This window comes from Pseudophryne corroboree, chromosome 6, assembly GCF_028390025.1.
Source record: "Pseudophryne corroboree isolate aPseCor3 chromosome 6, aPseCor3.hap2, whole genome shotgun sequence".
NCBI classification, from domain to species: domain Eukaryota; kingdom Metazoa; phylum Chordata; class Amphibia; order Anura; family Myobatrachidae; genus Pseudophryne; species Pseudophryne corroboree.
Window position 1 is genome coordinate 6766290 of NC_086449.1, and position 71630 is coordinate 6837919.

At 51.5% G+C, this 71630-nt stretch overlaps 1 protein-coding gene across 5 annotated transcripts; it reads right to left on the reverse strand.

The window, feature by feature from the left end:
• Positions 1-13017: 13017 nt before the first annotated feature.
• On the reverse strand, positions 13018-33779 carry LOC134935877 (E3 ubiquitin/ISG15 ligase TRIM25-like). 5 transcript variants are annotated; one of them, XM_063930723.1, is made up of 3 exons: positions 33486-33779; positions 17029-17194; positions 13018-15693 (listed from the first exon to the last, which is right to left on the reverse strand). In XM_063930723.1, the coding sequence occupies exon 3, from the start codon at positions 15689-15691 to the stop codon at positions 14135-14137; it is 1557 nt and encodes a 518-aa protein (XP_063786793.1). In that variant the 5' UTR covers positions 15692-15693; positions 17029-17194; positions 33486-33779; the 3' UTR covers positions 13018-14134. The 5 variants fall into 5 exon arrangements, with proteins under 5 accessions (XP_063786793.1, XP_063786791.1, XP_063786794.1 ...); XM_063930721.1 differs by lacking the exon at positions 17029-17194 and adding an exon at positions 31713-31832; XM_063930724.1 differs by lacking the exon at positions 17029-17194 and having other exon boundaries at positions 33628-33779.
• Positions 33780-71630: the final 37851 nt, after the last annotated feature.

Consider the following 71630-nt stretch of genomic DNA (forward strand, 5'->3'; position numbering starts at 1 on the left):
AGACCAGGGGCAGTGAGCAATGTGGCTTTGCAAAAAGGTCTGCATTACTGGGCGCCGCCATGTTGGAGACCAAGTTTTAAGCATAGTTCCTGTTTCCTGTTTCTTCCAGCCAATCCAGGGAAAGCTCTCCCTATAAAAGGGGGCTGGTTTAGGACAGGGATGCCAGTGCTTCAAGTTACAACCCTGTTGTAGGTGCTTTAGCCTGTGCTCCCAGGATTCCTGCTGTATCTTGGTTCCTCCTGATCCTGCTTGGTCGGTTCTCTGTTGCTGCTGCAGCCCTGCCGTTTCTTGCCTGCTACTGCCTGTGGAAGCGCTCCTGGAAAACCCGGTCTAGTAAGACTCTTTGGGCACAGTCGGCCCCGGGTCTTCTGCCTCGTCTTTCAAGCCACACTCCACAGATCTCCTTCACCAGCCACGCCTTTGTACCACTGACCACAGCCTGCAGATTATTATCTTCAAGCCTCGTTTTCCAAACCACAGTCCACAGTCCTTGTCTCCAGCCACGTTTTCAACTACCATCCACAGTTCCACAGTTCATCATCTACAGTCTCGTCTTTCAAATAACAGTCCGCAGTTCTTCACCTCCAGCCACGTCTTTAACCATTGTGCTTCAGCCTCAGTTCCCTACCTCAGCCCTGTACATAATAAATACTTTCCATTGACTCTCAAACCTCGCCTACATTCTTCATTGCTCTGTGTCCCATGCGAAGGAGCTATATCCAGCCCCCTCATCTGGTTCATTCACAGCCTGCTACCTCCTCGGGCAAATCTCAGCTGCCGGATCCTCAAACCCTGCCAGACGTGACACCTCCCCAGCTCTCTGCGTCCTTTCTGATTAGGCGAAATCAAGGGGTGGTCCGGGTATGTACTGGACCACCTATTACTCATATCTCCATACATTAAATAATCAATGTCCACCATAGCCGCCCACCTACTGAAATCCAGGAAGACTGCAGTGCACCAGCAGTCAGAGTCCCGTCCGGAGCTCCGTCTCCGCTGTGGCCTGTTTACATCAAAGGGATAGATAGCTGCGGCGCGCAATCACGAAACAGCTGCCATTCCCTGAAGAAGAGAGGAGGCACTGCTTAAGCATATATTAGGTAAGTGACAGGGGGCTCTCTGCATAGTCTGTATATGAAGTTTGTGAGGAACCCCACACTCAGATTTACTGAGCATTTGTTTATTTTAATGATTTCTTTTTAAATATTACATATTATATTTATATACACATAATTTGAAATAAAATTCAGAAGGTGTATGTCAAAAGTATGTCTTGCATACACATGCCCTCACGCTCAATCTAACTCCCCGCCAGCGTCCCCGCCCTTACACGTCACCTTACTCCACGTCAGCTTCCCTGCCCTCACCCTCTCTCTAACTCCCACTCAGCATCAATGCCCTCACGCTCCCCCTAATTCCCCATCACAATTCCTGCCCTCCCTCTAACTCCCCGTCAATGTCCCTGCCCTCATTGTAACTCTCACTCTAACTCCATGTCAGCGTCACTGCTCTCACACTCCCTCTAACTCCATGTCAGCGTCCCTGCCCTGACGCTCCCTCTAACTCCATGTCAGCGTCCCTGCCCTCACACTCCCTCTAACTCCATGTCAGCGTCCCTGCCCTCACGCTCCCTCTAACTCCATGTCAGCGTCCCTGCCCTGACGCTCCCTCTAACTCCATGTCAGCGTCCCTGCCCTCACCCTCTCTCTAACTCCATGTCAGCGTCCCTGCCCTCACGCTTCCTCTAACTCCATGTCAGCGTCCCTGCCCTCACACTCCCTCTAACTCCATGTCAGCGTCCCTGTCCTGACGCTCCCTCTAACTCCATGTCAGCGTCCCTGCCCTCACCCTCTCTCTAACTCCATGTCAGCGTCCCTGCCCTCACGCTCCCTCTAACTCCATGTCAGCGTCCCTGCCCTCACGCTCCCTCTAACTCCATGTCAGCGTCACTGCTCTCACACTCCCTCTAACTCCATGTCAGCGTCCCTGCCCTGACGCTCTCTCTAACTCCCACTCAGCATCAATGCCCTCACGCTCCCCCTAATTCCCCATCACAATTCCTGCCCTCCATCTAACTCCCCGTCAATGTCCCTGCCCTCACTGTAACTCTCACTCTAACTCCATGTCAGCGTCACTGCTCTCACACTCCCTCTAACTCCATGTCAGCGTCCCTGCCCTGACGCTCCCTCTAACTCCATGTCAGCGTCACTGCTCTCACTGCTCTCACGCTCCCTCTAACTCCATGTCACGCTCCCTCTAACTCCATGTCAGCGTCCCTGTCCTGACGCTCCCTCTAACTCCATGTCAGCGTCCCTGCCCTCACCCTCTCTCTAACTCCATGTCAGCGTCCCTGCCCTCACGCTCCCTCTAACTCCATGTCACGCTCCCTCTAACTCCATGTCAGCGTCCCTGCCCTGACGCTCCCTCTAACTCCATGTCAGCGTCACTGCTCTCACGCTCCCTCTAACTCCATGTCAGCGTCCCTGCCCTCACCCTCTCTCTAACTCCCACTCAGCATCAATGCCCTCACGCTCCCCCTAATTCCCCATCACAATTCCTGCCCTCCCTCTAACTCCCCGTCAATGTCCCTGCCCTCATTGTAACTCTCACTCTAACTCCATGTCAGCGTCACTGCTCTCACACTCCCTCTAACTCCATGTCAGCGTCCCTGCCCTGACGCTCCCTCTAACTCCATGTCAGCGTCCCTCACACTCCCTCTAACTCCATGTCAGCGTCCCTGCCCTCACGCTCCCTCTAACTCCATGTCAGCGTCCCTGCCCTGACGCTCCCTCTAACTCCATGTCAGCGTCCCTGCCCTCACCCTCTCTCTAACTCCATGTCAGCGTCCCTGCCCTCACGCTTCCTCTAACTCCATGTCAGCGTCCCTGCCCTCACACTCCCTCTAACTCCATGTCAGCGTCCCTGTCCTGACGCTCCCTCTAACTCCATGTCAGCGTCCCTGCCCTCACCCTCTCTCTAACTCCATGTCAGCGTCCCTGCCCTCACGCTCCCTCTAACTCCATGTCAGCGTCCCTGCCCTCACGCTCCCTCTAACTCCATGTCAGCGTCCCTGCCCTGACGCTCTCTCTAACTCCCACTCAGCATCAATGCCCTCACGCTCCCCCTAATTCCCCATCACAATTCCTGCCCTCCATCTAACTCCCCGTCAATGTCCCTGCCCTCACTGTAACTCTCACTCTAACTCCATGTCAGCGTCACTGCTCTCACACTCCCTCTAACTCCATGTCAGCGTCCCTGCCCTGACGCTCCCTCTAACTCCATGTCAGCGTCCCTGCCCTCACACTCCCTCTAACTCCATGTCAGCGTCCCTGCCCTCACGCTCCCTCTAACTCCATGTCAGCGTCCCTGCCCTGACGCTCTCTCTAACTCCCACTCAGCATCAATGCCCTCACGCTCCCCCTAATTCCCCATCACAATTCCTGCCCTCCCTCTAACTCCCCGTCAATGTCCCTGCCCTCACTGTAACTCTCACTCTAACTCCATGTCAGCGTCACTGCTCTCACGCTCCCTCTAACTCCATGTCAGCGTCCCTGCCCTGACGCTCCCTCTAACTCCATGTCAGCGTCACTGCTCTCACGCTCCCTCTAACTCCATGTCAGCGTCCCTGCCCTCACGCTCCCTCTAACTCCATGTCAGCGTCCCTGCCCTCACGCTCCCTCTTACTCCATGTCAGCGTCCCTGCCCTGACGCTCCCTCTAACTCCATGTCAGCGTCCCTGCCCTGACGCTCCCTCTTACTCCATGTCAGCGTCCCTGCCCTCACGCTCCCTCTAACTCCATGTCAGCGTCCCTGCCCTGACGCTCCCTCTAACTCCATGTCAGCGTCCCTGCCCTGACGCTCCCTCTAACTCCATGTCAGCGTCCCTGCCCTCACGCTCCCTCTAACTCCATGTCAGCGTCCCTGCCCTGACGCTCCCTCTAACTCCATGTCAGCGTCCCTGCCCTGACGCTCCCTCTAATTCCATGTCAGCGTCCCTGCCCTGACGCTCCCTCTAACTCCATGTCAGCGTCCCTGCCCTCACGCTCCCTCTAACTCCATGTCAGCGTCCCTGCCCTGACGCTCCCTCTAACTCCATGTCAGCGTCCCTGCCCTGACGCTCCCTCTAACTCCATGTCAGCGTCCCTGCCCTGACGCTCCCTCTAACTCCATGTCAGCGTCCCTGCCCTCACGCTCCCTCTAACTCCATGTCAGCGTCCCTGCCCTCACGCTCCCTCTAACTCCATGTCAGCGTCCCTGCCCTGACGCTCCCTCTAATTCCATGTCAGCATCCCGGCCCTGACGCTCCCTCTAACTCCATGTCAGCGTCCCTGCCCTGACGCTCCCTCTAACTCCATGTCAGCGTCCCTGCCCTGACGCTCCCTCTAACTCCATGTCAGCGTCCCTGCCCTGACGCTCCCTCTAACTCCATGTCAGCGTCCCTGCCCTGACGCTCCCTCTAACTCCATGTCAGCGTCCCTGCCCTCACGCTCCCTCTAACTCCCTGTTAGTGACCCTGCCCTCACCTTCCACTCCCCCTCAGCATCACTCTCCCCACCCTCTCCCTCCATCTAACTCCCGCTCAGCCTAACTGCCGTTACCCTCCCTCTAACTCCCCGTCAGCATTCCTGCCCTCACGCTCCCTCTAGCGCTGTCTCTTTATGAGTTAAGGGAAAGAGGGCGCAAAATTATAGTTTGCAGGAGGGCGCCGAACACCCTAGCACTGGCCCTGTGTCACGGAGTCGCCACTAAAGCGGTCCAGACATGCCTGCGTTGTCCAGACCACCCCACCCCTTAACGCTGCGTCACTTTCCCCTGCTGTCAATCATAGTGTGATCGTATCCTTCAGGGATGCGATCTCACTGTGAAATTTTGTGGGTGTGGTATAGAAGTTAGACAGTTCAAAGATAGACAGTCAGTAGGTCAACCCCATATGGTCGACAAGGTCAAAAGGTCGACGGTCAGAATGGCAACAGGGTCAAAGCGTCGTCACAAAAAAAGTTTACCAAGGTAGGAGTTTGTGACATGGATAGTAAATGACGCAAAAGTTGTAAATGCATGGGAAAAAAAACCTAAAAACCGTCGGACGCTGCACATGCGCAAATGTCTGAAAATCCCCTGTTCGCGATTTTTGGACATTTGCAACTCAACCTGAACGAGGGACATTGTGTTCTGCTATTTCACTCAGATCCTGTCTTGTTTAAAGACGTTCCTGAACTCAGCCTGTATCTAAATGTTCTGCTTCTACACTAGAAGCCGTAAGTAATGAAGTCCGATGTGGCCGGAGGTGCGGGTTCCCGGTAGAACTCGGATGTTATTTAAGGTGGCAATAACTTACAAAGCATGGCATTTAGCGAAGCACTTAGGAGGAATGTGTAAGCTGTTTTGGATTTAAAATGCATTGACATTTGGGGACAAAGAGCCTTGGGACATTCTGCAGTAGACCGCCATCCTGCTCGTTCTCCTGCGCTGCAGTTTATCTTCTCCTGAGTAACTCGGCTTCTCCAATCAGGTGACCGAAAAGCACCTGGGATTATCCCACCGCTATGCCACCAATATCTGTGACCGGATGCACCCACCTGCACATCAAACCCAGCCCAATCACCGGCGACCTTATTTATGCCAATGCAGGACGGAACATGATCGATCCGTCTTTTATAAAACTCGTTCCAGTGTGGACACTCAATCTGGGCTCACCGTCATTCGTTCCGATGTCAGGACAAATGTCTATCGCTCCAGTGTGCACTCAGCATCGCTACGGCTGCAAATATCCCTGAGCTACCGCTGTGCGCTGACAGCAGATGAGCATTATCACTGGGATTTATTTTGAGAGCGCAAATGATAGAACAACAAATGTTTTCTGGGTTGCATCGGAATGTGACGCACGCACTGAGTATACGCTGGCGATAGTGGTTGTGGCTGCGTCCGTTTGCCCCTGAATGACGCCCGATATATTTAGTTTTGGGAATGTTATAAACCAATTAATTTCACGATTTTTTTTTCATACTTGCGTTTTGCGCAGTTGCGCCCAAACTCCGGTTCTCAGTTATCTTCCATCTCATTTCCTCTTCACAGAGATATTCAATTAGTATTCCTTTAATCTCTATCTACACATCACAATACATCTTGTGCATATATAACATTTGTACAAGCAAATTCGTCTGATCAATCCCTGCCCTGGCTCCCTCAGTTCGGGTGAAGCGCCGACCCTATCGGTGTGCATGAATCGGGACAGTTGGGAGTTGCGTCTTGTGTGATAACAATGCAGGACCAGCGGGAACCAGGGATGTGGGGATATACTGTAGGTTCTCCAGGTCATGTAACATTTTAGGAGATGAAAATATCTAACTTCGGAGGTTAAGAAATCACCTCGAGGAGCGGTGACAGATGACGCACCTGCTACAGGCAGGTCTAGTGTTTGGGGTGGGAGTGGGTGTGGTGGGGTGGGGGGTGTTGGTCCAATGTTCTAAAGACGGCTTTTTGGTCATTTTGCCACTGGTTTTGACTTTAGTAAATGGCCAGTTTGCAAAACCTACAACAGACTGAACAAAAACTCAAAACTGACCTCAGGTAAAGCGGTGGCGGCAGCACACAGTTTGGAATGAGGCCCTTTGCGCGTCAAATCCTTTACAGTACATTTCCACTCTTTCTTCTTACTGCGCCATTGAAGCCAAACACTGGGCAAATGTATCTAGGCATACTAATGAACATTTAATAGTTGGGTGGTGAGGCCTACTGCATGTACTGTACCCCTGGGTGATGGCGACACTCCAGGCCTGTAGGACACCCTGTACAGCCCTGTTTCATGTACACGTTGAGTCTTCCATATCCAAATTACAAAATATTCCAAAATACAGAATTTATTTAACATTAATTGGGTCCCATCCCCAAGATCTCTCATTATGGAACGCAAATAGTCCAAACTACGGAAAACAAAAATAAGAATTTACTCACCGGTAATTCTATTTCTCGTAGTCCGTAGTGGATGCTGGGAACTCCGTAAGGACCATGGGGAATAGACGGGCTCCGCAGGAGACTGGGCACTCTAAAAGAAAGATTAGGTACTATCTGGTGTGCACTGGCTCCTCCCTCTATGCCCCTCCTCCAGACCTCAGTTAAGGAAACTGTGCCCGGAAGAGCTGACACTACAAGGAAAGGATTTGGAATCCAGGGTAAGACTCATACCAGCCACACCAATCACACCGTACAACTTGTGATAACCATACCCAGTTAACAGTATGAACAACAACTGAGCCTCAGTAACAGATGGCTCATAACAATAACCCTTTAGTTAAGCAATAACTATATACATGTATTGCAGAGAGTCCGCACTTGGGACGGGCGCCCAGCATCCACTACGGACTACGAGAAATAGAATTACCGGTGAGTAAATTCTTATTTTCTCTGACGTCCTAGTGGATGCTGGGAACTCCGTAAGGACCATGGGGATTATACCAAAGCTCCCAAACGGGCGGGAGAGTGCGGATGACTCTGCAGCACCGCATGAGCAAACTCAAGGTCCTCCTCAGCCAGGGTATCAAACTTGTAGAACTTAGCAAACTTGTTTGACCCCGACCAAGTAGCAGCTCGGCAAAGCTGTAAAGCCGAGACCCCTCGGGCAGCCGCCCAAGAAGAGCCCACCTTCCTTGTGGAATGGGCTTTCACCATTTTGGATGCGGCAATCCAGCCGCAGAGTGAACCAGCTGAATCGTGCTATAGATCCAGCGAACAATAGTCTGCTTCGAAGCAGGAGCGCCAACCTTGTTGGCTGCATACAGAATAAACAGCGAGTCAGACTTTCTGACTCCCGCCTTTCTGGAAACATAAATTTTCAAAGCCCGGACTACGTCCAGCAACTTGGAATCCTCCAAGTCCCTAGTAGCCGCAGGCACCACAATAGGCTGGTTCAAATGAAACGATACCACCCTAGGAAGAAATTGGGGACGAGTCCTCAATTCTGCCCTGTCCATATGGAAGATCAGATAAGGGTTTTTACATGACAAAACCGCCAATACTGACACACGCCTAGCCGAAGCTAAGGCCAATAGCATGACCACTTTCCACGTGAGATATTTTAGCTCCATGGTCTTAAGTGGCTCAAACCAGTGGGATTTCAGGAAATCCAACACAACGTTAAGATCCCAAGGTGCCACCGGTGGCACAAAAGGAGGCTGAATATGCAGCACCCCCAGAACAACGTCTGAACTTCAGGCAGTGAAGCCAGTTCATTTTTAGAGAAAATGTATAGGGACGAAATCTTGACCTTTATGGATCCTAATTTTAGGTCCATAGTCACTCCTGACTGTAGGAAGTGCAGGAATCGACCCCGCTGGAATTCCTCTGTAGGGCCTTCCCGGCCTCACACCAAGCAACCTATTTTACATATACAGTGAAAAAGTCTTGCTGTCACGTCTTTCCTAGCCTTTATCAGCCTAGGAATAACTGCATCCGGAATGCCCTTTTCCGCTAGGATCCGGCGTTCAACCGCCATGCCGTCAAATGCAGCCGCTGTAAAATTTGGAACAGACAGGGCCCCTGTTGCAACATGTCCTGTCTGAGAGGCAGAAGCCCTGAGTCCTCTGAGAGCATTTCCTGCAGCTCCGGGTACCGAGTCCTTCTTGGCCAATTCGGAGCAAAGAATATTGGCCCTCATTCCGAGTTGATCGGTCGCAAGGCGAATTTAGCAGAGTTACACACGCTAAGCCGCCGCCTACTGGGAGTGTATCTTAGCATCTTAAAATTGCGACCGAAGTATTCGCAATATTGCGATCACAAACTACTTAGCAGTTTTAGAGTAGCTCCAGACTTACTCTGCCTGTGCGATCAGTTCAGTGCTTGTCTTTCCTGGTTTGACGTCACAAACACACCCAGCGTTCGCCCAACCACTCCCCCGTTTCTCCGGCCACTCCTGCGTTTTTTCCGGAAACGGTAGCGTTTTCAGCCACACGCCCATAAAACGCTGTGTTTCCGCCCAGTAACACCCATTTCCTGTCAATCACATTACGATCGCCGGAGCGATGAAAAAGCCGTGAGTAAAAATACTTTCTTCATAGCAAAGATACTTGGCGCAGTCGCAGTGCGAATATTGCGCATGCGCACTAAGCGGAATTTCACTGCGATGCGATGAAAAATACCGAGCGAACGACTCGGAATGAGGGCCATTGTTTTCACTCCTCCTTTTATTACAATTCTCAGCCCTTGGGTATGAGAGGAAGAGGAGGGAATACAGTGACCGACTGGAACACTCACGGTGTTACTAGTGCGACCACAGCTATCACCTGAGGGTCCCTTGACCTGGCGTAAAACCTTTTTTAGCTTTTTATTGAGGTGGGACGCCATCTAGTCCACCTTAGGCAGTTCCCATCAATTTGCAAACTGCGTGAAGACTTCCTGATGAAGTCCCCACTTTCCCGGGTGGAGGTCGTGCCTGCTGAGGAAGTCTGCTTCCCAGATGTCCACTCCCGGAACGAACACTGCTGACAGTGCGCTTACTTGATTCTCCGCCCAGCGAAGAATTCTGGTGGCTTCTACCCTCGCCACCCTGCTCCTTGTGCCGCCTTGGCGGTTTACATGAACCCCTGCGGTCTGACTGGATCAGAACCGGTTGGTCGCGAAGCAGGATCTCCGCTTGACTTAGGGCGTTGTATATGGCCCTTAGTTCCAGGATATTGATGTGAAGGCAAGTCAGTTGACTTGACCACAGATCTTGGAAATTTCTTCCCTGTGTAACTGCCCCCCACCCTCGGAGGCTTGCATCCGTGGTCACCAGGATCCAGTCCTGAATGCCGAATCTGCGGCCCTCGAGAAGGTGAGCACTCTGCAGCCACCACAGGAGAGACACCCTGGCCCTGGGGGATAGGGTGATTAACCGATGCCTCTGAAGAGGTGATCCGGTCCACTTGTCCAGTAAGTCCCATTGGAAGGTCCTCGCATGGAACCTGCCTAAGGGGATGGCCTCGTATGATGCCACCTGACACCTGTTTTGGTTTTAACAGATTCCTGACCAGTGTCATGAGCTCCTGAGCTCTCTATCGGGAGATAAACCCTTTTCTGGTCTGTGTCTAGGATCGTGCCTAGGAGAGGCAGATGAGCTGTAGGAACCAACTGCGACTTTGGAATATATAAAATCCAGCCGTGTTGCCGTTACACTTCCAGAGAAAGTGATACGCTGTTCAGCAACTGCCCTCTTGATCTCGCTTTTATGAGATCGTCCAAGTACGTGATAATAGTGACACCTTGCTTCCGCAGGAGCACAATCATATCCGCCATTACCATGGTGAATATTCTCGGGGCCGTGGAGAGACCGAACGGCAACATCTGAAATTGGTAATGACAATCTCGTACCGCAATTCTGAGGTACGCCTAATGAGGTGGATAAAAGGGGACCTGAAGGTATGCATCCCTTATGTCCCGATTCACAATAAAGTCTCCCCCTTTTTAGGCTTGCACTGACCGCTCTTAGCGATTCCATCTTGAACTTGAACTTTCTCAGGTATATGTTCAGGGATTTTTAATTCAATATGGGTCTGACCGAACCGTCTGGTTTCGGGATTACAACATGGTCTAATAATAACACCCTCTTGTTGAAGGAGGGGACCCTTGACCACCACCTGTTAAAGATACAATTTGTGAATTGCAGATAACACTGGCTCCCTCTCTTGGGGGGAAGCCGGCAGGGCCGTCGGTGAGGGGGCATCTTCTCACAGTCCAGCTTGTATCCCTGAGACACAATATCTATTGCCCAGGGATCGAACAGGGAGTGAACCCACTTGTGGCTGAACTTACGAAGGCGTGTCCCCACCGGGCCTAGCTCCGCCTGTGGAGCCCCAGCGACATTGGTGCAGCGACATTGGTGGATTTTTGTAGGGGCCGGGGAGGACTTCTGTTCCTGGGAACTAGCTGCCCGGCTCTGACAAGAAAGGACGCCCCTCAGACTTTTTTGTTTCTTTATACGTCGTGCTTTCTTTGGCTGTGCAGGAATATAAGGCAAACTAGCAGAATTACCAGCTATAGCTGTGGAGACAAGGCCCGAGAACCCTTCTCCACACAATCCTCAGCCTTCCATATGCCTCTTAAGTCGGCATCATCTGTCCAATGCATATTCTACAGGACACGTCAAGCAGAGATCGACATAGCTTTGACTCTAGGACCCAGTATACTCATGTCTCTTTGGGCATGCTTTATAACTATATATCTATCACTTAAGACAGCATCTTTAATATATTTATATTGCATACTAGGGTCTCATCTCTGCTGATAAGGTACCTGTCCACGCTGCCACAGCGCTATAAACCCATGCCGACACAATCGCCGGTCTGGGTAGTATACTAGAATGTGCACGCTATCTGCAGGATCCCTGAGAATATCAAGTGCTACCGTCTGTGCAAACAGGACACCCTAGGGGAAGATTCTCAACATATCCTGGCCCTAGTGGGGAAAGGATACAGCCTGAGAATTCTCTTGTGGGAAGCTGCCGTCTCTTGTCTGGAGATTCCCGCTCTTTTTCCTCATGAGAGGAGGGAAATTCACCTCAGCATTCTTCCCCTTAAACATGTGTACTCTCGTGTCAGGGACAGATGAGTCATCAGTGATATGCAAATCATCTTTTATTCCAATAATCATATATTGAATACTTTTATGTCATTTTGGCTGTAACTTTGCATTATCGTAGTCGACAGTGGAGTTAAACTCCATGTCGATACCAGTGTTTGTTATTATGGATAGTGAGCATTGTGAGACTCTGAAGGTCTCTGTGACACAGGGACAGACATGGGTAGATTTCCTGTCTGTTCCCTAACCTTTTGTGCAATAATTTTACCTCAGCACTTACACATATCCAAACAGGTGTCGGCGTTGACGACGGAGACACCCTCTCACACACATATCCGCTCTATCACCTCCTAAGAGGAGCCTTTTACCTCAGACATGTCGACACACGCGTACCGACACACCACACACACAGGGGATGCTCTATTTGAGGACAGTTCCCCCACAAGGCCCTTTGGAGAGACAGAGAGAGAGTATGCCAGCACACACCCCAGCGCTATATAACCCAGGGATTACACTACAACTCAGTGTTTACCCAGTAGCTGCTGTATATACAAATTTTTGCGCCTAAATTTATGTCCCCCCCCCCTCTCTTTTCACCCTTTGTGTACCAGGATACTGCCGGGGAGAGCCTGGGGAGCTTCCTTCCAGCGGAGCTGTGAAGAGAAAATGGCGCTGGTGTGCTGAGGAAGAAGGCCCGGCCCCCTCAGCGGCGGGCTTCTGTCCTGTTTCTGACTAAAAATGGCACCCTACAGTGACCGGAGTGTGTGGTGTGCAGTGGGAGCAATGGCGCACAGCTGCAGTGCTGTGCGCTACCTTAATGAAGACCGGAGTCTTCTGCCGCCGATTTTATCTCCTTCTGTCTTCTGGCTCTGCAAGGGGGACGGCGGCGCGGCTCCGGGAACGGACGATCGAGGTCAGGCCCTGTGTTCGAACCCTCTGGAGCTAATGGTGTCCAGTAGCCTAAGAAGCACAAGCTAGCTGCATGCAGGTAGGTTTGCTTCTCTCCCCTCAGTCCCACGTAGCAGTGAGTCTGTTGCCAGCAGATCTCACTGAAAATAAAAAACCTAACAAATACTTTCTTTCTAGCAAGCTCAGGAGAGCCCACTAGGAGCACCCAGCTCTGGCCGGGCACAGATTCTAACTGAGGTCTGGAGGAGGGGCATAGAGGGAGGAGCCAGTGCACACCAGATAGTACCTAATCTTTCTTTTAGAGTGCCCAGTCTCCTGCGGAGCCCGTCTATTCCCATGGTCCTTACGGAGTTCCCAGCATCCACTAGGACGTCAGAGAAAAACAGTATCCAAAATACTTCTGGTTCCAAGCGTTCCGGATATGGGAGACTCAACCTGTACTGGCTCTTACTCCTACACTACTCCCCCCGGGTCTCCTGGATCTTTGTGTAGTGATGGACGCGGGTCTCGCCCTCCGCGCCAGATGCCGCGTAGTTGAGAATAAACACACTGACCACTCTGAAACGTGAGGAGCAGCAAATGCTGAACCATTTACTTTAAAACACATGAACATAAGGTTAACAAAAAAACAAATTTGCCCATTAACTAATTTGTAGTTCTACAAATGCAACAAAACTAATCAGAAGATGCTTATGAACACATAAGGCGTTAGCTTGATACAATAGTAATCAGGCTCAGCATGAATGACCTAAAATAAAGACTCAAGGCACGGTCTGACCGGACATCTACTCTGGGGTGAGACATTCAAGGTGCCGTCACCATAAGGAGAAGAAAAGGAAGTAAAAGGCCGTGACCAGAGTGCCGGCGTGCTTTGCTACCTAATGCGCAGAGACTGGCGCCATATTTCAGTGCCAAAGTCCGGAACTATCTGCAGCAGTTTCAAAACAGGGGGTTGAAACGGTGGCACTGAAGGGGTCGTGACGAAGTGTTCATTTATTTGGCTGGCTGGCCGGCCAGTGACGTGGCCCCAAGGGCTCAATAGCGATAGTGTTAGATTTGGGAGACATCTAAAAAAAATCAAGCCAGCTACTGTTCTCTGTTATCAGCCGTGTCACTGCATAGAGTATTACAGTTAGAAGTTATATACATTGCAGGAGGAGACTTCGGGGCAGCGGAATTAGGTTCTGTGCACAGATCTCAGAACATTTGCTATAGAGGAACCAGGAATGGGGGACATAAGATTCCTCGGCCCTGAAACATCTTATAAGATGAAAATATGTCATATTAGAGCCTGAGAAATCGCCTTGAGGAGCGCTAACGTCCGGCTTGTTACCCTCATCTGTGTATGACCTGAGGGGCAAAATTCCTTTTTCTATATAATTATCAGGTACAGGAACATTGTTATTAGGTATAGCAGAGTCCACCTATTACTGGCTGCATTAGACATATAGGAGTCTATTTACCAAGCCTTGGACACAGATAAAGCACCAGCCAATCAGCTCCTAACTGCCATGTTACAGGCTTTGTTTGAAAAAACGACAGCTAGGAGCTGATTGGTTGATACTTTATCTCCGTCCACTTTATCTCTGTCCAAGGCTTAGTAAAAAGACCACACGGTTACAAGACTGAGCCGTGACGAGGTGTCATTGGGTGTTTTATAACATGAGCATGTCTCCGATTACCAAGTTAACTTTAAACAACCCCCCCATACACCTAAAACAGCATGGAGGGGCTCAGTGAAGGTGATGTAGAAGGTGTGCAAGTGTCTGATAGGGTGACACAGAGAGTAAAAGGACAGCTGCCCAGCCTCGTAATCCAGAAATACCCTCACTCTGTCACAGGGGATGTTGTAAGGTAACTCGATGGATTCATTGTCATGTATCACTGTATACTGAGTATCATACCTCCTCAGACCCCAGGACCTGCTATTATATCCAACGTGTGACTGATATCCTCTCCTGCCCATACTGGCATAACACATCCCCACCCTCCAGTACTCTGATTTCTTGACATCCACTTCCCAGTAATGTCGCCCCGAGGAGAATTTCCTGATGCTCAATACTTGATAATATTGAAATCTCTCTCGTGTTTCTGGACGATTCTGGGTTACGTCTGATCTGGATGCAACTTTATTGTCATCTGATATCTGTACAAGATCACCGGCGGTGTTCACATCCAGTAAGATGTGGGCCGGTTCCTGCACATAGACCCCAGTACTTATACCAGCTATTATATCAGACAATGTGTGCAATGTCCCTGAGATGAGACCCACATCCAGATCTCCTCCATCATGGACCTGTGTATGATGTCTCTTTCTATTCTGAGTCTCACACAAGTCCCCTGTGTCTGGTTCCTGTAAGACATTCACTGGATCAGACACGTTACATAGCACCTCAATGTGACGTATCTTCCTGGACAGCTCCTCCTTCTTTGTTTCCAGCTTCTGGATCAGATCCGCCACTGAGAGTGAAACGCGCTCTTCCTGCTTGGAGATCTCAGTCAGGACTCTCTTTTCCAGGTCATCCAGCTGTCTCCTGATATCTCTAAACAGGGCAGTGACTCTCTCAGTTACAGCAGCTGCTTTTTCCAGATCTTTTCTTCTGTGCACCTGCAAACTTTGGGCTCTATTTTCTATCTCCTCTCTCTTTGTGGTCAGTTTCTGCAGATAATCTCTCAGCTTCTCCTTCTTCTTCTCAGAGGCCTCATACAACATCTCCACCTGGTGGCCTCTGTGATCTCCAGCCACAGTGCAGGACACACAGATACAGGAAGAGTCCTCGGTGCAGTAATACTTGAAGACCTCTTTATGAACGGAGCATTTTCTCTTCCCAAGGGAAGTGGTGGGATTAGACAAGACGTGGTCGGCCGACTTGCTGTGCACTCTCAGGTGTTTTTCACACAGGTGAGCCTCACAATGCAGACAAGACTTAGTAGCAGGTACAGGAGAGTCCACACAGTAAGTGCAGAAGATCCCAGGCTCCTCCTGATCTGAACGAGTGGACAGAAAACTCTTCACTATGTTACACAGGGTTATGTTTTTCTTTAGTGCAGGACGTTTCTTGAACTTTGCTCTGCATTCTGGACAGGTATAAACCTCCAATTCCTCCTGTGTATCCAGCACACGATTAATACAGCCCCGGCAGAAGTTGTGGCCACATCTCAGGGTGACAGGATCTGTATAAATGTTCAGGCAGATGGAACAGACCAGCTCCTCTTTCAGGTCAGCAGACTCCATTGCTGTCAACAGAACAAAAAAAAATTAGTCTCTGACACTCAGAAACCCAGTACGCATAGGGCGAGGCTGAGGGGTGGGGTGGGGTGGGGGGTGGGGGGGTGTCACTCAGATTATATCTATAGGTTCAATTATACCAAGGGACACAGCTAGAACATAAACGAACATCATGCAGAAAAATGAACCGCAATGGTCATTTAATGAGTTGAGAATGAGTAACTTTACAGACATTACACAAAGATCCCACAAACACTACACTGATTCCCACACATGAAATAAAATAGTTTCTAAATCATTTCTGATAAACCATTATTCCTAAATATTCAGCACAACCTAGAAGACATACTACTGGGTTGGGGTCGGTCGGATCTCACGGTAGAATGTGCTGGACCGAACTGTGACCCAGGGAGAAGAGAAATTGAATGAACTGTAATAACTGACTGAAATAACCATAAATCAATTAACTAAAATCATACTTGCCGATCGGCGAACAGGGGGGCGTGTCCGGTAGTGAGGGGGCATGTCTGGGGCGTGACGGCATAAAACACGTCATTGTGCTCTATCCAATGCCGAGGAAACAGGTCCCCCTCGGACCGCCCGCTGGTGCTCCGTTGTGGGCGACCAAGGGGGATGCGGGAGCTGGTGGCGGATGCGGGACACTTGCCTACCTTTCCGGGGGTCCGGGAATGCCACCCGATTTTCGGGAGCCTCCCAGCCATTAGCAACATTGATAACAGAAGGGAAACTTTAAACCCAGCTTGCAATGGAAAAGTGAATATAGAATTAGATCTACTGGCAACACCCCAAAAACAAAAAATGACACTGGCCAGCCAACCCCATGGGTGTGTTGGAAGAGCTATTAAGCTGCTAATTATTTTTAATATGATGAGCGTTACATCCAACTCATTGATAACTTAATAACTGGAAAATGTAAACCTGGGCAAGGCCGGGAACTTCAGCTAGTTGGTGTATAGAAAATTAGAAATACAGGAACCCTCTCTTGAAGTAAAGTAGACTGAACACCTTTTTGAATCTCTTATACACGGAGTTGCCAAATTATTGTGTCCACGGAAAGGCGAAGGTGTTCACAGACTAATGAAGTGCATCACTTATAGAAAAATGGGCCACCTGATAGACTTAAGGATAAGGAGTTAAGGATAATATGAATGTGGGACCAATTCTGGTGGCCTCTCACCAAACAGTACGCTGCACATTACATTGTATGGACTACAGAAGACCTGTCCATACGCCATTGCTATCTGCTGCAAACAGGGTAAGACATCTCCAGATACAGCTACTCACTCCTGGTGTCAACCAGGATACCCAGAAAAAAAACATACCCTAGTTTAGATTTTGGAACCGTGATCACCGATACATGAGCCTCCATACCGGAACCAACACACATTGGTGGGGTGGCCCCCATAGCTGCCATGAGAGGAAGGTCATCCAGGTAGGCAATGACTAATTCCCTGCTAACGTTGTAAGGGCACCATAGAAGGAACACACCTGCGGAGAGACCAGAATGGCTCAGTACTGGAAATGGAACCCCCCTACTGCAAATCTGAGAAGAGCACAAGGCACCTCCCTAAAAAGGAACTGAAATCTTCAGCAACCGATGATGTAACAATGTCCACCAGTCCACAGTGCCTGTGACTGACTAAATAAACCTGACTTGAACCTCCCCACAGTTCAGCAACTAGAAGGTCAGAAGCAGCTGGAAAGCAAAAAACTCAGCTAGAGTACCCGAAGAAGTGTAAGCAGAAACCTTCTCCTCCTTGAGATCCTGGATCGGGAACAATGAACCAGAAGGAAATGAATAGCATAGACAAACAAAACCCTTGGGAGTACAGTAGCAAACAGCAACTGTCTAGGACCTGGCTGCCTCCCAGCAGAGAGGTTACTTTAAGACATCCGGAGTAGCACCAAGAGCAGTGGTCCCCAAACTTGGTCCTCAAGGAACCAACACAGGTCACGTTTCCAGGTCACCCGACAGGTGCGCTGTTTATCACCAGCTGTCACATTTTAAAAATCTACAGGTGACCTGGAAAACATGAACTGTGTAGGGTCCTGAGGACCGAGTTTGGGAACCTGTGCTCTAGAGGGTAAAGCTCTCATACACCCTACAAACCAAAGGTCCGAAAACCAGCAACACAGAACTGGGAGATGAGAGTCTGAACGACTCAATCTCCAATACAAGTGAAAAGAGGGACTTTAAAATGCCCATCACCATGACATGAGCTTCAGAACTCCCCTGACTGAAAATGTGACCACAAATTAAGAAACAAGATGGCTATTCTCCAAAACTGCATCCCAAGAGATGGAGGAGGTACATTAGACTTGGGATCATCAATTGGTCAGGGTTAAATAAACTTGTCCACCCAATCCACAGCTAAGAAAAACCAGTTACCATATTAGACAGCCACAACCCTAGAACACTCATGATGTGTTGAGGGCAGCAAAGATGGTGTAATGGTTAGCATAACTGCCTCATAGCACTGAGGTCATGGGTTTGATTCCCACCACGGCCCTAACTGTGTGGAGTTTGTATATTCTCCCCGTACATGCGTGGGTTTCCTCTGGGTGCTCCGGTTTACTCCCACAATTCAAAAATATACTGGTAGGTTAATTGGCTCCCAACAAAATTAACCCTAGTGTGTATTAACCTTATGTGATTATTGCAAGTGTTTCTATGAGTTCTGGCTCTAAAAGAGTTGAGCCACACACCTAAGTTAGAAAAGATCTTGGGACTCCAAAATTACCATGAGCATTGCTACACACTACCCATCTGTGCCTTCAAGGCCATAGCAGTGGTAGCAATGACCGAGGTATATTATTAAACCGCTATGGGAAAAGCCCCCCTGTAGCTGCAGTTCCAGAACCTCCATGATAATAGGCCCACATGGTCCAGGCCACTCCTATTGCAGGCATTTTGTGCCAGTGATGGACCATAAGTCAACTGATCCCAGTTTGTGATCCAAAGAGTAGATGAGGAAGCTGACGTTTGGACATGGGAGCAGGACTCAGCATAGTGCTGCTGTCAGGGGAAGAGAAGGAGCTGCTGCAGATCCCGTACCAGCCAGAGAGACAAGACTACTCTACTGCTTGTACGCTAAGAGTGAGCAGAGGGGAATGTGTGTGTTAGAGTTGTGCGCGACTTGCCTGTGTGTCTGTGTCTGAATGCTGGGGTAGAATCAGGTCATAGATGGGTGGGTGGATGTGGGGGTGGTGGGGTCATCTGAGAAATGCCATGGACATGAGCAGCCCTGAGGCATAAGGGGAGCAGTGTGAGGTGTAAGAGAGGCAGTGTGAGCAGTAGGGAGGCTAGAGGAGCTAGAAGTGAGCTGTGATGGGAGCAGTAGGAAGGTAGTGAGCTATGATGTAAACAGTGAGGTGTGAGGGGGCAGTGTGAGTTGTGGGGGGCAGTGAGCTATCATGTGGCAGTGTGAGCAGTAGGGGTGGACTGAGCTGTGGGGGTAGCAGTGAGGGGGGGGGACAGTGAGCTGGGGGAAGTAGTGAGATGTAATGGGGGCAGTGTGAGCAGTGAGATGTAATGGGGCAGTGTGAGTTGTGGGGGGTAGTGAGCTATCATGTGGCAGTGTGAGCAGTAGGGGTGGACTGAGCTGTGGGGGTAGCAGTGAGGGGGGGGGGACAGTGAGCTGGGGGAAGTAGTGAGATGTAATGGGGGCAGTGTGAGCAGTGAGATGTAATGGGGCAGTGTGAGTTGTGGGGGGCAGTGAGCTATCATGTGGCAGTGTGAGCAGTAGGAGTGAACTGAGCTGTGGGGGTAGCAGTGAGGGGGGGGCAGTGTGAGCTGTGTGGTGAGACAGTAAACTGTGAGGGGTAGCAGTGGGTGTGAGGGGAGCAGTGATATGTGAGAGGGGCTGTAGTGAGGTGTGATGGAAGAGTATGAGCTGTGGGGAGCAGTAAAGCGAGATGGAGCAGTGTGAACAGCAGGGGTGAAGTGAGTTGCATGGGGGGGGGATCAGTGCGCTCTGATGGGGCAGTGTGAACTGTGCGGAAGCGCAGTGAGACATAATGCAGCAGTGTGAGCTTTGGGAGGGGCAGTGAACGGTGATGTAAGAGCGGCACTGTGAGCAGTAGAGAGCCAGTGAGCTGGGGGTGAGCAATGAGATGTGATGGCTGTGAGTCATGATGTATGCTCTAGGGGGGGTGAGCTGCGGGAGGAGCAGTGAACTGTGGGGGAAGGACCAGCAAGGTGTGAGAGGGCAGTGACCTTTGGGTAGGGCAGTGAGCTGAGGGAGAGAGTAGTGAGGTGGACAGTGAACTGTGATGTGAACAGCAGGGGGGGGGGGCATTGAGATGCGGGATGTGAAGGGTCAATAGTGAGATGTGAGGTGCAGTGAGCTGATGGCCAGTGAGGTGTGATAGGGCAGTGTGAGCTGGGGAGGGCAGGGACTGTTATGGGAGCAGTGAGGTGTGATGGGGCAGTGTGAGCTGGGGACGGGGGAGCAGTGAGGCGTGATGGGGCAGTGTGAGCTGGGGAGGGGGGAGCAGTGAGGCGTGATGGGGCAGTGTGAGCTGGGGAGGGGGAGCAGTGAGGTGTGATGGGGCAGTGTGAGCTGGGGAGGGGGGAGCAGTGAGGTGTGATGGGGCAGTGTGAGCTGGGGAGGGGGGAGCAGTGAGGTGTGATGGGGCAGTGTGAGCTGGGGACGAGGGAGCAGTGAGGTGTGATGGGGCAGTGTGAGCTGGGGAGGGGGGAGCAGTGAGGCGTGATGGGGCAGTGTGAGCTGGGGAGGGGGGAGCAGTGAGGCGTGATGGGGCAGTGTGAGCTGGGGAGGGGGGAGCAGTGAGGTGTGATGGGGCAGTGTGAGCTGGGGAGGGGGGAGCAGTGAGGTGTGATGGGGCAGTGTGAGCTGGGGAGGGGGGAGCAGTGAGGTGTGATGGGGCAGTGTGAGCTGGGGAGGGGGAGCAGTGAGGTGTGATGGGGCAGTGTGAGCTGGGGAGGGGGGAGCAGTGAGGTGTGATGGGGCAGTGTGAGCTGGGGAGGGGGAGCAGTGAGGTGTGATGGGGCAGTGTGAGCTGGGGAGGGGGGAGCAGTGAGGTGTGATGGGGCAGTGTGAGCTGGGGAGGGGGGAGCAGTGAGGTGTGATGGGGCAGTGTGAGCTGGGGAGGGGGGAGCAGTGAGGTGTGATGGGGCAGTGTGAGCTGGGGAGGGGGGAGCAGTGAGGTGTGATGGGGCAGTGTGAGCTGGGGAGGGGGGAGCAGTGAGGTGTGATGGGGCAGTGTGAGCTGGGGAGGGGGGAGCAGTGAGGTGTGATGGGGCAGTGTGAGCTGGGGAGGGGGGAGCAGTGAGGTGTGATGGGGCAGTGTGAGCTGGGGAGGGGGGAGCAGTGAGGTGTGATGGGGCAGTGTGAGCTGGGGAGGGGGGAGCAGTGAGGTGTGATGGGGCAGTGTGAGCTGGGGAGGGGGGAGCAGTGAGGTGTGATGGGGCAGTGTGAGCTGGGGAGGGGGGAGCAGTGAGGTGTGATGGGGCAGTGTGAGCTGGGGAGGGGGGAGCAGTGAGGTGTGATGGGGCAGTGTGAGCTGGGGAGGGGGGAGCAGTGAGGTGTGATGGGGCAGTGAGAGCTGGGGACGGGGGAGCAGTGAGGTGTGATGGGGCAGTGTGAGCTGGGGAGGGGGGAGCAGTGAGGCGTGATGGGGCAGTGTGAGCTGGGGAGGGGGGAGCAGTGAGGCGTGATGGGGCAGTGTGAGCTGGGGAGGGGGGAGCAGTGAGGTGTGATGGGGCAGTGTGAGCTGGGGAGGGGGGAGCAGTGAGGTGTGATGGGGCAGTGTGAGCTGGGGAGGGGGGAGCAGTGAGGTGTGATGGGGCAGTGTAAGCTGGGGAGGGGGGAGCAGTGAGGTGTGATGGGGCAGTGTGAGCTGGGGAGGGGGGAGCAGTGAGGTGTGATGGGGCAGTGTGAGCTGGGGAGGGGGGAGCAGTGAGGTGTGATGGGGCAGTGTGAGCTGGGGAGGGGGGAGCAGTGAGGTGTAATGGGGCAGTGTGAGCTGGGGAGGGGGGAGCAGTGAGGTGTGATGGGGCAGTGTGAGCTGGGGAGGGGGGAGCAGTGAGGCGTGATGGGGCAGTGTGAGCTGGGGAGGGGGGAGCAGTGAGGCGTGATGGGGCAGTGTGAGCTGGGGAGGGGGGAGCAGTGAGGTATGGTGGGGCAGTGTGAGCTGGGGAGGACAGTGACTGTTATGGGAGCAGTGAGGTGTGATGGGGCAGTGTGAGCTGGGGAGGGAGGAGCAGTGAGGTGTGATGGGGCAGTGTGAGCTGGGGAGGGGGGAGCAGTGAGGTGTGATGGGACAGTGAGCTGAGGGAGGGAGCAGTAAGCTGTGGTGGAGGGGGGGAAGGGGGCACAAGGGGGTGTGAGGAGGCAGTGAGCTCTGATGTGGGCAGTGGGGGTCAGTGACATGCGGAGGGAAGCCGATAGATGTGAGGGGGCAGTGAGCTGGCACGGCGGAGCAATGAGATGTGATGGAGCGGAGCAGTAGGGGGACATTGAGCTGCGGGAGGGAGCAGTAAGGTGGCAGTGAGCTGCAGGAGGGAGCAGTAAGGGGAGAAAGTGAGAGGCAGTGAGCTGCGGGAGGGAGCAGAAAGGTGGCAGTGAGCTGCGGAAGGAGCAGTAAGGGGGCAGTGAGCTGCGGAGGGAGCAGTTAGGGGGCAGTGAGCTGCGGAGGGAGCAGCAAGGGGGCAGTGAGCTGCGGAGGGAGCAGTAAGGGGGCAGTGAGCTGCAGGAGTGAGTTGCGGGAGGGAGCAGTATGGTGGCAGTGAGCTGCGGGAGGGAGTAGTAAGGGGGCAGTGAGCTGCGGGAGGGAGCAGTAAGGGGGCAGTGAGCGGCAGTGAGCTGTGGGTGGGAGCAGTAAGGGGGCAGTGAGCTGCGGGAGGGAGCAGTAAGCTGCGGGATGGAGCAGTAAGGGGGCAGTGAGCTGCGGGAGAGAGCAGTAAGGGGGCAGTGAGCTGCGGGAGGGAGCAGTAAGGGGGCAGTGAGCTGCGGGAGGGAGCAGTAAGTGGCAGTGAGATGTGGGAGGGAGCAGTAAGGGGGCAGTGAGCTGCAGGAGGGAGCAGTAAGGGGGCAGTGAGCTGCGGGAGGGAGCAGTAAGGGGGCAGTGAGCTGCGGGAGGGAGCAGTAAGTGGCAGTGAGCTGTGGGAGGGAGCAGTAAGAGGGCAGTGAGCTGTGGGAGGGAGCAGTAAGGGGGCAGTGAGCTGCAGGAGGGAGCAGTGAGCTGCAGGAGGGAGCAGTAAGGGGGCAGTGAGCTGCAGGAGGGAGCAGTAAGGGGGCAGTGAGCTGCAGGAGGGAGCAGTAAGGGGGCAGTGAGCTGCAGGAGGGAGCAGTAAGGGGGCAGTGAGTGGCAGTGAGCTGCGGGAGGGAGCAGTAAGGGGGCAGTGAGTGGCAGTGAACTGTGGGAGGGAGCAGTAAGGGGGCAGTGAGCTGCGGGAGGGAGCAGTAAGGGGGCAGTTAGCTGCGGGAGGGAGCAGTAAGGGGGCAGTGAGCTGCGGGAGGGAGCCGTAAGGGGGCAGTGAGCTGTGGGAGGGAGCAGTAAGGGGGCAGTGAGCTGCGGGAGGGAGCAGTAAGGGGGCAGTGAGCTGCGGGAGGGAGCAGTAAGGGGGCAATGAGCTGCGGGAGGGAGCAGTAAGGGGGCAGTGAGCTGCGGGAGGGAGCAGTAAGGGGGCAGTGAGTGGCAGTGAGCTGTGGGAGGGAGCAGTAAGGGGGCAGTGAGCTGCGGGAGGGAGCAGTAAGGGGGCAGTGAGCTGCGGGAGGAAGCAATAAGGGGGCAGTGAGCTGCGGGAGCAGTAAGGGGGCAGTGAGCTGCGGGAGGGAGCAGTGAGGGGGCAGTGAGCGGCAGTGAGCTGTGGGAGGGAGCAGTAAGGGGGCAGTGAGCTGCTGGAGGGAGCAGTAAGCTGCGGGATGGAGCAGTAAGGGGACAGTGAGCTGTGGGAGGGAGCAGTAAGGGGGCAGTGAGCTGCGGGAGGGAGCAGTAAGGGGGCAGTGAGCTGCGGGAGGGAGCAGTAAGGGGGCAGTGAGCGGCAGTGAGCTGTGGGTGGGAGCAGTAAGGGGGCAGTGAGCTGCGGGAGGGAGCAGTAAGCTGCGGGATGGAGCAGTAAGGGGGCAGTGAGCTGCGGGAGGGAGCAGTAAGGGGGCAGTGAGCTGCGGGAGGGAGCAGTAAGTGGCAGTGAGATGTGGGAGGGAGCAGTAAGGGGGCAGTGAGCTGCAGGAGGGAGCAGTAAGGGGGCAGTGAGCTGCAGGAGGGAGCAGTAAGGGGGCAGTGAGCTGCGGGAGGGAGCAGTAAGGGGGCAGTGAGCTGCGGGAGGGAGCAGTAAGTGGCAGTGAGCTGTGGGAGGGAGCAGTAAGAGGGCAGTGAGCTGTGGGAGGGAGCAGTAAGGGGGCAGTGAGCTGCAGGAGGGAGCAGTGAGGGGGCAGTGAGCTGCAGGAAGGAGCAGTAAGGGGGCAGTGAGCTGCAGGAGGGAGCAGTAAGGGGGCAGTGAGTGGCAGTGAGCTGCGGGAGGGAGCAGTAAGGGGGCAGTGAGTGGCAGTGAACTGTGGGAGGGAGCAGTAAGGGGGCAGTGAGCTGCGGGAGGGAGCAGTAAGGGGGCAGTGAGCTGCAGGAGGGAGCAGTAAGGGGGCAGTGAGCTGCGGGAGGGAGCAGTAAGGGGGCAGTGAGTGGCAGTGAGCTGTGGGAGGGAGCAGTAAGGGGGCAGTGAGCTGCGGGAGGGAGCAGTAAGGGGGCAGTGAGCTGCGGGAGGAAGCAATAAGGGGGCAGTGAGCTGCGGGAGGGAGCAATAAGGGGGCAGTGAGCTGCGGGTGGGAGCAGTAAGGGGGCAGTGAGCTGCGGGAGGGAGCAGTAAGGGGGCAGTGAGCGGCAGTGAGCTGTGGGAGGGAGCAGTAAGGGGGCAGTGAGCTGCTGGAGGGAGCAGTAAGCTGCGGGATGGAGCAGTAAGGGGACAGTGAGCTGTGGGAGGGAGCAGTAAGGGGGCAGTGAGCTGCGGGAGGGAGCAGTAAGGGGGCAGTGAGCTGTGGGAGGGAGCAATAAGGGGGCAGTGAGCTGCAGGAGGGAGCAGTAAGGGGGCAGTGAGTGGCAGTGAGCTGTGGGAGGGAGCAGTAAGGGGGCAGTGAGCTGCTGGAGGGAGCAGTAAGCTGGGGGAGGGAGCAGTAAGGGGGCAGTGAGCTGCGGGAGGGAGCAGTAAGGGGGCAGTGAGCTGCGGGAGGGGGCAGTGAGTGGCAGTGAGCTGTGGGAGGGAGCAGTAAGGGGGCAGTGAGCTGCGGGAGGGAGCAGTAACGGGGCAGTGAGTGGCAGTGAGCTGTGGGAGGGAGCAGTAAGGGGGCAGTGAGCTGCGGGAGGGAGCAGTAAGGGGGCAGTGAGCTGCGGGAGGAAGCAATAAGGGGGCAGTGAGCTGCGGGAGGGAGCATTATGGTGGCAGTGAGCTGCGGGTGGGAGCAGTAAGGGGGCAGTGAGCTGCGGGAGGGAGCAGTAAGGGGGCAGTGAGCGGCAGTGAGCTGTGGGAGGGAGCAGTAAGGGGGCAGTGAGCTGCTGGAGGGAGCAGTAAGCTGCGGGATGGAGCAGTAAGGGGGCAGTGAGCTGTGGGAGGGAGCAGTAAGGGGGCAGTGAGCTGCGGGAGGGAGCAGTAAGGGGGCAGTGAGCTGCGGGAGGGAGCAGTAAGGGGGCAGTGAGCTGCGGGAGGGAGCAGTAAGGGGGCAGTGAGCTGCGAGAGGGAGCAGTAAGGGGGCAGTGAGTGGCAGTGAGCTGTGGGAGGGAGCAGTAAGGGGGCAGTGAGCTGCGGGAGGGAGCAGTAAGGGGGCAGTGAGCTGCGGGAGGGAGCAGTAAGGGGGCAGTGAGCTGCGAGAGGGAGCAGTAAGGGGGCAGTGAGCTGTGGGAGGGAGCAGTAAGGGGGCAGAGTGGCAGTGAGCTGTGGGAGGGAGCAGTAAGGGGGCAGTGAGCTGCGGGAGGGAGCAGTAAGGGGGCAGTGAGTGGCAGTGAGCTGTGGGAGGGAGCAGTAAGGGGGCAGTGAGCTGCGGGAGGGAGCAGTAAGGGGGCAGTGAGCTGCGGGAGGAAGCAATAAGGGGGCAGTGAGCTGCGGGAGGGAGCAATAAGGGGGCAGGGAGCTGCGGGTGGGAGCAGTAAGGGGGCAGTGAGCTGCGGGAGGGAGCAGTAAGGGGGCAGTGAGCGGCAGTGAGCTGTGGGAGGGAGCAGTAAGGGGGCAGTGAGCTGCTGGAGGGAGCAGTAAGCTGCGGGATGGAGCAGTAAGGGGACAGTGAGCTGTGGGAGGGAGCAGTAAGGGGGCAGTGAGCTGCGGGAGGGAGCAGTAAGGGGGCAGTGAGCTGTGGGAGGGAGCAATAAGGGGGCAGTGAGCTGCAGGAGGGAGCAGTAAGGGGCAGTGAGTGGCAGTGAACTGTGGGAGGGAGCAGTAAGGGGGCAGTGAGCTGGGGGAGGGAGCAGTAAGGGGGCAGTGAGCTGCGGGAGGGAGCAGTAAGGGGGCAGTGAGCTGCGGGAGGGGGCAGTGAGTGGCAGTGAGCTGTGGGAGGGAGCAGTAAGGGGGCAGTGAGCTGCGGGAGGGAGCAGTAAGGGGGCAGTGAGCTGCGGGAGGAAGCAATAAGGGGGCAGTGAGCTGCGGGAGGGAGCATTATGGTGGCAGTGAGCTGCGGGTGGAAGCAGTAAGGGGGCAGTGAGCTGTGGGAGGGAGCAGTAAGGGGGCAGTGAGCGGCAGTGAGCTGTGGGAGGTAGCAGTAAGGGGGCAGTGAGCTGCTGGAGGCAGCAGTAAGGGGGCAGTGAGCTGCGGGAGGGAGCAGTAAAGGGGCAGTGAGCTGCGGGAGGGAGCAGTAAGGGGGCAGTGAGCTGCGGGAGGGAGCAGTAAGTGGCAGTGAGCTGTGGGAGGGAGCAGTAAGAGGGCAGTGAGCTGTGGGAGGGAGCAGTAAGGGGGCAGTGAGCTGCAGGAGGGAGCAGTGAGGGGGCAGTGAGCTGCAGGAAGGAGCAGTAAGGGGGCAGTGAGCTGCAGGAGGGAGCAGTAAGGGGGCAGTGAGTGGCAGTGAGCTGTGGGAGGGAGCAGTAAGGGGGCAGTGAGCTGCGGGAGGGAGCAGTAAGGGGGCAGTGAGCTGCGGGAGGAAGCAATAAGGGGGCAGTGAGCTGCGGGAGGGAGCAATAAGGGGGCAGTGAGCTGCGGGTGGGAGCAGTAAGGGGGCAGTGAGCTGCGGGAGGGAGCAGTAAGGGGGCAGTGAGCGGCAGTGAGCTGTGGGAGGGAGCAGTAAGGGGGCAGTGAGCTGCTGGAGGGAGCAGTAAGCTGCGGGATGGAGCAGTAAGGGGACAGTGAGCTGTGGGAGGGAGCAGTAAGGGGGCAGTGAGCTGCGGGAGGGAGCAGTAAGGGGGCAGTGAGCTGTGGGAGGGAGCAATAAGGGGGCAGTGAGCTGCAGGAGGGAGCAGTAAGGGGGCAGTGAGTGGCAGTGAACTGTGGAAGGGAGCAGTAAGGGGGCAGTGAGCTGGGGGAGGGAGCAGTAAGGGGGCAGTGAGCTGCGGGAGGGAGCAGTAAGGGGGCAGTGAGCTGCGGGAGGGGGCAGTGAGTGGCAGTGAGCTGTGGGAGGGAGCAGTAAGGGGGCAGTGAGCTGCGGGAGGGAGCAGTAACGGGGCAGTGAGTGGCAGTGAGCTGTGGGAGGGAGCAGTAAGGGGGCAGTGAGCTGCGGGAGGGAGCAGTAAGGGGGCAGTGAGCTGCGGGAGGAAGCAATAAGGGGGCAGTGAGCTGCGGGAGGGAGCATTATGGTGGCAGTGAGCTGCGGGTGGGAGCAGTAAGGGGGCAGTGAGCTGCGGGAGGGAGCAGTAAGGGGGCAGTGAGCGGCAGTGAGCTGTGGGAGGGAGCAGTAAGGGGGCAGTGAGCTGCTGGAGGGAGCAGTAAGCTGCGGGATGGAGCAGTAAGGGGGCAGTGAGCTGTGGGAGGGAGCAGTAAGGGGGCAGTGAGCTGCGGGAGGGAGCAGTAAGGGGGCAGTGAGCTGCGGGAGGGAGCAGTAAGGGGGCAGTGAGCTGCGGGAGGGAGCAGTAAGGGGGCAGTGAGCTGCGAGAGGGAGCAGTAAGGGGGCAGTGAGTGGCAGTGAGCTGTGGGAGGGAGCAGTAAGGGGGCAGTGAGCTGCGGGAGGGAGCAGTAAGGGGGCAGTGAGCTGCGGGAGGGAGCAGTAAGGGGGCAGTGAGCTGCGAGAGGGAGCAGTAAGGGGGCAGTGAGCTGCGGGAGGGAGCAGTAAGGGGGCAGTGAGCTGTGGGAGGGAGCAATAAGGGGGCAGTGAGCTGCAGGAGGGAGCAGTAAGGGGCAGTGAGTGGCAGTGAACTGTGGGAGGGAGCAGTAAGGGGGCAGTGAGCTGGGGGAGGGAGCAGTAAGGGGGCAGTGAGCTGCGGGAGGGAGCAGTAAGGGGGCAGTGAGCTGCGGGAGGGGGCAGTGAGTGGCAGTGAGCTGTGGGAGGGAGCAGTAAGGGGGCAGTGAGCTGCGGGAGGGAGCAGTAAGGGGGCAGTGAGCTGCGGGAGGAAGCAATAAGGGGGCAGTGAGCTGCGGGAGGGAGCATTATGGTGGCAGTGAGCTGCGGGTGGAAGCAGTAAGGGGGCTGTGAGCTGTGGGAGGGAGCAGTAAGGGGGCAGTGAGCGGCAGTGAGCTGTGGGAGGTAGCAGTAAGGGGGCAGTGAGCTGCTGGAGGCAGCAGTAAGGGGGCAGTGAGCTGCGGGAGGGAGCAGTAAGGGGGCAGTGAGCTGCGGGAGGGAGCAGTAAGGGGGCAGTGAGCTGCGGGAGGGAGCAGTAAGGGGGCAGTGAGCTGCGGGAGGGAGCAGTAAGGGGGCAGTGAGTGGCAGTGAGCTGTGGGAGGGAGCAGTAAGGGGGCAGTGAGCTGCGGGAGGGAGCAGTAAGGGGACAGTGAGCTGCAGGAGGGAGCAGTAAGGGGGCAATGAGCTGCGGGAGGGAGCAGTAAGGGGGCAGTGAGCTGTGGGAGGGAGCAGTAAGGGGGCAGTGAATGGCAGTGAGCTGTGGGAGGGAGCAGTAAGGGGGCAGTGAGCTGCGGGAGAGGGCAGTGAGTGGCAGTGAGCTGTGGGAGGGAGCAGTAAGGGGGCAGTGAGCTGCGGGAGGGAGCAGTAAGGGGGCAGTGAGCTGTGGGAGGGAGCAGTAAGGGGGCAGTGAGTGGCAGTGAGCTGTGGGAGGGAGCAGTAAGGGGCAGTGAGCTGTGGGAGGGAGTAGTAAGGGGCAGTGAGCTGTGGGAGGGAGCAGTGAGTGGCAGTGAGCTGTGGGAGGGAGCAGTAAGGGAGCAGTGAGTGGCAGTGAGATGCGTGAGGGAGCAGTGTGATATGGAGAGAATTGGCAATAAGAGAGATAACTGTACAAAACATTTTTTTCCAAAATTGTCCCAAAAATTCTTAACAGTGAAATTATATAAACAGCGTCTTGATAAACGCGACTCCGCGTAATTGTATTAACAAATCTGCATATTTACTGCACACATAAAATGATACTGAATCGGGATTAAATGGTTGTTATTTACATACTGTGATAAACATATCTGGAAAGAATATGAGCCAGTTCATTGGCTAGATGCAGGTGTTTATTACCTCTCTCTTCCAGAATGTACATCACTAGTCACACCCCTACGGAGGGCCACAATTTGCCTGATTCAGAGGCGGACGCGTCTTTTGCCGCAATCGCAGCTGCACCTTCTGCTATTGATGGGTTTGACATTGATGGTCTAGATTCGATGGTGATGTTCACCAGTGGTTGCAAACCATCAATGGTTCCCTGATGCTGGGCTCCTGCCATCGATGTTAAGCACTAACAATAGTTAGACCCGCCATTACAGGAAAGGGACCCCCTTCCTTTATAAGTCAGAGTAATGACACTTACTATACGAGACCGCTGCCCACACCACCAACACCCCTAGTGACAGGCCTTCTGTGGTAGTAGTGGCTACTGTGCTCTGACTGCCGGCCACCGGAGCCTGATTTGAGGAGTGCGGCGACCACCATTAGCCCGGACCAACCTGGAGGTAAACTGTGGCTGCTGGAGCCGGTTATGGTCAATGGAGAGATAGCCGTTAGGGTCCCCAGACACGCTCCCCTCAGTGACCTGGTGACCCTCCAGGAGCCTGACAGAAAGCGGAACCGCGGCTGTGACACACACCGGCTAAATGGCGCTGTCATTCCTCTCTATGGGTGCACTGAGGGCCTGATTCAGAGTTATACGCAACCTCGATGGTGGGTGGACTGCACGAGCGCAGGGTGGGTCCTGCGAGATCACTTGCAGTGCCCCCTAAGCTGCAGAATGACTGCCATGTTGTGCCTATTTGGGGGCAAGGGCGGCAACGGAGCCCCGTTTTGTAGGTGCGCTGTGGCCAGGGTCTGTGTCTTCAGATGCAGATTTTACCGGCCCCCGGAGGAGGATTTCCGGCGGCCATTCTGAGTAAGCTTAGCATTATAACCATATAACACAGAATGTTGGCGCATATAACATACAATGGTGGTCATTCCGAGTTGATCGCTAGCTGTATTCGTTCGCTGTGCAGCGATGAGGCAAAAAAAAACGGCACTTCTGTGCATGCGGCGCAATGCGCACGCGCGTCGTACTATTACAACAAACAATGGGGTCGATTCTATTCGGCAACTAATGAATAGCGCCGGGAATTAGCTCCCGACGCTATTCAATTCAGCAACTAATTACCTGCAATTGTCGGGAATTCTTCTCTCATCCCCGGGGAGGTAAGTCGGAGAATGCCCGTTCTCCCGACAATTCAACCTGTTTTGTCGGCGAGAACGGGCCATCGCCGACGTAACTAGTTGCTGAATTGAATAGCGTCGGGAGCTAATTCCCGGCGCTATTCATTAGTTGCCGAATAGAATCGACCCCAATGTAGTTTCACACTGGGTCAAGCGAAGTTTTTCAGTCGCATTGCTGGCCGTAGAGTGATTGACAGGAAGTGGGCGTTTCTGGGTGTCAACTGGGCGTTTTCAGGGAGTGTTCGAGAAAACGCAGGTGTGGCTGGGCGAACTCAGGCGTGGCTGGCCGAAACGCAGGGCGTTTGTGACGTCAAAACAGGAACTGAATAGTCTGAAGTGATCGCAAGTGCTGAGTAGGTTTTGAGCTACTCTTAAACTGCACAAAAAAATTATGCCGCCGCTCTGCGATCCTTTTGTTCGCACTTCTGCTAAGCTAAAATACACTCCCAGTGGGAGGCGGCATAGCGTTTGCACGGCTGCTAAAAACTGTTAGCGAGCGAACAACTCGGAATGACCCCCCATGTTGGCCTATATAACACACAGAATGTTGGCTCAGAATGTTGGGGAATTTGCATGCATTGTAGAAGCCAATTTTGATCTCATTCCATCCACTGTCCGAATCTGGAAATTTAATAAACTGGGTCGTTAATTTGCGGAACGCCTTAATGACCTGGGTTATACAGCGCGACAGTGTCGGTTGTGAAAAACCGCACGTTTGAGACCAAGTAGGCTGGAATGTGCCTGATGCCAAGAAAATGCAACGTAGCCAGCAGTTTCTGGAAACCACTGACTGCGTGATTTGTCCGTGCCCGAGGTTCCAGGTCAGGCTCCAACAGATCGTACAATGAATATATTTCACGAGCCGATAAGCGATCATTTTTTATCACCTCGATCTCGGAGAGATCCTCCAGTACACGCCTAGTGCGATACTGGCGTGCAGGGGCGCCGGAATGGTTTGCGGTTGGGCGCAGAGTGCTGCCCCATCCTGTGTCCTGGCCGGCTCTTCACTCTTCAGGGATGCATTACAGGGAGGGGGCGTGGCCATGCTGAGCCTGCTGGAACAACCCCGCCTCCTCCCAGTAGTGCATCAATGACGAACCGGCTAGGACAGGACAGGGGTCAGCACGCTGCGGCGCCGGCGGCAGACTTTTTAAAGTAGGAGACTCAGCGGGGATCCGGAGGCAAGCGCTTCCCCTCCCCAGCACTTCTCACATGTTTGGGGGAGCATGCTGCCCCTTTGCCCCCCCCCCAATCCTCCCGATTCCGATGCCTCTGCTGGCGTGGAACTGACGCACGCACTGTCTCACCTGAGGCAGATATTTGACGACCACGATCCTGATCCTCCTCCATACTGGCCACGATCATGAACATTACAAACTGGTCAGAAAAAGGCTCCATTATTGTAGTCCGGAGAAAAAATATGAAACCTGGGTAAAAATGTTGGATCATGGGTAAATTCCTTCCCTCCGCAGAGTAAAGAAAAAAAATATAGGAAAATACATGTAATAATGTGGCTCATAAATAAATGAATAAAACACAAATGATAAAATGACTTAATATATAAATATATATGCTAGGAGAAATCAACAGAAGACAAAAAAAAAAAGAACGTTTTTAGAATTTGTTGTCAGATCACGACGGGAAAACTTGTCGGAATGAACTTGTGGAAAGTCGCCTCTAAAACCACCGACACCGATGCCACAATCTTCCATTGAATAGAGTTTTGTCGAAAAGTCATTTTTTTAACAGTAGACACACTCGACTGTCGAAAAGTCAAATGTCGGAGCGGCTCCGACCGTTTTATGCGGAAAAAAGCGACTGATTGAATTGTCGAACAACAGGATTTTTTTTGTCAGAAAAGCCCCAGCAAATCGTCAGCAATTGAATATACCCCATAGTCAGCCCTAAACACATGTACACGCACACTCTAGGGTTAATGTTCGTTTTTTTGGGGGGGGGAAGCCAATTAAGCTAACAGTATATATTTGGAGTGTGGGAGGAAACCCACACAAGCATGGGGAAAACATACAAACTCCACACAGATAGGGCCATGGTGGGAATAGAACCCATGACCTCAGTGCTGTGTGGCAGCAATGCTGACCATCACACCGTCCGTCCGTACATACATAATAACCGCCACCTGTAATCATACATGGACGCTCCACGGCTTAGGGGGGCTACGTTTGGTTTCAGGTGACCATGTAGTGCCTGCTCCAGGTGCCCAGCCCTGTATCCGGGAACAGCAGGGTCCCCCAGACCGGGTGCATGTGGGAGGATAATCCAACCCCAATATCTCTTATCAGGATTACCATACTGTCCCTTTATACCGGGACACCGATGGATTACACAGGCTCTGGGGCTGATTACAACCAGGGGATATGCAGCTTGTTGTCAGCCAGCCCTGGAACCTGTGTTACGCATGAGTGTCCCGGTATGGTAAGTCTAGGGCAAGCATGTCCAAACTGCGGCCCTCCAGCTGTTGAGAAACTACACATCCCAGCATGCCCTGACACAGCTTTAGCATTCTCTGACAGCAAAACTGTTTCAGGGCATGCTGGGATATGTAGTTTCACAACAGCTGTAGGGCCGCAGTTTGGACATGCCTGGTCCAGGGGGTAAATTTACTAAGATGGGAGTTCTATTTAAGATGTGATGTTGCCCATAGCAACCAATCAGATTCCAGGTATTATGTTCTAGAAGGTGCTAGATAAATGAGAAGTAGAATCTGATTGGTTGCTATGGGCAACATCCCATCTTAAATAGAACTCCCGTCTTAGTAAATTTACCCCCAGGTCTTATTATCTCGCACTCTCAGCAGCTGGGCGTCGTGTTCCACATACACAGCATCTAAAGGCTTGATAAATCTGGGCCTTAGGAACAAAGCAGAGAGAAGCTGCTGCCAAGAGCCCCAAACTCTTTCTCTGAGTCCTATTGGGAGAAAAGTGCTATATAAATAACACCCCGGGCAGACAGCGTCCCACTGTAACAGGCCTGTGCCACCCAGACCCCTCAGGCCCGAGGCCAGCCGTGTGTATGGGCCACAGGCAGGCCCGAGCCAGCCGCCCCCTGCCAGCACTCACCCTCTCTCTCTCTCCCCGCGCGGGTCTCTGAGCTGGGCCTCGGGACCGACGCCTCGTGATGACGTAGAGGAGACACTCGGCACACGATTGGTCTGTTCCGCTGCTGCCGGAGCCTCCCAACGAAGAGGTTTCCCGGGCTCACCTGGCTGGGGGTCCCCTGGTGCAGGCCTCACGTGTTCCCCGGTCACAGACACATGTACAGCACCGTGGTGCACGCATGCAGGGATCTAGCCACCCTGTGTCCTCACCTCTGAGAGTGGAAGGAGAGACTGCTGCATGCACTGCCCCCCTCTGCCCCCCTCCTCCTCCTCCTCCTCCCTGTCCTCTCTCCCTCCCCCTCCCCCTTACTCTGCATAACAATAGTCTGCAAGGGGGAGGCTGCAGAGCCTTGCACAGTACATAAACAGAGACAGTATGAACAATGCAGGACAGGCGTGACGTACAGCGCAGAGCATTGCAGGACGTGGTGTACTGTATACACGGCGCTGCACCGGCCGTCTCTCTGGGCCGGATTCTCATTAGGAAGTAAAGCAAGTAACTTTGTGTGTGGAACATGCCATGCTGCAATGCCAGGGGAGCAAATACCTTTATATTGTTTCTGTGCAGGGTAAATACCGGCTGCTTCTGCATGTAGCCCGCACATGTTACACAGCTTTATTATTACACTGCAATCTACATTTCAGTATGGACACCCCCCACCCAAATCTAACTCTCTGCACATGTTACATCTCCCCCCTGCAGTGCAGCATGGTGTTACCCAGGTGCTCAAGTACTTGCTTTTTTTTTTGCTTTACTTCCAAATCAGAACCAGGCTCATACTGTAATACCCAAATAAGCAGCGTCGGCTGGACCCGAGGGGTCGGTGCTGGTGGTGGCTAGGGGGAGGAGAAGATGGTATAAGTGAGAGAAGGAAAAGCACATGAGGAAAGAGGGCCCTGCTCGTCAGACGTTACAGTCTTATTATTACATGATAAGAGTCGCCCAGCTACAATGAACAGGCAGTGGATGCGGACCCGGCTACGTGAATTGCGCTGACGCAGTTGAAGTGATATCCTCTTTATTCTTTTATTTTATCCTTTTTTTTTCTTTTTGCAATGAAGCAAGTTGACGCCACCCGAGCCGCTCACCTGGACCTACCTCTCCGGGAGACCGGATTGCCACTGTCGGCAAATACGCCTTCATACGAGTGTTTCCCTGAGTATTCTACGCCTTTTATACATTGAGATTACAAAGATTCCGTATTTACTAAGATAAACATCCTCTTCTTTGACAATACTGGATGTAATGTGTATGTATGGGTCACTGAGGTGCAGAGAGTCAGAGAGTAGGTCACAGAACTTATGTTCCAAAAACAACGTTTTCCGGACATTGGGGAACATTTACTAAGATGGGAGTTCTATTTCAAATGGGATGTTGCCCATAGCAACCAATCAGTATCTACTTCTCATTTATCTAGCACCTTCTAGAACAGGCTTGGCCAACCTGTGGCTCTCCAGCTGTTGTAAAACTACAAGTCCCATCATGCTTTGCCACAGATTTGTTATTAGAGAATGCTAAAACTGTGGCAAGACATGCTGGGATGTGTAGTTTCACAACATCTGGAGAGCCACAGGTTGGCCAGGCCTGTTCTAGAAGATAATACCTGGAATGTGATTGGCTGATATCGGCAACATCCCATCTTAAACAGAACTCCCATCTTAGTAAATTTACCCCAATGAGATTTTCTAAAAAGAAATTCTGTACTTACTGAAGGAATTGTTACCTCTGGATCCTTTTTTATTATTTACCAGCCGATGTGCCAGGTATCACCCGGGTAAGGGTTTGCTGGGTGGAACTTTTTACCCCCCCCCCCCTAAGGAGTCACATTTTTAAAAATAACTGCTTAGCAGGTGGCTGCAAATAACTGTCACAGTTCCCAGACCACCAGGTCACATGTTCCAGGTCACCCATCAGGTCACATGTTCCTGGTCACCCAGCAGGTCACATGTTTCAGGTCACCCGGCAGGTACACAGGGAGAACAGCATCGGGAGTGTCACTTCATCTCCGCTACCCCGAACACTATGGATTTTTACATGTCACCCCCGTCCCAACCCCACCCCTAGGGGTGCAAGGGGTGTCTTACACCCACTGTATTTTTTCCAGATTATAAGTCATATGTAGGGCCCTGCTCGCACACTTACAGAAACAGACAGAGAGGTAAGAGGGCCCTGCTCGCACACTTACAGTAACAGACAGTGAGGTAAGAGGGCCCTGCTCGCACGCTTACAGTAACAGACAGTGAGGTAAGAGGGCCCTGCTCGCACGCTTACAGTAACAGACAGTGAGGTAAGAGGGCCCTGCTCGCACACTTACAGTAACAGACTGAGGTAAGAGGGTCCTGCTCGCACACTTACAGTAACAGATAGCAAGGTAAGAGGGCCCTGCTCGCACGCTTACAGTAACAGACAGTGAGGTAAGAGGGCCCTGCTCGCACACTTACAGTAACAGACAGTGAGGTAAGAGGGCCCTGCTCGCACACTTGCAGTAACAGACAGTGAGGTAAGAGGGCCCTGCTCGCACACTTACAGTAACAGACTGAGGTAAGAGGGTCCTGCTCGCACACTTGCAGTAACAGACAGCAAGGTAAGAGGGCCCTGCTCGCACGCTTACAGTAACAGACAGTGAGGTAAGAGGGCCCTGCTCGCATGCTTACAGTAACAGACAGTGAGGTAAGAGGGCCCTGCTCACACACTTACAGTAACAGACAGTGAGGTAAGAGGGCCCTGCTCGCACACTTACAGTAACAGACTGAGGTAAGAGGGTCCTGCTCGCACACTTGCAGTAACAGACAGCAAGGTAAGAGGGCCCTGCTCGCACGCTTACAGTAACAGACAGTGAGGTAAGAGGGCCCTGCTCGCACACTTACACTAAGAGACAGTGAGGTAAGAGGGCCCTGCTCGCACACTTACAGTAACAGACAGCGAGGTAAGAGGGCCCTGCTCGCACACTTACAGTGACAGACCGTGAGGTAAGAGGGTCCTGCTCGCACGCTTACAGTAACAGACAGTGAGGTAAGAGGGCCCTGCTCGCACGCTTACAGTAACAGACAGTGAGGTAAGAGGGCCCTGCTCGCACACTTACAGTAACAGACTGAGGTAAGAGGGTCCTGCTCGCACACTTACAGTAACAGATAGCAAGGTAAGAGGGCCCTGCTCGCACGCTTACAGTAACAGACAGTGAGGTAAGAGGGCCCTGCTCGCACACTTACAGTAACAGACTGAGAGTTAAGAGGGCCCTGCTCACACACTTACAGTAACAGACAGTGAGGTAAGAGGGCCCTGCTCGCACACTTACAGTAACAGACTGAGGTAAGAGGGTCCTGCTCGCACACTTGCAGTAACAGACAGCAAGGTAAGAGGGCCCTGCTCGCACGCTTACAGTAACAGACAGTGAGGTAAGAGGGCCCTGCTCGCACACTTACACTAAGAGACAGTGAGGTAAGAGGGCCCTGCTCGCACACTTACAGTAACAGACAGCGAGGTAAGAGGGCCCTGCTCGCACACTTACAGTGACAGACCGTGAGGTAAGAGGGCCCTGCTCGCACACTTACAGTAACAGACAGTGAGGTAAGAGGGCCCTGCTCACGCACTTACATTAACAGACAGTGAGGTAAGAGGGCCCTGCTCGCACTCTTACAGTAACAGACAGCGAGGTAAGAGGGTCCTGCTCGCACACTTACAGTAACATACAGTAAGGTAAGAGGGCCCTGCTCGCACGGTTTCAGTAACAGACAGCAAGGTAAGAGGGCCCTGCTCGCACGCTACAGTAACAGACAGCAAGGTAAGAGGGCCCTGCTCACACACTTACAGTAAGAGACAGTGAGGTAAGAGGGCCCTGCTCGCACACTTACAGTAACAAACAGCGAGGTAAGAGGGCCCTGCTCGCACGCTTACAGTGACAGACCGTGAGGTAAGAGGGCCCTGCTCGCACACTTACAGTAACAGACAGCGAGGTAAGAGGGCCCTGCTCGCACGCTTACAGTGACAGACAGTGAGGTAAGAGGGCCCTGCTCACACACTTACATTAACAGACAGTGAGGTAAGAGGGCCCTGCTCGCACGCTTATAGTAACAGATAGTGAGGTAAGAGGGCCCTGCTCGCACGCTTACAGTAACAGACAGCGAGGTAAGAGGGTCCTGCTCGCACGCTTACAGTGACAGACAGCAAGATAAGAGGGTCCTGCTCGCACGCTTACAGTGACAGACCATGAGGTAAGAGGGCCCTGCTCCCACGCTTACAGTAACAGACCATGAGGTAAGAGGGCCCTGCTCGCACGCTTACAGTAACAGACAGTGAGGTAAGAGGGCCCTGCTCGCACGCTTACAGTAACAGACAGTGAGATCAGAGGGTCCTGCTCGCACGCTTACAGTAACAGACAGCGAGGTAAGAGGGCCCTGCTCGCACGCTTACAGTAACAGACAGCGAGGTAAGAGGGTCCTGCTCGCACGCTTACAGTGACAGACAGCAAGATAAGAGGGTCCTGCTCGCACGCTTACAGTGACAGACCGTGAGGTAAGATGGCCCTGCTCCCACGCTTACAGTAACAGACCATGAGGTAAGAGGGTCCTGCTCGCACGCTTACGGTAACAGACAGTGAGGTAAGAGGGTCCTGCTCGCACGCTTACGGTAACAGACAGCGAGGTAAGAGGGCCCTGCTCGCACGCTTACAGTAACAGACAGCGAGGTAAGAGGGTCCTGCTTGCACGCTTACAGTGACAGACACCAAGGTAAGAGGGTCCTGCTCGCATGCTTACAGCAACAGACAGCGAGTTAAGAAGGCCCTGCTCACACACTTTCAGTAACAGACAGTGAGGTAAGAAGGCCCTGTTTGCACGCTTACAGTAACAGACAGTGAGGTAAGAGGGCCCTGCTCGCACGCTTACAGTAACAGACAGTGAGATCAGAGGGTCCTGCTCGCACGCTTACGGTAACAGACAGCGAGGTAAGAGGGCCCTGCTCGCACGCTTACAGTAACAGACAGTGAGGTAAGAGGGTCCTGCTCGCAAGCTTACAGTAACAGACAGCGAGGTAAGAGGGCCCTGCTCGCACACTTACAGTAACAGACAGTGAGGTAAGAGGGCCAAGCTCGCACACTTACAGTAACAGACAGTGAGGTAAGAGGGCCCTGCTCGCACACTTACAGTAACAGACAGCGAGGTAAGAGGGTCCTGCTCGCACACTTACTGTAACAGACAGTGAGGTAAGAGGGCCCTGCTCGCACGGTTTCAGTAACAGACAGCAAGGTAAGAGGGCCCTGCTCGCACGCTACAGTAACAGACAGCGAGGTAAGAGGGCCCTGCTCACACACTTACAGTAAGAGACAGTGAGGTAAGAGGGCCCTGCTCGCACACTTACAGTAACAGACAGCAAGGTAAGAGGGCCCTGCTCGCACGCTTACAGTGACAGACCGTGAGGTAAGAGGGCCCTGCTCGCACACTTACAGTAACAGACCATGAGGCAAGAGGGCCCTGCTCGCACACTTACAGTAACAGACAGCGCGGTAAGAGGGCCCTGCTCGCATGCTTACAGTAACAGACAGCGAGGTAAGAGGGTCCTGCTCGCACGCTTATAGTGACAGACAGCAAGGTAAGAGGGTCCTGCTCACACGCTTACAGTGACTGACCATGAGGTAAGAGGGCCCTGCTCGCACGCTAGACCATGAGGTAAGAGGGCCCTGCTCGCATGCTTACTGCAATAGACAGCGAGGTAAGAAGGCCATGCTCGCACGCTTACAGTAACAGACAGTGAGGTAAGAGGGCCCTGCTCGCACGCTTACAGTAACAGGCAGTGAGATCAGAGGGTCCTGCTCGCACGCGTACGGTAACAGACAGCGAGGTAAGAGGGCCCTGCTCGCACACTTACAGTAACAGACAGTGAGGTAAGAGGGCCCTGCTCGCACGCTTACAGTAACAGACAGTGAGGTAAGAGGGCCCTGCTCGCACGCTTACAGTAACAGACAGTGAGGTAAGAGGGTCCTGCTTGCATGCTTACAGTAACAGACAGTGAGATTAGAGGGTCTTGCTCGCACGCTTACAGTAACAGACAGCGAGGTAAGAGGGCCCTGCTCGCACGCTTACAGTAACAGACAGCGAGGTAAGAGGGTCCTGCTTGCACGCTTACAGTGACAGACACCAAGGTAAGAGGGTCCTGCTCGCACGCTTACAGTGACAGACCGTGAGGTAAGAGGGCCCTGCTCGCACACTTACAGTAACAGACAGTGAGGTAAGAGGGCCCTGCTCGCACACTTACAGTAACAGACAGTGAGGTAAGAGGGCCCTGCTCGCACACTTACAGTAACAGACAGCGAGGTAAGAGGGTCCTGCTCGCACACTTACAGTAACAGACAGTGAGGTAAGAGGGCCCTGCTCGCATGGTTTCAGTAACAGACAGCAAGGTAAGAGGGCCCTGCTCGCAAGCTTCAGTAACAGACAGCGAGGTAAGAGGGCCCTGCTCACACACTTACAATAAGAGACAGTGAGGTAAGAGGGCCCTACTCGCACACTTACAGTAACAGACAGCGAGGTAAGAGGGCCCTGCTCGCACGCTTACAGTGACAGACCGTGAGGTAAGAGGGCCCTGCTCGAACGCTTACAGTAACAGGCAGTGAGATCAGAGGGTCCTGCTCGCACGCTTACGGTAACAGACAGCGAGGTAAGAGGGCCCTGCTCGCATACTTACAGTAACAGACAGTGAGGTAAGATGGCCCTGCTCGCACGCTTACAGTAACAGACAGTGAGGTAAGAGGGCCCTGCTCGCACGCTTACAGTAACAGACAGTGAGGTAAGAGGGTCCTGCTTGCACGCTTACAGTAACAGACAGTGAGATTAGAGGGTCTTGCTCGCACGCTTACAGTAACAGACAGCGAGGTAAGAGGGCCCTGCTCGCATGCTTACAGTAACAGACAGCGAGGTAAGAGGGTCCTGCTTGAACGCTTACAGTGACAGACACCAAGGTAAGAGGGTCCTGCTCGCACGCTTACAGTGACAGACCATGAGGTAAGAGGGCCCTGCTCGCACACTTACAGTAACAGACAGTGAGGTAAGAGTGCCCTGCTCGCACACTTACAGTAACAGACAGTGAGGTAAGAGGGCCCTGCTCGCACACTTACAGTAACAGACAGCGAGGTAAGAGGGTCCTGCTCGCACACTTACAGTAACAGACAGCGAGGTAAGAGGGTCCTGCTCGCACACTTACTGTAACAGACAGTGAGGTAAGAGGGCCCTGCTCGCACGGTTTCAGTAACAGACAGCAAGGTAAGAGGGCCCTGCTCGCACGCTACAGTGACAGACAGCGAGGTAAGAGGGCCCTGCTCACACACTTACAATAAGAGACAGTGAGGTAAGAGGGCCCTGCTCGCACACTTACAGTAACAGACAGCGAGGTAAGAGGGCCCTGCTCGCACGCTTACAGTGACAGACCGTGAGGTAAGAGGGCCCTGCTCGCACGCTTACAGTAACAGGCAGTGAGATCAGAGGGTCCTGCTCGCACGCTTACGGTAACAGACAGCGAGGTAAGAGGGCCCTGCTCGCATACTTACAGTAACAGACAGCGAGGTAAGAGGGCCCTGCTCGCACACTTACAGTAACAGACAGTGAGGTAAGAGGGCCCTGCTCGCACACTTACAGTAACAGACAGTGAGGTAAGAGGGCCCTGCTCGCACACTTACAGTAACAGACAGCGAGGTAAGAGGGTCCTGCTCGCACACTTACAGTAACAGACAGTGAGGTAAGAGGGCCCTGCTCGCACGCTTACAGTAACAGACAGTGAGGTAAGAGGGCCCTGCTCGCACGCTTACAGTAACAGACAGTGAGGTAAGAGGGTCCTGCTTGCATGCTTACAGTAACAGACAGTGAGATTAGAGGGTCTTGCTCGCACGCTTACAGTAACAGACAGCGAGGTAAGAGGGCCCTGCTCGCACGCTTACAGTAACAGACAGCGAGGTAAGAGGGTCCTGCTTGCACGCTTACAGTGACAGACACCAAGGTAAGAGGGTCCTGCTCGCACGCTTACAGTGACAGACCGTGAGGTAAGAGGGCCCTGCTCGCACACTTACAGTAACAGACAGTGAGGTAAGAGGGCCCTGCTCGCACACTTACAGTAACAGACAGTGAGGTAAGAGGGCCCTGCTCGCACACTTACAGTAACAGACAGCGAGGTAAGAGGGTCCTGCTCGCACACTTACAGTAACAGACAGTGAGGTAAGAGGGCCCTGCTCGCATGGTTTCAGTAACAGACAGCAAGGTAAGAGGGCCCTGCTCGCATGGTTTCAGTAACAGACAGCGAGGTAAGAGGGCCCTGCTCACACACTTACAATAAGAGACAGTGAGGTAAGAGGGCCCTACTCGCACACTTACTATAACAGACAGCGAGGTAAGAGGGCCCTGCTCGCACGCTTACAGTGACAGACCGTGAGGTAAGAGGACCCTGCTCGAACGCTTACAGTAACAGGCAGTGAGATCAGAGGGTCCTGCTCGCACGCTTACGGTAACAGACAGCGAGGTAAGAGGGCCCTGCTCGCATACTTACAGTAACAGACAGTGAGGTAAGATGGCCCTGCTCGCACGCTTACAGTAACAGACAGTGAGGTAAGAGGGCCCTGCTCGCACGCTTACAGTAACAGACAGTGAGGTAAGAGGGTCCTGCTTGCACGCTTACAGTAACAGACAGTGAGATTAGAGGGTCTTGCTCGCACGCTTACAGTAACAGACAGCGAGGTAAGAGGGCCCTGCTCGCATGCTTACAGTAACAGACAGCGAGGTAAGAGGGTCCTGCTTGAACGCTTACAGTGACAGACACCAAGGTAAGAGGGTCCTGCTCGCACGCTTACAGTGACAGACCATGAGGTAAGAGGGCCCTGCTCGCACACTTACAGTAACAGACAGTGAGGTAAGAGGGCCCTGCTCGCACACTTACAGTAACAGACAGCGAGGTAAGAGGGTCCTGCTCGCACACTTACAGTAACAGACAGCGAGGTAAGAGGGTCCTGCTCGCACACTTACTGTAACAGACAGTGAGGTAAGAGGGCCCTGCTCGCACGGTTTCAGTAACAGACAGCAAGGTAAGAGGGCCCTGCTCGCACGCTACAGTAACAGACAGCGAGGTAAGAGGGCCCTGCTCACACACTTACAATAAGAGACAGTGAGGTAAGAGGGCCCTGCTCGCACACTTACAGTAACAGACAGCGAGGTAAGAGGGCCCTGCTCGCACGCTTACAGTGACAGACCGTGAGGTAAGAGGGCCCTGCTCGCACGCTTACAGTAACAGGCAGTGAGATCAGAGGGTCCTGCTCGCACGTTTACGGTAACAGACAGCGAGGTAAGAGGGCCCTGCTCGCATACTTACAGTAACAGACAGCGAGGTAAGAGGGCCCTGCTCGCACACTTACAGTAACAGACAGTGAGGTAAGAGGGCCCTGCTCGCACACTTACAGTAACAGACAGTGAGGTAAGAGGGCCCTGCTCGCACACTTACAGTAACAGACAGCGAGGTAAGAGGGTCCTGCTCGCACACTTACAGTAACAGACAGTGAGGTAAGAGGGCCCTGCTCACACACTTACAGTAAGAGACAGTGAGGTAATAGGGCCCTGCTCGCACACTTACAGTAACAGACAGCGAGGTAAGAGGGCCCTGCTCGCACGCTTACAGTGACAGACCGTGAGGTAAGAGGGCCCTGCTCGCACACTTACAGTAACAGACCATGAGGCAAGAGGGCCCTGCTCGCACACTTACAGTAACAGACAGCGAGGTAAGAGGGCCCTGCTCACACGCTTACAGTAACAGACAGCGAGGTAAGAGGGCCCTGCTCGCACGCTTACAGTAACAGACCATGAGGTAAGAGGGCCCTGCTCGCATGCTTACTGCAATAGACAGCGAGGTAAGAAGGCCCTGCTCACACACTTTCAGTAACAGACAGCGAGGTAAGAAGGCCCTGCTCGCACGCTACAGTAACAGACAGCAACGTAAGAGGGCCCTGCTCACACACTTACAATAAGAGACAGTGAGGTAAGAGGGCCCAGCTCGCACGCTACAGTAACAGACAGCGAGGTAAGAGGGCCCTGCTCACACACTTACAATAAGAGACAGTGAGGTAAGAGGGCCCTGCTCGCACACTTACAGTAACAGACAACGAGGTAAGAGGGCCCTGCTCGCACGCTTACAGTGACAGACCATGAGGTAAGAGGGCCCTGCTCGCACGCTTACAGTAACAGGCAGTGAGATCAGAGGGTCCTGCTCGCACGCTTACGGTAACAGACAGCGAGGTAAGAGGGCCCTGCTCGCATACTTACAGTAACAGACAGTGAGGTAAGATGGCCCTGCTCGCACACTTAGAGTAACAGACAGTGAGGTAAGAGGGCCCTGCTCGCATGCTTACAGTAACAGACAGTGAGGTAAGAGGGTCCTGCTCGCACGCTTACAGTAACAGACAGTGAGATTAGAGGGTCCTGCTCGCACGCTTACAGTAACAGACAGCGAGGTAAGAGGGCCCTGCTCGCACGCTTACAGTAACAGACAGTGAGGTAAGAGGGCCCTGCTCGCACGCTTACAGTAACAGGCAATGAGGTAAGAGAGTCCTGCTCGCACGCTTACAGTAACAGACAGTGAAATTAGAGGGTCCTGCTCGCACGCTTACAGTAACAGACAGCGAGGTAAGAGGGCCCTGCTCACACGCTTACAGTAACAGACAGCCAGTTAAGAGGGTCCTGCTTGCACGCTTACAGTGACAGACACGAAGGTAAGAGGGTCCTGCTCGCACGCTTACAGTAACAGACAGTGAGGTAAGAGGGCCCTGCTCACACACTTACAGTAAGTAACAGTGAGGTAAGAGGGCCCTGCTCGCACACTTACAGTAACAGACGGCGAGGTAAGAGGGCCCTGCTCGCACGCTTACAGTGACAGACCGTGAGGTAAGAGGGCCCTGCTCGCACACTTACAGTAACAGACAGTGAGGTAAGAGGGCCCTGCTCGCACACTTACAGTAACAGACAGTGAGGTAAGAGGGCCCTGCTCGCACACTTACAGTAACAGACAGCGAGGTAAGAGGGTCCTGCTCGCACACTTACAGTAACAGACAGTGAGGTAAGAGGGCCCTGCACGCACGGTTTCAGTAACAGACAGCAAGGTAAGAGGGCCCTGCTCGCACGCTACAGTAACAGACAGCGAGGTAAGAGGGTCCTGCTCACACACTTACAATAAGAGACAGTGAGGTAAGAGGGCCCTGCTCGCACACTTACAGTAACAGACAGCGAGGTAAGAGGGCCCTGCTCGCACGCTTACAGTGACAGACAGCGAGGTAAGAGGGCCCTGCTCGCACACTTACAGTAACAGACCATGAGGTAAGAGGGCCCTGCTCGCACACTTACAGTAACAGACAACGAGGTAAGAGGGCCCTGCTCACACGCTTATAGTAACAGATAGTGAGGTAAGAGGGTCCTGCTCGCACGCTTACAGTGAGACAGCAAGGTAAGAGGGTCCTGCTCGCACGCTTACAGTGACAGACCGTGAGGTAAGAGGGCCCTGCTCGCACGCTTACAGTAACAGACCATGAGGTAAGAGGGCCCTGCTCGCATGCTTACAGCAACAGACAGCAAGGTAAGAAGGCCCTGCTCACACACTTTCAGTAACAGACAGCGAGGTAAGAAGGCCCTGCTCGCACGCTTACAGTAACAGACAGTGAGGTAAGAGGGCCCTGCTCGCACGCTTACAGTAACAGACAGTGAGATTAGAGGGTCCTGCTCGCACGCTTACGGTAACAGACAGCGAGGTAAGAGGGCCCTGCTCGCACGCTTACAGTAACAGACAGTGAGGTAAGAGGGCCCTGCTCGCACGCTTACAGTAACAGACAGTGAGGTAAGAGGGCCCTGCTCGCACGCTTACAGTAACAGACAGCGAGGTAAGAGGGCCCTGCTCGCACGCTTATAGTAACAGACAGTGAGGTAAGAGGGCCCTGCTCGCACGCTTACAGTAACAGACAGCGAGGTAAGAGGGTCCTGCTCGCACGCTTACAGTGACAGACAGCAAGGTAAGAGGGTCCTGCTCGCACGCCTACAGTGACAGACCGTGAGGTAAGAGGGCCCTGCTCGCACGCTTACAGTAACAGACCATGAGGTAAGAAGACCCTGCTCGTATGCTTACAGCAACAGACAGCAAGGTGAGAAGGCCCTGCTCACACACTTACAGTAACAGACAGCGAGGTAAGAGGGCCCTGCTCGCACGCTTACAGTAACAGGCAACGAGGTAAGAGGGCCCTGCTCGCACGCTTACAGTAACAGACAGCAAGGTAAGAGGGCCCTGCTCGCATGCTTACAGTAACAGACAGCAAGGTAAGAGGGCCCTGCTTGCACGCTTACAGTAACAGACCATGAGGTAAGAGGGCCCTGCTTGCACGCTTACAGCAACAGACAGTGAGGTAAGAAAGCCCTGCTCACACGCTTACAGTAACAGACAGCGATGTAAGAGGGCCCTGCTTGCACGCTTACAGTATACACATAATAATGCTCGTGGTAGCAGTGCCGCTTATACACATAATAATGCCCATGTTATCAGTGCCGTTTATACACATAATAAATGCCCAAGATAGCAGTGCCGCTTATACACATAATAATGCCCACAGTATCAGTGCCTCTTATACACATAATAATGCCCGCGGTAGCAGTGCCGCTTATACACATAATAATGCCTATGGTAGCAGTGCCGCTTATACACATAATAATTTCCATAGTAGCAGTCCCTCTTATACACATAATAATGCCCGCGGTTTCAGTGCCGCTTATACATATAATAATGCCCGCGGTATCAGTGCCGCTTATACACATAATAATGTCTGCGGTAGCAGTGCCGCTTATACACATAATAATTCCCATGGTATCAGTGCCTCTTATACACATAATACCCGCGGTAGCAGTGCTGCTTATACACATAATAATGTCTGCGGTAGCAGTGCCGCTTATACACATAATAATTCCCATGGTATCAGTGCCTCTTATACACATAATACCCGCGGTAGCAGTGCCGCTTATACACATAATAATGCCCACAGTGTCAGTGCCTCTTATACACATAATACCCGCTGTAGCAGTGCTGCTTATACACATAATAATGTCCATGGTATCAGTGCCGTTTATACACATAATAAATGCCCAAGATAGCAGTGCCGCTTATACACATAATAATGCCCACAGTATCAGTGCCTCTTATACACATCATAATGCCCACGGTAGCAGTGCAGCTTATACACATAATAATGCATGCGGTAGCAGTGCCTCTTATACACATAGCAATGCCCGCGGTAGCAGTGCCGCTTATACACATAATAATGCATGCGGTAGCAGTGCCGCTTATACACATAATAATGCCCACAGTGTCAGTGCCTCTTATACACATAATAATGCCCACATACAACTGACGGAAACGCAGTTTCGCTCCGTTCCGACCCACTTTAACCTCTAACAAAAAAAGGTAATAGAAATACCTAGGGAGCACAATAACAAATTTATTAAAAATTAATATGACATACACATTATGCACACACAATAACAATATATCATTAACATATCTTAAGTGAACAATTGAGCCAGACTTCTTTTCTCTTCAAATCATTAAGGTTACCCAATAAGGGAATCCAAAAGGTAAACCCAAATTGGAGAGGAGGAGATTTCTCTCAGGAGTTGAAAAGAAAGGAATTCCGATGGAACCTAACGGGCTAAATGTAGATTTCGATGTGAATTCTTTTTTGTAGACACACATTGTGTAGTATTCATACACTATAGATATGTTTTCCAGCGCAGTACCTACAATGATTATTCACTTAGGATTATTTTATGACCATTAATTGGACAATTGAAATTAATTTATCAATAAAGATTTGTAAATAAAATGGACTACACAGAGATCAGCACTATCCTTGAGAAAGGATGTTATCGCCCGAAACGCGTTGGTGCAGTGTTGAGACGCTGAGACAGAGTGCTGGGAGCAGAGAGAGGCAAATGCCTCGCGCCGCCGGGCATACAGGCGGATGCGCAGCGGCGGAGGGAACCAGCCGGAGACAGAGGGCTGTATACATTTTAAAGTATTAAACCCCCCCCCTTTTTTTGTTTTTACAGGTACTAGCGCTAATATATTTCAAGCGCTCCTTTTTTGTTTTTATTGTATTATCACCTGTTATTGGAGCAGCTAATTATACCAACCAGCGCAAGTTATGCGTGCTATACCGCTTCTGCCCCATGTATGGTGGCTGCGGTGCGGGCACACTGACATGGGTTAAAAGATAGCAGGCCAATATTGTCACGATCCGGGTATCTGGACGCCATTTCTTACCCATCAGATGCCTCCTAAGGCTGGCTCAGCGCTCCAGGACCGGATCCCATCTGTTATCCTGATGTGTACATTCCTGTATCCTCTCCTGTCACTCTGGGACGCTGTCACAGTAAACGCCATATTACACCTGGCATGGCGTCTCCCGCGGCCTCCGCCGCCGTCCCTGAACTTCTGCATGCAGAGTGTCTGAGTGGCGATTACGTCAGCCGCGGCCTCCGCTGTGTCCGCGTGGTTGGATGTGCATCTGTCAGCCTGGCGCCTCCTGTCTCCGGTGGCCGGCGCCGCCATTACTGTTTTCATTACCACATGGATTACAAACCAAACTTCCCTCCAAGTGTCTGCATGGGCGCAGCCATCTTGGATTCTGTCAGCTGATCATTTCCACCAATCTGTTCTCAGTATTGATAATCTGCATAATTGCCTAGCCAATCCCTTCCTTGCTGCAGGTATAAATACACTGTGCCTGAGCAAGGAAGGCGTCAGTGCTTTGGTTGTCAAACCTAGTTCCTGTTTGTCTCTCTCCTGTGATTGTCTTCCAGGTTCCAGCTCCTGTCTCAAGACTTCCACCATAGAGACCCGCACCAGCATTCCACCTGCGGTGTAGCCTGACTCTCCAATCCATTGTGGATTCATCTGTTTCCAGCTACAACATTACCTGCTTCCAGCTCAGCTTCCAGCAGAGTACAGCTTCCCTTAAAGGGCCGGTGTCCTTTCTACACTTTACCACTCTCCACCGGTATTATTATTTCTCCGCTCTCAAGTTCTACATTTCAGTTCATATTTCATCGCTCCCAAGTTCATTTATTATTTAACTGGTTCCAGCCAGTATCCACTCCGTGCTAACAACAGTCTGGTTCCAGCCAGTATCCACAGCAGCTGTTTTATCTTCAGCAACCCAGCTTTTCCTGGAACACCAGCTGGCACAATCCTGGGTTATCTCCATTGCTACAGTCGGGCCTGGTAAGGACTTTCCATCTAGAAGATCATAAGAACTATCTCACACTACCAGTGCCCTGTGGCTCCTGCCATCCTGTAGTACCCAGGAACTGTATTTATTCTTTGCTGACTTTTACGTTTTCTTTTACTGCTGCTGTGTTGCGGAGTTGTCATAATAAACATCATTGACTTTTATCCAAGTTGTCGTGGTCACGCCTTCGGGCAGTTATTATTCATGTTACTTACTTGTCCAGGGGTCTGATACAACCTCCCAGGTTCCGGTACATCTCAGCCCCTACAACTGAGGCTGCCTCCCGTCAGCTCAGGCCCTCAGTTGTGACAGTAAGCACTGACCTAATGAATCCAGCCGGAGACCAGGATCAAGCGGCCAGGCCGATGCAAGAACTGGCAGCCCGACTAGAACATCAGGAGGCTGCACAGGGCCACATCATCCGCTGTCTCCAGGATCTCTCTACTCGGCTGGATGGGATTCAGACAACTCTCCGTGGATCAGGCGCGTCTGGTGCGTCAACCACAGTGACTCCAGCTATAACCCCACCCACCTTACCCATTTCTGCTCCACGTCTTCATCTTCCAACGCCAGCAAAATTTGACGGATCTCCAAGATTCTGCAGGGGATTTCTCAACCAGTGTGAGATTCAGTTTGAGCTACAACCTGGCAATTTTCCCAGTGACCGTACAAAAATTGCCTACATTATTTCTCTTCTCAGTGGCTCAGCCCTTGATTGGGCATCACCGTTATGGGAGAGGTCCGACACCCTGCTATCTTCCTACACTGCCTTCGTGTCAACATTCAGGCGCATCTTCGACGAGCCAGGCCGGGTAACCTCAGCTTCATCCGAGATTCTCCGTTTACGCCAGGGGTCACGTACTGTAGGACAATATCTGATACAGTTCCAGATCCTGGCATCCGAACTGGCATGGAACGACGAGGCCCTGTATGCTGCATTCTGGCATGGCTTATCTGAGCGTATTAAAGATGAGTTAGCTACCAGAGACTTACCTTCTAAGTTAGATGAGCTAATCTCACTCTGCACGAAAGTTGATTTACGTTTCAGAGAGAGAGCAACTGAGCGTGGAAGATCATCTGCTCCAAAATCTTCTGCTCCTCCTCCTCGTCAACTGTCACCATCTAAAGATGAGCCCATGCAACTTGGCCGTTCCCGTTTAACTCCTGCTGAGCGCCGAAGACGTCTCTCCGAGTTTCTCTGTCTCTATTGTGCAGCTCCGTCTCACACCATTAATGCCTGTCCCAAACGTCCGGGAAACTCCAAATCCTAGCTCGCCAAGGAGAGGGCCGGCTAGGAGTAATGATCTCCTCTCCATCTCCTCAAGATTGTAATCTCCCAGTCTCGCTTCAAGTTGCTCAACGTTATCGGAACGTCATTGCCCTCCTTGATTCCGGAGCAGCTGGGAACTTTATTACCGAAGCCTATGTTAAACGGTGGTCCCTACCCACCGAGAGACTTCCTTCGTCCATTTCTTTAACTGCCGTGGATGGCAGCAAAATTTTTGATGCAGTTATTTCTTTAAGGACTCTACCAGTTCGTCTGAGAGTGGGAGTTCTTCATTCGAACTTATTTCTTTTTTAGTGATTCCAAGAGCCACACATCCTGTGGTCCTGGGCCTTCCATGGCTCCGTCTTCACAATCCTACAATTGATTGGACGACTACGCAAATCCTGGCATGGGGTTCCTCCTGTGCTGAGACATGTTTGTTTAAAGTATTGCCTGTCTGTTCTTCCTCCCCCAGGTCGTCTGATGTTCCACCTCCTCCATATCAAGATTTCACGGATGTGTTCAGTAAAGCTTCTGCTGATATCCTTCCTCCTCATAGAGAATGGGACTGTCCGATTGATCTCGTTCCAGGGAAGGTTCCACCTCGAGGCCGAACTTATCCGTTGTCTCTGCCTGAGACGCATTCTATGGAGGAATATATTAAAGAGAACCTAGCAAAGGGGTTCATTCGACCTTCTTCTTCTCCAGCGGGCGCAGGCTTCTTTTTTGTAAAAAAGAAAGATGGTGGTCTGCGGCCGTGCATCGACTACAGAGGTTTGAACGACATTACCATCAAGAACCGTTATCCTTTACCCCTGATTACTGAGCTCTTTGACAGAGTTAGCGGAGCTACCATCTTTACAAAGCTGGACTTGCGAGGTGCATACAATCTCATCCGGATCCGTGAGGGTGACGAGTGGAAGACCGCCTTTAACACCCGTGACGGACATTATGAGTACCTCGTCATGCCCTTCGGATTGAGCAATGCTCCAGCTGTCTTCCAGCATTTTGTCAATGAGATCTTCAGAGACATTCTATACCGTCATGTCGTGGTCTATCTAGACGATATCCTCATTTTTGCCAACGATTTAGAGGAACATCGTTTTTGGGTTAAAGAGGTTCTGTCCCGTCTCCGTGTCAATCATCTCTATTGCAAATTAGAAAAATGCGTCTTTAAAGTCAAGTCCATTCCGTTTCTAGGGTACATTGTGTCCGGTTCCGGACTAGAGATGGATCCTGAGAAACTACAAGCAATCCAAAATTGGCCGGTACCCTTAACCCTCAAAGGGGTCCAGAGGTTCTTAGGGTTCGCCAACTATTACCGAAAGTTTATACGAGACTTTTCCACCATTGTGGCGCCTATTACTGCTTTCACTAAGAAGGGTGCTAACCCGTCCAAGTGGTCTGAAGAAGCCATGCAAGCATTTCATCTTTTAAAACAAAGGTTCATCTCTGCGCCTGTTCTGAAACAGCCTGACATCGACTCTCCTTTCATCTTAGAGGTGGATGCCTCCTCCGTTGGAGTAGGAGCGGTGTTATCTCAGAGGGCTAAAGATGGCCATTTACACCCTTGCAGTTTCTTCTCCCGGAAGTTCTCCCCAGCTGAGCGCAACTATGCCATTGGCGACCAGGAGTTGCTAGCCATCAAGCTCGCTCTAGAAGAGTGGAGGTATCTGTTGGAGGGAGCTTCTCATTCAATCACCATACTTACAGACCACAAGAACCTTTTATACCTGAAGGGCGCACAATGTCTCAACCCTCGTCAGGCCAGATGGGCACTTTTCTTTTCCAGGTTCGACTTTAAACTCCAGTTCTGTCCGGGCTCTCAGAATTGCAAGGCCGATGCCCTTTCCCGCTCATGGGAGCAAGAAAATGAGTCAGAGTCTTCAGACAAGCATCCTATTATAAATCCGTTGGCATTCTCCACGGTAGGGATGGACTCTACGCCCCCATCAGGGAAAAGTTTTGTGAAGCCGATGCTAAGGAAGAAGCTCATGCATTGGGCCCATGCTTCCCGTTTTGCCGGACATACAGGTATCCAAAAAACCCTGGAGTTTATCTCTAGGTCCTATTGGTGGCCAACTCTGAAAAAGGACGTCTTGGAGTTTATTGCATCTTGCCCAAAGTGTGCCCAACATAAAGTATCCCGCCAGTCGCCTGCGGGGCAACTGGTTCCACTATCCGTTCCCCGTCGACCATGGACCCACTTGTCGATGGATTTCATTACAGACTTACCCATGTGCAACAAGTTCAATACCATCTGGGTGGTAGTTGACCGGTTCACCAAGATGGCACACTTCATTCCTCTCACCGGTCTTCCGTCAGCTTCCAAGTTGGCTCAAGTATTCATACAAGAGATCTTCCGACTCCACGGTCTTCCTGAAGAAATTATCTCAGATCGAGGAGTTCAATTCACAGCCAAATTCTGGCGAAGTTTATGTCAAGTCCTCCAAGTCAAGCTAAAGTTTTCCACGGCTTACCATCCTCAGACCAATGGTCAAACCGAGAGGGTGAATCAGGACTTGGAGGCCTTCCTCCGCATCTATGTGTCCTCCTCTCAAGATGACTGGGTTCAATTACTTCCCTGGGCCGAGTTCTGTCATAACAACCAGTATCATTCTTCATCTGCTTCAACACCATTCTTCACTAACTTTGGATTCCACCCTAAAGTCCCTGAGTTCCAACCGCTTCCAGCAACTTCTGTCCCCGCAGTGGATATCACCTTGCATCAGTTTGCCAATATCTGGAAGAGCGTACGATCAGCTCTGCTCAAGGCATCGTTCAGGTACAAGAAGTTTGCGGATAAGAAGCGTCGAGCAGTTCCTGCTCTCAAGGTGGGTGATCGGGTATGGTTATCCACGAAGAATTTGAGGTTAAGAGTTCCCAGTATGAAGTTTGCACCTCGCTATATCGGTCCTTTCAAGATTGAACAAGTCATCAATCCTGTTGCTTACAGACTCCAGTTGCCTCCCTTCTTAAAAATACCCAGGACATTCCATGTTTCCCTGTTGAAACCGCTGATCTTGAATCGGTTTCATTCCTCACTTCCTCCAACTCCGAAAGTCCAAACTCAACGAGGCGTTGAGTATGAAGTGGCCAAGATCCTGGACTCACGTCACCGTTACGGTCAACTACAATATCTTATTGACTGGAAGGGTTATGGTCCTGAGGAACGTTCATGGACCAATGCTTCTGATGTCCATGCTCCTGCCTTGGTCCGGAGATTCCATTCCAAGTTTCCTCAAAAGCCAAAGAAGTGTCCTGGGGCCACTCCTAAAGGGGGGGGTGCTGTCACGATCCGGGTATCTGGACGCCATTTCTTACCCATCAGATGCCTCCTAAGGCTGGCTCAGCGCTCCAGGACCGGATCCCATCTGTTATCCTGATGTGTACATTCCTGTATCCTCTCCTGTCACTCTGGGACGCTGTCACAGTAAACGCCATATTACACCTGGCATGGCGTTTCCCGCGGCCTCCGCCGCCGTCCCTGAACTTCTGCATGCAGAGTGTCTGAGTGGCGATTACGTCAGCCGCGGCCTCCGCTGTGTCCGCGTGGTTGGATGAGCATCTGTCAGCCTGGCGCCTCCTGTCTCCGGTGGCCGGCGCCGCCATTACTGTTTTCATTACCACATGGATTACAAACCAAACTTCCCTCCAAGTGTCTGCATGGGCGCAGCCATCTTGGATTCTGTCAGCTGATCATTTCCACCAATCTGTTCTCAGTATTGATAATCTGCATAATTGCCTAGCCAATCCCTTCCTTGCTGCAGGTATAAATACACTGTGCCTGAGCAAGGAAGGCGTCAGTGCTTTGGTTGTCAAACCTAGTTCCTGTTTGTCTCTCTCCTGTGATTGTCTTCCAGGTTCCAGCTCCTGTCTCAAGACTTCCACCATAGAGACCCGCACCAGCATTCCACCTGCGGTGTAGCCTGACTCTCCAATCCATTGTGGATTCATCTGTTTCCAGCTACAACATTACCTGCTTCCAGCTCAGCTTCCAGCAGAGTACAGCTTCCCTTAAAGGGCCGGTGTCCTTTCTACACTTTACCACTCTCCACCGGTATTATTATTTCTCCGCTCTCAAGTTCTACATTTCAGTTCATATTTCATCGCTCCCAAGTTCATTTATTATTTAACTGGTTCCAGCCAGTATCCACTCCGTGCTAACAACAGTCTGGTTCCAGCCAGTATCCACAGCAGCTGTTTTATCTTCAGCAACCCAGCTTTTCCTGGAACACCAGCTGGCACAATCCTGGGTTATCTCCATTGCTACAGTCGGGCCTGGTAAGGACTCTCCATCTAGAAGATCATAAGAACTATCTCACACTACCAGTGCTCTGTGGCTCCTGCCATCCTGTAGTACCCAGGAACTGTATTTATTCTTTGCTGACTTTTACGTTTTCTTTTACTGCTGCTGTGTTGCGGAGTTGTCATAATAAACATCATTGACTTTTATCCAAGTTGTCGTGGTCACGCCTTCGGGCAGTTATTATTCATGTTACTTACTTGTCCAGGGGTCTGATACAACCTCCCAGGTTCCGGTACATCTCAGCCCCTACAACTGAGGCTGCCTCCCGTCAGCTCAGGCCCTCAGTTGTGACAGATATGCGCGGGCAACATATGGTGTTATGCAGGGCTAGCAATGCCCATAGACCACAGCAAGGACAGCGCTATTCCTGGCTGTGGCGGGCGCCGGCTCCGGACTGCACTGGGCAACTCACACAGGAGCCGGCCGGGAAGGAGACGCAGCGCGTCAGCACTGAGCTGATGCGCTGTGCGATCAGGGGGACATTGCAGGAGGGGGGAGCGCTTCGGCAGACAAGATGTTAATACATCTTGTCGATGTCCCTTCCTGCTACGCCTTGGTAGCGACACGTGCCGCTATAATACATTTACCTATGTGAGCCGTATAGTCAGATGACCCCCCTCCAGAGACCGGAATTGCAGGAATAAATTACCACAACTCACGTTATCGGAATACAACTGGTGAAAATAAAGTTCTATTTGGCACTGTTTTCGGATTGGATGCCATCGATTAATGACTTCCGTCCATAAACCCTTATTGGGTAACCGTAATGAAGACAAAGGGAGTATTGTTCAATTGTTCATTTAATATATTTGTAATGATATATTGTTGTCATGTGTGCAGAATGTGTGTGTAATATTAATGTGTACACACACACATACACCACCGAAGCATATACACATGCACAGTACACACACAGTACACACTACATACATATACAGTACACACCCAACCACAACCATATATACACATGTGTGTGTACTGTACACACACACACACCACCATCACATATAGACAGTACACACACACATACAGTACAGACACACACACACACACACACACACACACCACCGCTGCATATACACACACACAGTACACACTACATACATATACAGTACACACACACACACACACACACACACACACACACACACACCACCACCACCACTTATACACATTAACAGTACACACACACACACACACACACACACACACACACACACACACTACACACATATACAGTACACACACATATATACATGCACAGTACACACACACACACACACACACACACACACACACACACACACACACTACATACATATACAGTACACACACACACCACATATACACATGCACAGTACACACACACTACATACATATACAGTACACACACCACCACTGCATATACACATGCACAGTACACACACACACACTACATATACAATACACACACCACCACATATACACACTTCACACACATACAGTACACACACAGCATACACTACACAGTGACACACAGTACACACACACACACACACACACACACACACACACACACCACCACCACCACCACCACCACATATACACACACACAGTATACACACAGTACACACTACACAATACACACAGTGTTTTGTTCATATGTTTGTAATTCCAGTCAGCATGACACAGAGACATGTGAGTTCACTGCTGTGTTGTTTATTCCATCACCAACTACAGGCACACACACACTGGACCACCCACTTCCCAGCATCCCCCTGGTCCCAGGGACCATCACTGAAGATTCAGGATTACACAGATCAGTAAGGGGGTGTCTACAAATATTAAGCATTCTAATACACTAACATCACATCCTCTTTTCTTTAAAGATAAGCCCTGTACGCTTCAATGCAACAATTAACAACGTCATATTAAGAACATCATCTAACACGTTTCAATGAGTCTCTCAGGTCTGCGTATTTCCCTTTTTGGGTCTTTCATACACAGTCTGTGTTTCATCAACCATATTGGACCTTTCTAGAGTCGTGGTTTGTTCACCATTATCAGGATCATCATACATGTCAGATGAAGGGTATTCTTCAGTCATGTTGTCTTCATTATGGTTAGGTTGAGATCTTAAATCCACCCGATTTCTTCTTACTTCCGTTCCACGCTCTGGCCCTCATTCCGAGTTGTTCGCTCGGTAATTTTCTTCGCATCGCAGCGATTTTCCGCTAATTGCGCATGCGCAATGTTCGCACTGCGACTGCGCCAAGTAAATTTGCTATGCAGTTAGGTATTTTACTCACGGCATTACGAGGTTTTTTCTTCGTTCTGGTGTTCGTAATGTGATTGACAGGAAGTGGGTGTTTCTGGGCGGAAACTGGCCGTTTTATGGGAGTGTGTGAAAAAACGCTACCGTTTCTGGGAAAAACGCGTGAGTGGCTGGAGAAACGGAGGAGTGTCTGGGCGAACGCTGGGAGTGTTTGTGACGTCAAACCAGGAACGAAACTGACTGAACTGATCGCAGATGCCGAGTAAGTCTGGAGCTACTCAGAAACTGCTAAGAGGTGTCTATTCGCAATTCTGCTAATCTTTCGTTCGCAATTTTACTATGCTAAAATTCACTCCCAGTAGGCGGCGGCTTAGCGTGTGCAAAGCTGCTAAAAGCAGCTTGCGAGCGAACAACTCGGAATGACCACCTCTGTACGTATAGTTTAAGACAGGGGTGGGCAATTCATTTCTATAGGGGGCCACATGAAAAATCTGAACTGTGTCGGAGGGCCGAACCAATGATGCTGATGTTAATTGCGGTGGATTATACCGCCTCTGTTAGTACGTGATTCTATACTCAATTGTGTGTGGTTGTCCTAATAAATTAGTGGTGTTATGCACTGTGGTGCACACCCCTTCTTTTAATTGAGTTGCACACATTAGCTGACGGTGGATACGGGAATTAGGGGAAGACTCCAACCTAATTAAGAAGGTCTTAAGTGCACCAGATCTAGCGCTGGGCATTTATAGGAGAAAATTAAGAGACAATCGAACCTGGGACTTGTAGTTCTACAAGCAGTATTACTACACAATTTAGGGTACACACACACATAATTATTTTTTTAATGTACAGGGGATATAATGTGTACCCGCCCAGGATCTCTATATTGGCGGTAGGAGAACGGTCCTCTAGTCAGCAACGTTACATACAGTACGTGCTGGCCCCGGACAGTGATCTTGCTGTGTGCAGTTGTCCCACAGCATGGTGCTGACTGAGCGGCGCGCCGTCAGGCAAGGGAGGACGACGGACGTATCAGGAGGCGCCTTGGGAACATGCTGTGACTGACAGGGGAGGCGGGCAATGGGGAACGATTGTGTCCTGCAGGATGTGCTGTAAGTCACTCGTCCTGTGTGCGCCTCAGCCAATAGCATTTCATTATTGGCTGAGGCACACACAGGACTGTGATTCACAGCGTGTCCTGCAGGACCCGAGCATCCATGGGCCGGACAGGGATTGCCAAAGGGCCGTATGTGGCCCGCGGGCCGTACTTTGCCCAGGTCTGTTTTTTTTTTTTTTTTAAACTCTTTATTTATACCAGGAGAGACAAAAAGGTAAACATTGCAGACATAGTCATACTTAAAAGAAAGAGATACAGTCTCCCTGGAAATTTTTTGTGCAGAAAAATTATGATCGCAGTTAACAAAACAATCAAATGTGACCCCTATACGGGGACCTTATACATAAAGGAAAGGGGAGGAAAAGAAAAGACAACAAACAAGAACAGGGAAGGGTCCAGATATAGGGGGGAGGGGGGATAAAAAGAGAAAGAAGAGGGGCAGACGCAGAGAAAACAAGAACAAAGAACCGATCCGATCTATGGCATGGGAAGGAAAGCACAATGAATGATTCTAAGAACGATGCTCACATATTACTATAACGAGATATATATACAGACTGGATATCGCTCAGTTATCGTTAAGTATCGGGGGGGGGGGGGGTAGGCGTGGCGATGTCCGGAGAGAGGATCCAGGTACAGCATGGCCAGGAGCTCATAAGGTGGGGACAGGGCAAAAAACGGTTTGAGTATCAAGTTGGAGGAGGCATCATAAGCAGCCAGGGGCCCCAAACCAGTTCAAATTTGTGGGGACAGTCGTGCAGGTAATAAGTGATCTTTTCCATATTAGCAACGAACCAGATATAATTATTTAAAGCTGGGATAGTAGGGGCAGCGGAAGACTTCCAATTTTTAGCTATTAAGGATTTAGCGGCTACTAATATATGGGAGAACAGTTTATTCAATATAGGATCAAGATCTGGGTGTGGGCGGGCCAATAAAAACAACCACGGGTCAAGGTCGATTGCTAATCCAGATAAGGAGTTTAGTATGTCACGTACTCTATTCCAGAAGTGAACAATACGTGGACAGGTCCACCAAATATGGAAGAGAGTTCCACGTTGGCCGCATCCCCGCCAGCACACCGGGGTGGTGGAAGGGAACATCCTAGACAGTTTATCCGGGGTATAATACCACCTATAATATAGCTTGTAGGACGTTTCCTTGAGTCGGGTAGAAATAGAGCTTTTAGCAATACCCTCCCGGACCTCTTCCCAACAGGCTTCGTCCGGTGGGGGACCCAGGTCCCTCTCCCACTCCCGCTCATGGCGAGTCTGCGGTCCCAAGGACACCCCAACTAACATAGAATAGATCAGCGAAATTAACCTCTACATATGGGTTTTGTAGTGCAGAGAGACTCAAAAGATGTAAGATCCCGCAGGGCATCTGCCTGGGGCAGGGATAGAAGAAAATGACGGAGCTGAAAGTATTCAAAAAAGGGAGGGGATAGCGAGAAAAATCTACCTTTGATTTCGTCTATTGACATCCAATGGCCCTGAATAGATATATCATGTACTACATGGATCCCGGCCCCAAACCAGGGTGTGAACCTATAAGGTGAAATCCCAGCTGGAAAATCAGGGTTGTCCCAGAGAGGTGTGAGAGGGGAGCATGCGGAGGATAACTTATATTTCGTGAGAGATTTATGCCAGATATAGAGGTGGAATTTAAGAGAAGGAGAGGAGTCCGCTAAAGCGAGCTGGTGTGGTTTGTCCAGACCCCATATCGAGGCCAGTGATCGGATTCCCAATGAGGAAGCTACAAAGTCCACCCAGGCAATAGAGCCATGGGGCGAAAAGGTGGTCACTATCTGACTGAGATGGCTCGCCAAATAATAGAATTTAATATCTGGGAATCCTCGGCCTCCCTCCGAACGGGACTGTCTTAGCACAGTAAAGGCTATTCGTGGGGGTTTATCGTTCCATACAAACCTAACGAATGAGGCCTGGGCATCTCTAAGGACCCCCTCTGGAACCCTCACAGGTAGAGTCTGAAAGAGGTAGAGAAGTTGCGGCATAACTGTCATTTTGAGAGCAATGATCCTACCCAGCCAGGATATAATATGCGATCTCCACCTTGCCATATCAGCTTTAATCTTGGTCAACAGTCGCGGGAAATTTTCAGAATACAAGGAATTATAGTGAGAGGTGATAAAGACACCCAAATATTTTATCTTAGTGGTCTGCCATCGGAGGTTATAGGAGGACTGCAGGGAGCGTTTGAGATCTCCAGGGACATGTAATAACATAGCTTCGGACTTAGTGAAATTTATTTTATAGCCCGATAAGGAACCATATTCTTCTATTATCCGATATAGTACGGGGAGAGAGAACTGTGGCTGGGTAAGTGACAACAGAACATCATCTGCAAAGAGCGAGATCTTAGACTCCTGTGGGCCCACCTTCACCCCTCTAATTCCATCAGAGTTCCTTATCATAGCAGCCAGCGGTTCAATGACCATGGCAAACACTAATGGAGAAAGAGGACATCCTTGCCTTGTGCCATTGGACAACGGGAAGGGGGGGGGGATAATATTCCGTTAGTGAGGACCTTGGCTATAGGGGAGGAGTATAGAGCGGAGACTCCTGTCAAAAATTCTGCTGTAATCCCAAACGCTTGCAATGTCTGAAATAGGAAAGGCCATGAAATACGATCGAATGCCTTTTCGGCATCGAGAGAAAGGATTATGGATGGGGTTTGTCTACGATTTAACAATTGTATGAGGTCTATCGCTCTTCTGGTGTTATCCCTAGCCTGGCGACCAGGGATGAATCCCACTTGGTCATAATGTATCAAATTAGGGAGCACACCATTGAGACGTATAGCCAAAATTTTTGCATAGAGTTTGATGTCCAGATTCAATAGGGATATCGGCCTATAGTTATCGCAATTCCGAGGATCCCTGCCCTCTTTATGAATAACTATAACCCTGGCCTCTAGCATATTGCTCGGGAGTGGGGTGCCGTGTAATACAGCATTGAACAGTACTCTGAGGTGGGGGATTAGGATGGAGGCAAATTTTTTATAGTAAGATGTCGTAAAGCCATCAGGGCCTGGTGCTTTAGAAGATTTGAAAGTCTTCAGAGCGGCAGCTATTTCATCTTCTGTGATATCTTTATTCAGCTCAGAGGAGTCGAATTCAGATAGCCGGGGAAGATTAGCTCGTTGTAAGAACTCTGATATCAAAGCATCTGGGGGACCAGGGCCTGAGTCAGCTTGGTTTAAATTATAGAGCTTGTTATAATAGTCTCGGAACACCCTATTTATATCCTTCGGAGCATATGTGACCCCACCCGACTCAGTGTGCACCGCCAGAATGTTATTTTGTGACCTCTGTGCTCTAAGACGGGATGCCAATATTCTATCTGCTTTGTCTCCCTTCTCATAGAAGGTCTGATTAAGCTTCTGAAGGTTCCTTGCCGTACGTTCCGATAGGGATAGTGCTATCGCAGATCGCACTTCAAGTAAGGGCTCTAAGTTGGAAGGGGTAGGGGAGAGTTTGTGTTGGCGTTCTAGGGTCTGAAGTTTGGTGGAAAGGGAGAGGAAACTTGCCTCCTGGGACTTTTTAAACCTGGACGCCTGGCTAATCAAGTGACCACGTAAGACGGCCTTATGTGCCTCCCACAGTGTGATAGGTGATGTCTCTGAAAGATTGTTAAGTAAAAAGTATTCAGTTAGGCAACATTTGATCTGATCTGTGACCTCTTGATTATGTAGCAATGAATCGTTCATCCGCCATGAGGTAGGGGGAGGACGGGGGGCTATAGAGTAGAGGTCAGCTGTGATCGGGCAGTGGTCGGACCATATCGTAGGAAGTATTCTAGTAGAGTTAAGTTTAGCGGACAGGTCTCGGCTGAGCAGGATCATGTCTATCCTAGAATAGGACTTGTGTACAGCGGAGAAAAAAGTATAGTCTCTAGTGTGAGGATCAGTTAGCCTGAAAGAGTCAAACAGCAACTGGGATTTCCAAATATCTAGTAGGGCCAGAGACGCCGGTGTTGGGCGTTTAGATATAGAAGATCGAATAGAGGGAGGGGAGGATCTATCTGTTGAGACATCTAGCACTTCGTTAAAATCACCGGCCACTATAACTTCCCCTCTACAGAATCTTGTCAGATGCATATTTAGCTTCCTAAAAAACCCGGCCTGATTCTGGTTTGGTGCATAGATATTAACAAGGGTACATAGGATGTCATTTAATTTCCCAATAAGTATGAGCCATCTGCCTGATTTATCTACATGACTGTCCACCAATTCAAACGTGAGATGGGATGCTATCAAAATGGAGACCCCCCTCTTCTTGTGTGTAGCATCACATGCATGAAAAGTGGTAGGGTAAGTTTTAGACTTTAGATCAGGGTGGAGGGATTTCTTAAAATGAGTTTCTTGTAAAAAAAACTAAATCGCCTTTAGTTTGTTTAAGGGAAAGGAAGAGCTTGGTACGTTTTTGGGGGCTGTTCAAACCTTTTACATTGTGGGAATAGATCCTAAGAGCCATGACTAGCAAGTTTTCGGAACGCCTCATCGCCTCTCTCCGGACATCGCAGCCCTGTAATAAACCAAAGCAAAGACATTGTAAATACCCATGTCGATCGGCGAACATTTCTACGCATCTGAACAAGTAGAAAAAGAGAAGACAGGAACAGGGGAGACAAGTCCTGGACAGAGGAGGGGAAAGGGGAAGTTTGGAGACCAGAGAGAACTACATCTGGCCTAGTGTGCCGGTCAAGGGACAAGGGAAAGGTGTCACTAAGTGACAACGACCGGACTCGGGTAGAAGACCCGATTAAGGGGACGCGGCCTGGTCTGGCCAGGTACATCGAGTGCAATGAACGCTTACTGACACGTGCCCCGAATCCAGGGACCAATGTCAGGGGAATAAAGGGTTAAACAGCTTTTCCTACGGCCTACTACCGGATAGGACATTTAGTAAAATGACAGTGACTATCTATATCTGAGACAGACATCGTTGTTGACGGAGGATAGCACTATTAAACATTAAACAATAGAAAAAGTTTTCCGTTCCAAAACTGGGGGACGCAATTCCCAGGAAGGGAGCCTCATTCCTACATCTTCTCCGCGTGTGCATCTACGGTAATTGAACTAAAACAACGGTGTGCATACAGAAGGTATAATGGGGAATTGGGCCAGCAGTGGGACGGATAGAGAGAAAAAGTACAGCGCAGTAAAATAAACATTTGTTAATGTAACATATTACAGAGATTTAGATAATAATGGAACATGCAGTGCATCAGGTGAACGGGCCAGCCGAGGCAGATTTCCGCCCAGAAGGTGCTCGCGACCAGTCTCGGTTCAGAGAACATCTCGGAGTGGCAGCCGACTCTACGGGAGAGGCCTCGTGTGTCCGCCGTGGAGACTCAGACAGGGTCGGAGGAGGGGAAAGACCCAGGTCACGCAGGAGTCCCTCAGCTTCTGCTAGATCCCTAGCCGAGTGAAGGCGATTGTGATGCCACACAAGTATGCGAAAAGGGAAGCCCCATCTGTAACGTATACCACTGTCCCGGAGAGCCGAGGTGATGGGTCGGAATTCTTTCCTTTTAAGCAGGGTGCTAGGTGCAATATCTTGGAATATCTGGAGCGATTGACCCATAAATTCCAGCTTAGTGAGCTTCCTAGCTTCCCTGAGCAGGTCCTCCTTAGCTGAATAGTAATGGCATCGCAGTATAACATCTCTAGGTTGAGCCGAGTCTTGTGTGCGAGGGCGGAGAGCTCTGTGGGCCCTGTCTAGTAAGAGTTGTTCTTCCGGAGTTGAGGGCGACAGGTGTACAAACAGTTTCTTAAGATAGCCATGTAGGAACGTCATATCGACGTCCTCTGGGACTCCGCGGATGCGCAGATTATTTCGTCGCGCCCTATTATCCTGGTCTTCTTGTCGTTCTTGGAGTAGTTGCATTTCCTGTTTGAGATTGTGAATGTCATCTACCACCCCCTGCTGGAAGCCAACCACTTCATCTATTTTAGACTCTAAGTGGTCTGTTCTGTCTCCAAGGTCGGTGACGTCCGCCTTAGGAGAGGCTATGGCCGTATGCACTTCCGCCTGCACCGCCTGTACTGATATCCTCGTCTCCTGAATTTCACGGAAGAGTTTTTGCAGATCTCTCCGGGTTAGTGGGGAGTGATCCGAGTCATCCGAATCTGATGCATCGAGCGGCGGAGGGGCTCCCTGCCCTGAAGACTTGGCATTTGAGTAGGCATATTTTTTCAGGCTTTGGCTCAAATCCGCCCCGTGATGCTTTTTACCTCCTTTGGGCATGATGGAACGTGCGAGTAAGACAGCTGGTAATAATTACTGCATTATAGAGTTAGAAAAGTCTCGGTAGTAGGGATTGTATACTGTATAGATTATAACATAGTATGTCCCAGGACCCAGGGCAGATCTCTGCGGATTACATCATTGGAGAAGACGATACTCCCAGACGGCTGGAGTGCATCAATAAAATCGCCAGTAGATGGAGCTCCACTGAATTATCATATATGAAGCAAGTTGTAGCAAAGAAAGAAAAATCGCAGTAGTGGCTGGAAAAGTTCCAAAGGGGGATCCCCATCAACTCCGTAGTGCAGCGCGGTCAGAACTCCGGTGGCAATGAGTTTGCAGGAGGGGTCCAGTTGGAACAAGGATATGGGTTTATATGTCGGGGGATGGAGAACTTCTGTAATCTCCACCACTCTCCTCCTAGTGCACCCCCAGAGGCAGTAGGTTGAGGGCACTAGCCACTAATCAAGTGAGGGTCAGGGCCCCTCACTGCAGCCTCCAGTTATCTAAAAGGGCAGGGACTCCTGTTTGCCCTTATCCAAGATGGCCGCCGGATTATGGAGAGGACTTATCTTGCCGGTCCCAGCTCCCCACAGGCTTCACGGGTGGCAGGCACACAAAGATCGGCGGTGCCCCGGTCCACGTCGCAGGGGGGATCACCTCCCGGCCAGCCGCGGAGGTGTCCGTCCCGATCTCCGGCTCACGGGAGCGTGCGGCGGGAGCCGCCGCTACCACTGCTTCTCGTTCGGCGGACGGATGTAGGCCTCGGGCCGGGCGGTGAGATCGGAGCCCAGTCACCCGCTTCCCCAGGTGGACACCAAGCAGGCGACCAGCTCGGCGGGGCCATACACAGGTGGGGGCCAGGAGGGGCAGCTGCGGCCGTGCTTCCAGCGGCGGGAATCCCTCGGCGCCGGTCGGAGCACAAATTGAGTCCCCGGCTTCTGAAGGGCGTGCAGGCCCCAACCTGCAAGGAGGCAGGAGGCCTCCTCCGGCTCCAGGACCACACTCGCCAGGTACAGGGGGGATAGGGGCAAGATATCAGGGGCAGGTAGAGCCCCAAAAGCTGAGTTGCAGGGTCAGAGAGTCTACTTTAGGAGCCTGATTGTAGGAGCTCCTCATATGCACTTCTACTCTGCTTGCCTGCCAGGCCACGCCCCCCCAGGTCTGGTTTAAGATCTTGGTGCTACTTGTGCATACCCTCCAACATTTTACACATAAAAATCGGTACAAATTAGAAAAGGGGGTGTGGCCACTGGTAAAGGGGGCGTGGTCACGTCCCTTTTCCTATACATACAATGGAAGTTTGGAGAGCCAAAAATCGGTACAGACCATAAAAACAGGTACTGTACTTATTAAAAAGGTACCGTTGGAGGGTATGCTTGTGCTTGCACAATACCTTTCTGCACCCAAATACCTTTCTCATGATCTCTGAGACGGACTTGGTCACCCGATTTTAGATCAAATAAGCTTTTTGCTCGCCTGTCATGGAACAGTTTCTGTTTCGCCTGTTGACGTTCCTTACTCAGTCTGACCAACGCTGAGTTATGTGTATTAAGCAGTTCATCATGTATCGGGAGATTTGCTCTAATCCTCCTTCCCATCAGCATTTGTGCAGGAGAAAGTCCATTCTGTAAAGGTGTACTGCGGTAGATTAAAAGACTTTTGTAGAAATCTTCTTTACCTTCTTGAGCTTTTTTCATGAGACTCTTTACAGTTTTTACTGAACTTTCCACCAACCCATTTGAGAGTGGATAGTGGGGACTTGATGTAGTATGGACAAATTCCCACTCATCAGCAAATTGTCTAAATTCAGCACTGGAAAACTGAGGACCATTGTCAGTGAACACTTCCATAGGAACACCATGCCTTGCAAAGATTGACTTCATGCAATTGATTACGGCTTTACTAGTAGTTGTATGTAGTGTCTTCACCTCAGGGTAGTTAGAGTAATAATCAGTCACGACAATGTACGTTTTCCCATTACAATCAAACAAATCTGCGCCAACTTTCTGGTACGGTCTCTCTGGCACTGCGTGAGGACTCAGTGGCTCGACCTGTTGTTTCGGTCTATACGTAAGACATAATTCACATGTAGCTGTAGTCTGTGCTATGTCTTGGTTCATTCTTGGCCAATACATAACTTCACGCGCTCTCCGCTTACATTTTTCTTCTCCTAAGTGGCCTTCATGTATCTTGCACAGCATAGTTTTTCTTAGTCATACAGGTATGACAAACCTATTGCCTTTGTAAATAATACCATCGACAACTGTAAGGTCACTGCGGTACATCCAATAATCATGGATAGACAGGGGGCACGCATGTTTTTCTGCTGGCCAACCTTTCAGAATGATATCTTTCAACACTTTCATTGTGTCATCTGTCTCAGTTTCTTTCCTAATCTGTTCTTGTCTTGCAAGAGACACTGGTAGAGAAGCTACGATCAAATTAACATAGGCTTCTATCTCTTCATCCATCAGACTTTTGGAACCTTCACTTTTGTCCACAGCACGAGAAAGTGTATCAGCAATGTACATGTATTTGCCGGGACAGTACAGCAAGTGTACATCATATTTCTGTAGTCTGATAAGCATTCGTTGAATTCTCATGGGACAGTCATGTAATGATTTAGTCATGATAGCTACCAGTGGCTTGTGGTCAGTTTCCACTGTAAATGTTTGACCTTACGCAAACTGATGAAATCGCTCACATGCATATGTGATCGCTAGAAGTTCTTTTTCTATCTGAGCATACCTTGTTTCAGCACTTGTCAGTGCTCTTGATGCATAGATTACTGGTTGTCATGTATCCTCATGTTCTTGTAACAGCACTGAGCCTAGGCCAAATTGCGAAGCATCTTCTGAAATTCTTATTCTTTTTGCAGGATCAAAGAATTTTAGCACTGGTTGCTCTGTAATGATCTGTTTCAAGTTTTGCCAACTTTCTTCTTGTTCATGTGACCACATCCACTCGTTATCTTTGTCCAACAACCATCTAAGAGAGGCTGTTCGTTCAGAGAGTTGAGAAATAAACTTTCCTAAGTAAGTAATCATTCCTAGGAATCTTCTGACGTCGTCTTTGTTGTTAGGACGTTCCATTTTCACTATGGCTGATATTTTCCTTGGGTCTGGTTTTATACCTTGATCCGAGACCACGTCACCCATAAAGGTAAGTGTATTCACGCCAAATTCACATTTGTCCTTGTTTAGCTTTAGATTCCTATTCTTGACAAGTTCCATTACTTGTCTCAATCTAGAATCATGTTCTTCCTTTGTAGATCCCCAGACAATAATGTCATCCATCATTGTTTCAACACCTGGAATATGTTCAAAAATCATGTGTATCTTTTTGTGATATACTTCTGGAGCAGACAATATTCCATATGGTAGTCGAAGAAATCTGTATCGACCTTCTGGTGTATTAAATGTACAAAGCTTTGAGCTGGCCTCATCTAGCTTCATTTGCCAGAATCCTGAAGATGCGTCCAATTTACTGAACCATTTTGCTCCCGCAAATTGCAACATGATTTCATCTCTGGTTGGTAGTTTGAAGTGTTCTCGTTTAATAGCTTTGTTTAAATCTCTGGGCAGGGCCGTAGCTTCCACTAGGCAGCTTTAGGCAGCTGCCTAGGGGCGCCGGGACCTGAGAGGGCGGCCTGCTGCAGATGCCTGAAAAAGGTAGCATGGTCCTACCTCCCACAGGCGTCGCAATACTCCCGGCACTCATATCTTACAGTAGCAGCGACTGCCAAGCTCTCGTATTGCAGCCTCCAGCTCCAGCATAGGCAGTAACTTTGACAGCTCCTGGAGTCTTGGCCAGGGGTGCGCTGCTCTTCATTCCAGGTTCTTTCACAGTCTACTCAGTCCCAACTCTGCATAGCAGCCTGCAGGTAAGGTGGCTGCACAGTGCACTCTCTGCATTTGATAAGGAAAGAGGGGGAGTGCAGCAGTCGGAAAGGGGGGTGGGGGGGTGGGGGTGGAGATGAGCAGCAGGCATGCACCCAGTCTGGGGGTATGAGCACCAGTGTGCACACAGATGGTGGAGAGCATAGAATAGCAGACATCTAACAGAGTGGGGGAGGGGGGGGGAGAGGCTGAGAGCAGCAGGCATCCACACAGACTGGGGAGATGGGGAAAAGAGAGCAACCATGCAACAGACTGGGGGTGGGGGAGAGCAGCAGCATGCTTTTCACCTGAAGGGTGGGTACGGGGAAGGGGCAGTAGGCAGAAGTTTTGCCTAGGGTCCCGGGAAACCTTGCACCGGCCCTGTCTCTGGGGTCTAGACATATTCTGAGTTGTCCATTTTTCTTTTCAACAATTACTAAGGAGCTTACCCATTCAGTAGGCTCATCAACTTTCTGTATCACACCCAAGGCTTCCATGCAATTTAACTCTTGTTTCAGTTTTTCTCTCAGCGCAAACAGCACTTTTCTACAGGGGTGTATCACTGAAGAAACTTGTGTGTCTATATTTATTTTATGCTCTCCAGGCAAACAACCTAGACCTTCAAGCAAGTCTCTGTATTCTGTAAACATCGGTTTGCAGTCATCTTCTACTTGTGATGCCACCATAAAACTTTCTTTAGCAAGCTTAGTTTCTCACAGGAACTTAATCCTAGAATCGGTTGCACATTTTTATCCACAATCAGTAGAGATGTTTTAAACTGTTGTCCCTTATATTTCAGTGTCACTAAGCATGTACCTTTCACAGGAATTTCCCCCCCAGTGTACCCTGTAACTTTAACTTTGGCTGGATGTGTAAAACCCCACTAGTACTAGGTATGCAAAAACTGCAGTCACTGTGTACTGTATAGTGCATCACACTTACTCTGCCCCGGCTGGTCATGGGTTCAGGCACAGATACCAGAGGGTCCCCTGAATAATCAGGTGTTTAATTACTGTTGCATTGTGGGAGTGGACTACAGGTGTTGGTGCAGCGCATAAAGAATTGGGCGCCAGGCCATCTCATAAACAGAATAACGGTTTATTTTAACATCAAAGCAGGGATATAGCAGGAATAACTTCTTAACGCACAAAGCATTACGGTTACATTAGATCACATATCAGGGCAAGTCCTCCAGCGCATCACTTAATTGCAGCGGCATGAACATGGCGAACAGCATTATGTACCAGGGCATTCTGTGACCAGTAGTGCTACACATACCAGGTTACCGTCTCTCTCTCTGTCATAGCGAGGACTCTTGTCCATGGGGGGCTTCTAATCATGCCGCGTGGCTTCCGACCACTCCCCAGACACCTCCTCTCTCGAGACTCACACCTGCGGCACATTCTTCTCACTGCATCACCCTTTCACTGGATTCTGTGTACTGCTGCTCTCACACTGCGGTATATCCCTCTATCAGGTGCCTTGCTGTGGCTGGCATCTCTCCCCACCTAAACATGTGGGGAGCCCTCACTGGGGCTACATCTTTCCAGCTCACACACCACACTTCTCTCCTAGCTAACACATGTGCTTCTGTTAGCCAACACTCCAGGCTTTTGGGCTGCAAAGACACCAGGCTGCAAAAGACCATGCTGCTGCTGCATGACAGCCTTTTATAACCTTTTATTCTCAGGGAGACATTCCATCTGGGATTTCCCGCCCTGAGTTCATCTGGGATTTCCTGCCCTGAGTTGCAACTTGGTGAGTCCTGCATTTGCTTTTTGCAGGCTGATTTGTTGTGCTGTGAGCTGGGCTGTTAACCCATTCTGTGCTGCAAGCTGTAGGCTGCTGGCTCAGTTCTATGCAACTCCAGCAAACCTTTTACTTTTATTACACAGTCATGCTGTCACCTGTAGTGCCACAGTTGATTTGTGCTTGCAGTTCCAGGGTATTACAGATGAATTTTATGTTTTACTCTAAAAGTCTTATAGTCTTGAAATGATATTAAATTCACATGCGTGCCAATATCAAGCTTAAAGGGAATGACAATCTCGTTCACAGTTAAAGGGACAATCCATTCTTTCTTATCTGCACTGCAAAGTTCAATGCAATCCACAAAGAATTCATCTGTTTGTTTAACAGCATGCACTTTGGTGGTTTTACTTTTAATTTTACAACATTTGGCAAAGTGATTAAATCTACCACATTTCATGCAGGTTTTACCATAAGCCGGGCACATTTTAGCATTGTGAGCATTTCCACATCTACTACACATTTCCTTATTAGACTGTGGCTTAGACTGCTTCATTCTTGAGAATGGAGGTTTGCTTGGCTCTGTTTTCTGCACTACATGTACATCAGCTTCCTTGTGTAACTTTTTGGCTTGAAATCTAGTTATTTCTGCAGATCTACACATAGTCACTGCCTTTTCTAGCGTTAGGTCTTGCTCTCTCAGCAATCTCTCTCTGAGTCCATTATCAGGTATTCCACAGACAATACGATCTCTAATCAGTGAATCATTTAAATCACCAAACTCACAGGTTTTACTGAGTGATTGCAGCTCTATAACATACTGATCAAATCCATCTACAGACTTCTGATCACATGTGAAAAACTTATATTTTTCATATGTCACATTTTTCCTTGGCACAAAGTAATCTTCAAACTTTTGCATTATAGAAGATAGCACCATATTCTGCCCCTCAGCAAACTGAAAACTATTATAAATGTCCAGCACATCCTCTTTTATCACATGGAGGAAAATGGATGCCTTCGTTTTGTCAGCCTCTGAATCAGCTCCACATGCAGCAAGATTTATTTTAAACCTTTGCTTAAATATTTTCTAGTTTTCAGACAAGTTACCAGACATCAGCATGCCGGTTGGAGGAGCTAGTTTATCCATGGTTACTCACTGTTTGAAGATAGGAGCACACGGCAGGCTTTGCAGACACTGAGTATCACAGCCTTACAGACTTCTGCAGGATTCTGTCACACTCTGAGAGCACTAGCAGTCCAAGTTAAACTTCTCCTGACACCATGTTTTGTTCATATGTTTGTAAATCCAGTCATCAGGACACAGAGACATGTGAGTTCACTGCTGTGCTGTTTATTCCATCACCAACTCCAGGCACACTGCACACTGGACCACCCACTTCCCAGCATCCCCCTGGTCCCAGGGACCATCACTGAAGATTCAGGCTTACACAGATTAGTAAGGGAGTATCTACAAATATTAAGCATTCTAATACACTAACATCACACACAGCACACACACACAGTACACACACCACACACACACACACACACACACACACACACACACACAATACACACTACACACACATACAGTACACACAAACAAACACATACAGTACAAACTACACAATACACACACAGTACACACTACACACACAGTACACACAGTACACACATCACCACCACCACCACATATACACACAGTACACACTACACACACATACAGTACATACAAACACTACACACACATACAGTACACACGACACAATACACACACAGTCATTGCCATAACTAGGTATTTTGGCGCTGTGTGCAAGAAATTGCATTGGCGCCCCCCCCCTACGCAAGACAGGAGCAGTGCGCGCCGCAGGCGCGCTAAAAATATATAGGGACGTGGCTTCATGGGGAAGGGGCATGGCCACAAAATAATGCCAATTCATACTACGGTGCATAGTAGTTTCCATTATTCAAATTA

Bases quoted from the DNA above. Each gene is read 5' to 3' on its own strand.
- LOC134935877 (XM_063930721.1), bottom strand. From the start codon at position 31,803: ATGGAGCCTTTTTCTGACCAGTTTGTAATGTTCATGATCGTGGCCAGT. The intron at 15,694-31,712 runs GTGAGACAGTGC...TTCTGTTGACAG, and splicing joins TCGTCAAATATCTGCCTCAG to CAATGGAGTCTGCTGACCTG.